The following is a 71,046-nucleotide window of genomic DNA, read 5'->3' as shown; positions in this document are numbered from 1 at the left end:
TATGTATTCATACCATATATGAGCAAATAAAAAAATTGTTTCTTCTAAGCTTATAGAAACTTTTTAAGAATAACTGAAATGTACTAACATCATCAGATTGAACTGTGCACCAACATTGGGTGGACCAGTATTAAATAGTGTTACATAGGTGACAGACTTAGAATGTTAACCCTAGTCATTTAGTTCAAAAGGTCACTTTTCTCACCTTTTCCCTCTCGCGAACTAAAACATGGTGTCAGAGAGATCCAAAGACTGGCCAATGGCATTTTCAAGTAATAAAATAGCAAGTGTTGTCAGTCCCTCATCAGCCATCGTCAGTCCAAGATATGATTTAATGAGCCTGAGCTTCGAAAAGCAGTGCTCACCTCTTGCCACTGCGACCGGCAATGTGAGCAGGATCCTCAAAGCTATCCACGCCTTAGGAAAAGTGCCTTTCAGGCCTGGATCATGAATGAATTGGAGAATTAGGAGTGCAGAGTGCTTCTGGTGTTGCAAAATGTGATGGATATTGTCCAATTCACCATAGAGGCCTTTATCACTGATGTCAGTTCTTCCAGTGATACCCCATGTATCAGCATCCAATGAAGGTCCGTACAATTGTTCAAGAGTGTTTTCCTGTCTGCTGGCAGCTTACTAACGTCATACAAAACCCCCCAGGTCTTTCTGTGGTGCTTCATTTGTCCAAACCTTTCTTCTATGGTCACTCGAGCAGTGTCAATGAGTGAGCTAAAAAACTCCCTATTGAATTTTTCTTCCAAGTTTCCCATCTCCTCATCTCTACACTTGTAAACAAACTGTCTCTTCTTCTGTTGAATACGAGTTTCCTTGAAGACTGGCTCAACACCTACATTTTCCACCATTTCTTTGGCAGCAGTGATGGCATCTTCAAATCCGTTATCTCTGTAGGCTACAATGGAATCAAGGCAACTTCTCATCAAAGTAGTAGCGGTCACAATGTCCGTCGACTGAGTTTGTAATACCTTGCTCACATCATTTACTGGGAACAGGATATTGTGCCAAACCACAATTAAGACCAGAAATCTGAAGTCAGTGAGCTGGTTTGCCAGGCTTTTAGCCTCATGTCAGATTCCGGCTTCGGTTTTACTCAACTGCGCCAGTGTGACATTTTGTACCCCAGGGGAACACCAGCACCCCCATGTTCATCCTTATAATACGATTGTGTGATATCTAATGCAAAGTTTGTCATGTCAGGTGTCTTCAGAAGACTCATGATGCACTGAGCATTGTCGTTATAGTAATGTTATAGTAATCGTTGTTATAGTAATGTTATAGGTTGTAATTTCATGTATATAGTTATGAGGCTGAGAATGTGTCCTCATGGCTTAAAGCAAGCCCAGAGAAAAACTCTCCAAGAGCAGAGGGGCAGTTCACACCTCATCAGGGCATGTATGGGACAAACCCAGTCCAGCCTTACAGGAACAAAGGACACTGGCCTAGGCAACAACAAAGGATCTGTTGGACTCTCAAGTGAGTCACCCCCTTCCTTTGGTCAGTTTGGGACTGTGATGAAGTAATGCTCACCTGACTCTGGGGTGGGGGGGCAAGAGGGAAGAAAGAACATGATAAAAGGGAGAGACATTTGCCATGCTCTTCCTCTCTCTTCCACCTACATCTACAGACACCACTACCATCAAGCGACTAACACGCTGGTCAAAGGGGAGAGCCTGGCTTCAGGGCAACCAGCCAGCCTGTGATGAGAAGCATCTAAGTTTGTAAGGGCACTGAAAATGTTAAGATCAGCTTAGAATGTGTTTTTCTTTTATTTCATTTGACCAAATCTGACTTGTTGTGCTTTGACTTATAATCTTTTAAATCTATCTTTCATAGTTAATAAATTTGTTTGTTTATTCTACCTGAAGCACTGCACTTGGTTTGAAGCGTGTCAGAGACTCCCCTTGGGATAACAAGCCTGGTACATATCAATTTCTTTGTTAAATTGACGAACTCATATAAGCTTGCAGTGTCCAGTGGGCATAACTGGACACTGCAAGACGGAGGTTCCTAGGGTTGTATCTGGGACCGGAGATATTGGCTAGTGTCATTCGGTTGCTGGGAGCAGCTTACATGCCAGAGGCTGTGTGTGAACAGCCCAGGAGTGGGGGTTCTCACAGCAGAGCAGGGTAAGGCCGGCTCCCAGAATCAAGGATTGGAGTTACCTAGCAGATCACCGGTCCAGATAACACCAGAGGGGAATGTCACAGCCAATTCCCTCAGGGTGTCGTAAACCTCAGTAACTTGGTACCTCACTGGCCTCACACTGTCAATGTGGATCTTCCAGTTTAGCAGCTTCACAGTCAGATTTGTAACATTGTCCGTGAGGCTCTTCCACCTGATAATCGATTCAGAAAACAAGACGTATGTCCTTTGCAGTACTCCGAAGAGAGATACTGAATCTAAAGAAGATGATGCTGCATCTGACACAGCCAGATTGAGTAAATGGCAGCCACAAGACATGAAGAAAACTCTTGGATTCAGCGCAAGGATCCTTGTTTGGATGCCACTGTTTCTTCCCTTCATGTTCACGCTGTTGTCGTAGACTTGGCCACGGCAGTCCTGAAGCTTTATTTTATTCTCATTCAAAACATTCAGAAACAGTTCTGTATCGGAGGGGTAGCCGTGTTAGTCTGGATCTGTAAAAGCAGCAAAGAGTCTTTGTTTGACTTCCAAGAGAAACTGCTGAGCTTCAGTTCATCTGCAAATTTGACACCATCAGCTCAGGATTAAACAAAGACTGTGAATGGCTAGCCAACTACAAAAGCAGTTTCTCCTCCCTTGGTGTTCACACCTCAACTGCTAGAAGAGGGCCTCATCCCCCCTGATTGAACTAACCTCGTTATCTCTAGCCTGACTCACTCTTGCTTGCATATTTATACCTGCCTCTGGAAATTTCCACTACATGCATCCGACGAAGTGGGTATTCACCCACCAAAGCTCATGCTCCAATACGTCTGTTAGTCTATAAGGTGCCACAGGACTCTTTGCTGCATAAACAGTTCTGTTAGGCGTTTTCCAGTAGAGTCGTCCACAGACTGGAAATAGATAAAGTTTTCCTTTACTTGGATAAGCCATCCTCGTCGTCAACAAATCTTACTGTAAATGACATCTTTTCACTGTGACTAATGTCAGGAGTGTAGCACAGGCGCCAACTTTCCTTGTTGTAACCCAAACACCCCAAGTGTAATGCTTCTGAGAAGTTTCAGAGTAGCAGCCATGTTAGTCTGTATCCGCAAAAAGAACAGGAGTACTAGTGGCACCTTAGAGACTATCAAATTTATTTGAGCATAAGCTTTCGTGGGCTACAGCCCACTTCTTCGGATGCATAGAATGGAACATATATTGAGGAGATATATATACACATACAGAGAGCATGAAAAGGTGGGAGTTGTCTTACCAACTCTGAGAGGCCAATCAAGTAAGAGAAAAAGCTTTTGAAGTGATAATCAAGATAGCCCAGTACAGACAGTTTGATAAGAAGTGTGAGAATACTTACATGGGGAGATAGATTCAATGTTTGTAATAGCTCAGCCATTCCTAGTCTGTATTCAAGCCTAAGTTGATTGTATCTAGTTTGCATATCAAATCAAGTTCAGCAGTTTCTCGTTGGAGTCTGTTTTTGAAGCTTTTCTTGCAAAATTGCCACCCTCAGGTCTGTTACTGAGTGACCAGACAGGTTAAAGTGTTCTCCTACTGGTTTTTGAATGTTCTGATTCCTGATGTCAGATTTGTGTCCATTTATTCTTTTGCGTAGAGACTGTCCAGTTTGGCCAATGTACATGGCAGAGGGGCATTGCTGGCACATGATGGCATATATCACATTCTGAGAAGCAAACTCTTCCTGAAGGCTCTGAATCAGAGATTGACAGGAGGTTACTAATCCTTTGCAGGTCCCCTCCGAACCCATCTGTCAGAGTTTGCCTAGGAAGAACGCCACCTACACTGCTGTTTGAATGTAAATGTACCTTTAATTACTAAGGGAGGAAGGGAAAGGAGGGGAATAACAATAGAACCTTAATCTAACATACACAAACAGGCAAGCACACGAGGTGGTAATTGGAGACCTTCTACTTTAACTCCTCCATAGGCAAGGCTGCCGGAGGATTGACCCTATCTGAGCTGGATCAGACGCCTCCTCCGACAGGGACTGCTGCCAACAGAGTTCAGGTGAGTGTCCCTCAGTCCCTGACACTAGTTTCCCACCCTAATCCCTTTGCGCCGTAGTGGCTGCAAGTAAGAACCTACCTCTAAGTGTCTGCAAGTGTGCTCCCCCAAAAAAAACAAACCCCGACAATAAGGCACTTACTGGTATCAACAGCTGTCACGGGCTGACAGCTAATCCCTGCTGTTAGAGAGAGAGAGAGATCGATCCTGACTGCTGCTGCACTTAAAATCACAGTTTAGCAGGCAGCCACCTTCTCATTCTCCTGAGAAAGAGGGGGGGAAACCCTCCCCTACCAGACCGGCTTCCCTAAATACCCTTCTGGTTGCTAGGCAACTCCTGCCTGGTAGGTTCCCGCTCTTTTTGTGCTTCCAGCCCTGTGCCTTTTGCAGGGAACTGAAACTTTGCAAAACCTATGCATAACTCTTTTTAATTGCATGCATGCACCCTACATGGATGTGTCCCAAGCATGCACAATTTAACTAAGGAGCCTCATTTTTTTTTTACAGATCCCCTCCTTGCCCATGACAAACCGAGAAGGGGTGTCCTGCAGGCACTAATTGTTAATTGTTCTTAGTTAAATTGAAGTGGGAGCGGTGAATTAAGCCATAAACTGCTACAAACTTAGATTTAACCCAGATGATGAATAATATCAAAATTAGAACTATGCCAATTTCAATGATTAACAGAATGGTCAATGGGTGGCAAAGCTGTTGACGTCATTAGGCCTATATATATGAACCAGAGTTCTTCCATGTTTAAACTCTGTCCTTCCATGTTTAACTCTAATCGGCCTCAAAAGCCAAGGGCAGGAATTGGAATGTGTAAATAGCTAGTTATCAATTACAACCCCCCCTCATACCAGGTACCAAGCAATAATGATGAGGTTTGCATGTTTTTAGCTGGAGAAGGGGTAATAAACTAAGGGTAAACAGAACCAAATAACTGTTTAGAGGAATGTTACTAACAAGCTAGATTTATAGCCCTAGAATGATTTAACGGCTTAAATGTATAAACATGCCTTCGGTAGAGAGGGGAGGGGGAGTAGAGGGGGGGTGAGAGGGAGGAGGGGTGGTAGGGGGGGGGCTTAGTTGTAAAAAGTATATGAGGAGAGAAACTGTTTTTTGCTGGTGTGCTTGATTTGAGACTTGCCTGTCTCCTTGCACCACTTTGAGATCTCAAATAAACTTTGATTGTTTCTCCACCCCGGTATGTTTATTGGCGCGAAGCACGCCGGGCAACGAACCCCGCTGTTGCTGTCCTCGGGCCTCTGTGCCTGCAACAAAGCCATTCATATAAATTCAGGTTCCTCCCAGGAAATGAGAAAAACTTATTCCACCAATAGGGAAAATCTGCTATCTGTTGAACTCGATCCAAAATTTGCGTGATCGAATTTATGGAATGGTGGACAGTTATTTCTAACACTTGCCCCTGTACATTTAACCTTTTTATTCTTTCTCGCAGGTCTGAGTGTGTCAGCAATTGCCGAAGGACACCGACATCGATTCCCAACTGAACTGGGTCCGCATGACTATATAACTGATATAATAAAGAAACATTCTGCTTTTCCCACATGTTTGATTTAAAATTTAGATCACATCCCTGTATGGTTAATATAAAACATAAACTTAAGTTTTTACCCTGTTCATTAGTAATGTTATACAACTGGTTTATAATAAAATACGAACAATGGCTCCAGATACAAACACACCCTGGTTTCACAATAACCAGCTCGGAGAATTCTTCTGGATACGCTATAAGGCTGTAGTGACATTTTCCTGGTTTAGTTAAGCAGATATGGGGTCCTATATACACTTGCGTATGGCACAGATACCCGGCCTGTGGTATCCATCGGCAGGTATTTGTGTCTACCTGGCTATAGGTGCCCGACTTAGGTTGAAATGTGACCCATTGAGGGATATCTTTTGGAATCATTACTGCATGATTAAGAATAAGCCCCAACGGTAGCACTGGCCATAAGATTAAAACCTCACTCTTCTGGACAGTGAGAATAACATATTGGAGATTGCCCCGCTGATTATTATAGCTAAAATGCAGGAGCCTCCAAAACTTGGAGTACCTTTGTTCAAAAGGGCTTGCCTGTAACACGATAGACTGAAGCACTTCAGGGGTGATGGTATTTTTGTACCCATCCCTGATTATTGCTAGCATCACTCCCTGCATCCACATTTGGGCTTGTGTACAAGTAAGGGCGGTGGAAACCCCCTGCTGCAATTTCCCTAATGCTTCTATTAGATGGCTAAAATCATCCTCTTCTGTTAGATACCATGAATATAATGTGGTTACTAAATCCAGACTAAAGGTGGATATTGTGGACACTGAACTAGTCAATGGAGCTTTAAAATCTGATAGTATGTGGCCCAGATTCCCGGCCACTGCTTCTGAATTAAAGAGACTTGCAATTCCCGGGCTGGGACCTATACCTTCCAGCCCTATGGTGGCATCTCTGTGGATTCTTATGTGTTCATTATATACTGATTTTAGCCACGCTTCCCAGCCCTTTAAGAGCAGTGTGAGATAGGGCTTACATGATGGATATAAGTTTAGGATGGTTGGGTGGGCAGTTACATACACGATCTTAAGGGCGTATTGTGGATGGATCAAAGCTACCTGAGCGGACTCCTCCTTTAGCACTATTGGTCCCACAAAGCTGATCTTTGGTTTAGGCAAAACCACTACTTGTGTCGTGGTACGGTATCCGTAAGGGCCCATAGCTATCCACATTCCCGAGTCTTCTACTGTTACATTAAACTTAACTACACTTATGCAGTCCTGTACCTCTTGAACAGGAACTGCCTGATTATTTGAACATTTAATTGGGGTGCACAAAGGCGCATAACTCTTAAAACAAAAACTACTAACAAAGAACATTCTAACTGGAGTACTGAACCTAATTATGGTGCTGGGCGACCAGGAAGATGTAATATTAGCAATGCTTATTCCAGTGGAAACCTGATTTGGCACAGTAAAGGATATGCATCTGCACATATTTGGAAGAGAGGGCACCTTTACACTGGTGCAGTCACCAAATAAGGGCTTCTTTAATTCCCACTTGCAGGTATCCGATGGTTTTTTAATACAACCCAGAGGTTTTTCCTCATTATTGTGGTAATAAACTGTTTTTAGGGCTCCAAATTCGCCCTGGCTTCTGGATTTTTCCAGGACCCATTTAATTTTACAGGTGAGACCTTCCTGAACCGCAAACACAGTAATGGGCTCACCAGCCTCGGAGGTTACAGAGAGATCCCCCAGGCATAATGTCGCCCTGTCTTACAATACCAATGGTCCCTCTCATAAAAATCTATATATGGAACAACCACACTTACATAACTAATTAACATTACATACAATGATTGGGGTAAGGCGATTGCAGTGATGGTCATGATTGGTCTAGAATGAGAAGAAAAAGAAAAAGTTTATTAGGGTGGGTTAGGTTCCCCTCCTTGCCACACTTTTAATTCGCTACAGTGGAACCACTTGAGCCTCCCTCCTCGCTTTGATGGAATGCGGAGCTGGTAGACAGACGCGCTAGTCCTGTTAACAATGGGCTCTGGTCCCATCCACCGGGAGCTTAACACGTGTCCCTTTTCGGAATAGAACCTGAACATTACTTTTGTACCGATCTTCCAGCCATTATCGTCTACATTCCCCAATTTCTTGTTACTGCCTGGTTTGTAGCCCTCAGTCGCTGCACTACCTGGTGCTAAATGCCACTGATTACCTCTAGGATTTCCCTCATGTACGTATCTATATGGACCCTGGGTTGGTATCTTCTGGCGGGACCCCACCCACCCACTATAGTTCAGGTGTGTTCATTGCTCACCAGTAAACACTTCGTGAGGCGAAAACCCATGGGTGGTTTTGGTCGATCGCATTGCCATCAAGATGAATGGCAACTTCACATCCCAATTCCGCCCCTGCACGTCTATCATCTTTTTGAGGGTAGTTTTTATGATTCTATTGGCTCTTTCCACAATTCCCGAGCTTTGGGGATGCGCTGCGATATGGAATCGCTGCTTGATATTGAAGGCAGCGCAGAGGGCTTGGGTGATCTCTCCGACGAAATGGGTCCCGCTATCTGAGTCTTTGGAATCTGCAGGGATTCCAAAGTGTGAAAACGTTTGTTCCAGTAACACACGAGTGGTGGTAGCTGCAGTCGCATTTCTGGTAGGGTAGGCTTACACTCATCTGGTGAACACATCTACCACTACCAGGCAGTACACATTCCCTTTTCTTAAGCGTGATAATGGGCCAATAAAATCTATTTGTAGGCGATGCCAAGGGCCTTCAGACAGATGAAATCACATGGGTCGTTTAATGGGCCTTGAATCAGCATTACATTCTGCACACCTGAGGCAGGAGCGGATGTAAAAGTCCACATATTCTTTTAAACTGGGCCACCAGGCCACCCTTTCAATTCTCTCTGTTGTCTTTTTGACAGCATAATGGCCCTGGCTGTGAGCTAACCCAATCAGTTCTCTCCTTAGGCAACTTGGCATAGCTAAAACTGGTACCTTATTGTTATTAAATGGCATTGCTACAACTAAGCCATTAGAATCACAATAGATTGTGCGTCCTGAACAGGACTTCTGTTTCAATAGGTCCTGAATGGATTTAGCCTGCTTCTGCAGAGTGGATCAGGGCGAGGCATCTTAATTGCTGTTGCGGACACCGGTGTGGTTGTCCATAGATGCTCCGGCCCCATGCTAGCTGCTTGTTTGGCTAACTGATCGGCACGGCAGTTTAATATAGATACTTCAGATTGCTCCTTAGTATGTGCCCTAACCTTTAATTGGTAAACCTTCCCCTGCCACTCAGATGCCAATTGCCATGCGTGCTGCAGATATGCAGAGTACTTCACTGGCCTCTCGTCTGTGGTTGTCATGCCCCTTTGTCTCCAGATAGGTATCCAGCTGGTAAGGGCACTACCCAGCTGGAATCAGAACAGATACATAAACTTGTCTCTGAGCCCTCCCTGGTTAATACTGCGAGTATGGCCACCACTCAGCCACCTGCGCGGACGGAGGCTTTACAGTACCCTGCAAGACTTCCTCAGAGTGAGCTTTAATGGCCACATATCCAGCCATGGGGCACCCCTGAGCGCCCCCCCCCCCCCGGCTCCCCTCCGACTCCGCCCCTCCCTTCCCGTATTGGACCCCTCCCCAAATCCCCGCCCTGGCCCCGCCTCTTCCCCGAGTGCGCCGCATTCCTCCTCCTCCCTCTCCCTCCCACCACTTGCCACACGAAACAGCTCTTTCGCGGTGCAAGCGCTGGGAGGGAGGGGGAAGAAGCAGGACTCGGCGGCACACTCAGGGGAGGAGGCAGAGGTGAGCTGGGGTGGGGGGGGCGTGTCAGGGAGCTGCCGGTGGGTGCCGAGCACCCACCAATTTTTCCCCATGGGTGCTCCAGCCCCGGAACACCCACGGAGTCGGCGCCTATGGAGTGTAGTCCATTACTACTTCATCATAGGGTGACCAGATGTCCTGTTTTTAAAGGGACAGTCCCGTTTTTTCGGACTTTTTCTTATATAGGTGCCTGTTACCCTCCACCCCCGTCCCGTTTTTTCACAGTTGCTATCTGGTAACCCTACTTCATCAATATGTTATCAAGCACCTTCCTTGCCATAAGGTTAATCAATTCGTTTTGAATTGTTTTGCTGCAGTAGTTGTAATAGCTACTTTATGAACTACTCAGTGTAGGTGCTCACGCATGACATCATCGTATTTCCCAAAGACCTCTACCAAATTGAGGAAATTACCATTATGTTCAGTGAACAACTTATCCGACGAGCACTGAAAAGCCAAATTATTCTTTGCAAGGAAGAGGGTAATTGAGATCAGACGCTCAAGAACATTCCACCAGTGCTGGGTTTCTACATTAATAATGCACTGGTTTTCTGCATCTAGGCATTTATTCAGCTTTAACCTGGATTTGACCTCCATCCATTTGGAGTATGCCATAAAATGGCCAGGTGACTTTTCATGTTGCTTCAGAGCATCAGCACTTAGGCTAGTAATTGTACCCGGATAGTGCAAGCAATGATTTGGCATTCTTGTCAAATATTTTACAACAAAAACAGAACAGTTTGTCAGTTGATTTTGAGTAAACTAGGCAACACTGATTCAGTTTCTCACCATTCTTGAGCCCTCTTTTGCAGTGCGACTTTGAGAAGTGCCACTTCTGCTCATTTACTGGAAATGTCATATACTCAATTTTGCCTGGCCTGTTCAAAATTGTACGATCAATATCAGCAGACTTTAGGATCATCGGCCATAAAGCAGGACCTGATGTATCGATTTGTGGTGTGCAGTTTTTCTCACTGCTGTTTCTGTCATCGTGCAAGGCTGATTCTTCTTCATCATTTATTTCCTTTTCATGTAAACCAGATTTTTATTTGTCATTGCTCTCCTTTCCATGTGAGCCACATTCTTCTTTATCATCACTCTCCTTTACGCCATCAAGAAAACTTGACAATTCTCTATCACTTTCCTCACATTTGCACTCCTTATCTTCAGGTAAATCTGCTAATTCCTTAGTAATAAGACTTCCATCATTTACACTTCACTCCTCAATTTCTTCTGCACTGGGAAAATCGCTACTGCCTAAAGCCTGGTCTGTGTTGTTCTGTTTTAGATATTTCCCCATCAAATTTTCCCCTTGTTGCAAACTAGATTGCAATTGAGCTTTTCGTTTCCTACACTGAGTTCCTGAAGGCTTCCTCAGGGGCATCTTTTATTTTCTCTGGGGGAAAACAGACAGTATTAGGGAGAACAAAAGACTATGTTCCACAGTCTTAGAAAGTCATCAAACATTATGTGTTAAGCATGGGAAAGGAAGTAACAGTATTTCATTTATATTGTTGCGTAGATAGGGGTTTGATCGATATCTCTGGTGTCTCATTAAATATGCCCTTTATTAGTCACTACTTACATGTCTTCGTCTTAAAACACAAGTACACTTTCACAATTACACAATAAAACACGGTTCACAATATAGCAGCTGGGCTCTCACATCACTTCATTTTGTCCTTATATCTCACTGTCTGACTGGCAATACCCAGCCCCTTATAAACCCATGAGGGCATGGCTGACACCTTTCTAGGAAGCTTGAGGAAAATGTAGTTCTCAGAAAGTCTGGAAGGTTCCACGAGATTCTACAAAGGGCCAGAACATTCTAGGAAGTTGGTGAAAAATGAATACACATACAGAATACCTGAAACATTTTGCTTCAAACATTTTATTTTCCCTTTTGCCGCTAACAATAAAAACAGCACCCAAGTCTGGCACCGCGCCCAAGCCTGGCACCCCCCAGGCTGGGTCGCCAACGCCTAAATCTGGCCCCGATGATAGGGTTGCTCAGTTTGAGATTGATCACCCTATGGATCTTGAGGCACAGAGGCTGAGTCATAAACAGCAGCAGACACAGACTGTAATCTTTTCCTCAATATCAAGCTACATATGCATTCAGTGCAGACAGGACTGCCACTCATGTTCCTTTTTAGCCACACTCATATTCACAAGACATAATACTATCATCAGTGTCATCTTCGGTCACAAAGGACAACAATGTACATATACCTTACTCAGGCAAACTCCTGTGAAAGCTGTTAGTTCTGCCTGAGTGAGGACTGTAGAGTAGGCTCTAATTATGCAAGCATACTGCTGCAGCGTTTAGGTGAGCTTTAAGTAGCTATGTTAAGTGGCTTTACAGAGAATCTCACTTTGTCAATAGAAGAACTGATAACATAGTTAAAGCCATAATCGATTAGGCTTTATTTAATAACATATATGAAGTCCTCATCTCCTTGCATTCCCTGAGCAGTAACAACACAGAGGAAAGCCCACAAAAAGGAAAGCTATTTGCAAGTAAACATTAAGCTTCCACTATGCAGCCACAATAGGGAGCAGTAGGCTAGGGCTACCTGGAGTAGCTGGCAAGTAATTGGAAGATTAAGGGATAAATCCTGCTCACGTTACTCATGCAAATAGCCCAATTAGCCTGAATGCAAGAAAAGTAAGATAATATGACTTCAGCTCATAGGAGTAAAGCAGGGGTAGTCAATTATTTTTGTCAAGGTCCAAATTTCTTGGTCAAAGTAGAGTCAAGGCCCAGACTCTAGAGAAAATAATAATCAACAACAACAACAATAATAAGTAAATAAGAAGATTTTGGGGTCTGTTCAAAAGTATCTGGTGGTCCGGATTTGGCCCACGGTCCTCCTATTGACTGCTCCTGGAGTAAAGTATGAATTTGTCTCTAATCCTGATGTAAATTTTTGTGGGCTTCTCACTCTGCCTTTCTATTTTTCTGTGTGTTTGGTGTGTGTGAATATCTTTTTTTTTTAAAGACATTTGTGTATTTCCACGATTTTCTTAATTAATTTATTCACGTTTAGTCTAAATACAGATACTCACCTAATTAAAATGTTTATGTAATGATATACTCATGGGAGTGACACCACTGTAGTCAATAGGATTATTCCCCTGCACAAAAATGTTCAGGACTGTGTCCTAAACAGACAATAAATTGACAACCAATCAATCACATAGAGCTTGATCCCGAGAGAAGATGAGCTCTCTCTACTCCCAGAGCCACCATTCCCCCTGCCCCACCGCCACCTCATGGACAGGTGGGGTTGGGAGGCAGGTGGGATTGTTGCCCTGGGCTCAAATGCAATAAGGGACTCAGGAAAAAGAAGCCAGCCTGAGCAGCAAGTGTTGATTTCTTCCTATGTCCCTGGATCCCACCCCAGACCCTAACCCCAGCATGAATCAGGCCAGCAGGGAAGGAGAAAGGTATGCAAGCATCAGCAGAGAATTAAACATGCCTGCCAGGCTTTGCTGCTGATCTAACTTTTACAAGGAGAGGAGAGGAATGAAGAAGAATCTTTCCACCTTTGCCTAGCCATTAGGGGTGGAGATCATAAGAGACACTAGCCTCTAGGACTAGGGAGATTCCTTCACTCTGGTTGATTTGTCCTTCCCTTGCTGCAAGAACTGGGAGGTGAAAATCCTTGCGACCCCTGAGAAAGAACATACACATTGCAGAGTCCTGAGCTGGGCAGGCATAGCATACTAGGGCCTAGTGGTGTAAACCCCCAGGCTAAGCCTTCTGCACTCTGCTGCCATAGGCAGGGGCAGCAGGGACAGCGAAAAGAACACCACATAAAACCAAGCTTAAGGGAGGAAATAACAAGAACCCCCAGCACTATAGTATTGTTTGCATCGTGTTTGTAATTGGGACCTATTGGGATGTGTGAGGCACAAAGGGAATACATGAGATAGTGACATTTTCTTTTTTTTTAAGTGTGTGTGTTGTTTCAAATATCACTTGCGTAACCATAACGCTAAGTTAACCAAAAAACACAAATTTTGGGGTAAGAATATAAATTAATAATAGAACTCGGAGTTTAAAAGGCCTCAGAGAAGTACATGGTCTGGCACTGGCTGATGAGAGAACTTCATTAGTTCATAACAGAATTTTATGTCTGGAATGGCTTATTCGCATAGATTTATAATGCCTCTATTTGAGTGGGACAGGGAAGTGGTTTTTAATACCAGACAGCTAAAGCAGAGTGAGTACTAAAGTGAAATGCTCTGAATTTGCCAATCAGGGAATGTTGCATGGTTGCATCAGCCTCCACAGAGGCTAGAGGGATGGGAGGTGATCCTGTGAGTGGTGACGAAACAGAGGCTGATGTGTTGCTCGCTGACTGGCAAATGGCAATATTGCCAAATCTGAGCGTTCAAAAGCAGAAGACAAATAAAAATAAGCCCATCCCCAGTGCACATGCACTACAGCACTACTGCAATTAATATTTCCTGGAAAAAGCAGAAAACGTACAGGACAATTAGTGTAGGGTGGGGATAGTCACTGCTGTACTCCTTGCTTACCATTCAGAAAGCATGGCTTATGACCTGGCCATGTTACATAACTGCTGCCTCGTCCATCAGTGACCCCTTCCTCGAGCCCACCTTCAGACCCACCTCAGAGTTCTCTATTTTTTTCTAGCCAGGCTGCTACCCTGAGCCACCCAGCCTATTAATAATAATAATAATAATAATTTGTATTATGGTAGTGGCTAGAGGTCCAGTCAAGGTTCAGAGACCCATTTTGTTAGGTTCTGTACATACATAATGAAAAGATGGCCCACGCTCTAGAACTGTTACAATCTAAATATACTTTAAAACTTCTTCAAGCCTGGATAATCCACCCTCTTCCCTGACCAATAGGGGCTGGTCTCATGGTCCAGCAGTGTACTGTGGCTGCTGTAACGTCATAACACATTGTCTTTTGGGACAAGGATCTCCCACAAAGTAAGATTAGCTGTGTTGAATGTTTTGCTGCCTCTTGCTAGGTAAGATATCCAACCCATAACTATGATTACAGGATGTCATTCAAAAGAACACATTTGCTGAAATATAGAAACATAAATGGGATAGTGACAGTGTGTGGGAAGAAGTTGGTAAAACAAATTTGCAAAGGACCCTTTAACGTGCCGACAGACCAAACAACTGTCTTCATGTTTTTTACTGTGGCACTCATTAACAAGAGAGAATGAAAGGACTAGCCAGTGCCAGAAATAGCCCAAGCTTCCACCACACTGCCCTGCTAGCACACTCCTATTCTCACATCAGCTGTCCTCTCCAATTCCTAGGTTTTCTTGTGCAGACACTTTCAATGGCCCAGTGTTCACAAATGTCCATTAGTGACTTGTGACTTAATCAGGATTTGAACAGAAATCACTGGAGTTAAAAATCCAGGCCTGGGCCTTGGTTCCTCCAGGCCTTTTGTGCCACTCCAGTGGTACACATATGCCCATTTTACACCACCCTGCCCTGTCAGGGTCGTTAGAGACGGACCCTGACAGAGCAGGGTGGTGTAAAATGGGCATATGTGGCTCTCTACCACCTGCTTCTTTCCATACCCCATGAGGCATCGGGGGCTTTTCTGGGTAACATGGAGAGGTGAGGGAGGTAAAGCTGCACTCTGGTGATGTCCAGCCTGTGGTACAGTCTTGAGGGGACTGTTTTAACTAACTGGTATAATTTAGAACAATCTGTCAGCTGCTCTGAGTTCTGTCAGGGCTGGTTTGGCCCTTTAGAGCCACCTTCTGCCCCAGCATGGGTCCTGCGCTGAGTGCAGCTCTGAGGGACCCAGAGTCTGGCCCCATATTTGTCGCATGTGCATTAAAAAGAGTTGCAGTCTCACCAGTGATCATCTGTCACTCTTTTAGCAAATCTTTTTTTATCCAAGTTCTAAATTTTCTCTGCTCTAATAATTCCAGGATTGGCTGTATTTCACACTGTTCATCACTGACTGAGTTTTGTGGCTTGCTATCCTTTATATTGTACGATAATGCTACTCAGTCATAGGCTGGGTGTTTTAGACTCTCCGGCTCTATTTTCTTTTATCGATCTTCAGTACACTAATGGTGTCCCATCTATTGATCCACACTACCTTGTATTAAGAGTGTGGTTTCTGAATATTTTTTTTACCTCTTGTATTTGGCATTGAATGAATTGCAGTCATACTAAAGATGGTCTTTAATCTTGTTTCCCTTTCTGTTTGATTGATAGGTTAGTAGTCCTTGGAGTTTTTCACAGAATTGACTCCAGTTAAAAATGTTGTTGAATAAAACATTTGATCTGAAAGGTTTTCAGAATTCCAGCAGCAGTGATATATTGGGAAAGTGAAGGTTTTGTGAAGTACTATATGTACTATTTATGAGGGTATCATTTCTAGTCTCCCGTGCTTTCCAATTTCCAAATGGAATCCTTCTACAAGACCTGACATTGCCACTTTGGCTAATGTGTTGTTTGAAGTTTTGTGTCTTTTTCATTTACTCTTGCTACTGTGGTAAATTTTTTTTTTGGTTTGGAGCACAGTATTCTGTCAACTTGATAGTGCTTGATAAGCAACACTCCCTTGATGAAAAAGATTCATTTTGACAGCCACTAAGATACCCTAGTAGGATTAAATAGGATCAACAACATTACACTCTTTCTGCCTCCATTTCTCTTATTTTGCTAAGAGAAATAGCCTATTTAGGGGAAAGTATTTTCTGTCCGACATGACAGGTCACATGCTAATAGCCTTAAAGAACTGAGTAATTGGTCACCGTGGTAACGGTTCATAAATAATCTCCTTTTAGTTCAAAATATTGGCATGGGAAATGCAGACTCTCTCCTCTACTTTGCCAACAATGCCTACAAACCACTTGACAATGTTCAAGCAGCTGGCATTTTGCGATTGCTGTTTATAATTGTTTCACTGTTTGTGCTCTCCCATATCTCCCCTCTGTCTGTTATTACTCATCTTAAATTTAGATTGTAAACTCTTTGGGGCAGGGAATCATCTTTTTATGTGTTTGTACAGTGCCCTGACCACAAGGCCCTGGCCTCTAGGTGCTACCACAATACAAATAATGATACAGGGAACATGGAGCACTATATTTTAACTGGCTCTAGTCAGGTAAGTAGGAGTAAGTGTTGTGCAAGTTTTGCCACACATCTTTGCTGCTAAATCCGTTCATTCTTGACCTGCAGACCCTGACTAGTCTAGTCCTCAGTCTTTTCTAAGACAGGCAGTATGGCAGTTTAGTAACGTGGACAGACATTCCCTAAGGATGCAGTGGAGACCACCAAACTAATTTCATGAAAGGTTATCTTTAGTAGTAAGCATGGAGGGTCTGATTATCAGAGCTGTGGGACACAAGGAGGTGGAGGAGGGGACACGGCTTAATGCCACCTTGCAGCCCCACAATTATAGTGGTGGGTAGGGCCCAGTTCTGGCCCTGACATAAGTTAAAGCAGTCTCAAGGCTGCTTAGACTTACACCTGGCTGCTAGCAACCGAAAGGGGCCATTACAATAATCAGTAATAGTATGAGCAGAGGGACCTTTCCCTTGGCCATGCTCCTTACGCTGGCAGCTGTGAATGGAAATGGTGTGGAGCGGTGTGTCATCTGTACACTACCCAGGGATTCTCCTATACAGTACAATTTCCAGATGCACTAGCTTTATGGCCAGTTTGTACTGGCAGAGGGTCTATAGTCTGATGGAAAAATCAGGGCCTGAATTTTCAACCAAGCTCTGGTCCACTGCTCTGGCCAGGTCAAATGTGATGGAACTATGGAGCTGGATGTCAGTTAGCATACTGTATGCATTGCAACTCATGTCTCTCTACTAATCTTCCCAATGGGCTCATATCTTCATTGCAAAAGAGGGGTGACATTATAGGCACCCGCAGGAGAGAGCAAGCAGGGCAAGGCAAAGAAGTAATTGCTACTTGGGTTCACGCCACTCCTGCTTAGGTCTAAAATATTATGATCAGCCCTCTCAAAAGGTGCTGACAAATCTAAAATATTCATTTATTGGTAGAGGAGATCAGCTAGTGCTGTTGCTAGCCTATAACCAGGTGTATAATCCAAATGGCTGAGGTCAAGGAAATATAAGGATATTAAGAGTAGTGAGCCCAAGGGTAGAAGGGACTATTTAGCATAATAATAGGGGTGGAAGATACAGGTGAAACCAAGGTCCAGAGTGAGGCTAGCCCTGGATGAATGCACAAAGTGGAGAGGAGGGGTTCTTTATTTCCGTACCCCTTCACCATCCCTGTTCTGGGATCAGCCGCAGTGTGTTTGGGGAGTGCAAGCAAAGCACTAGACTCCCTGCAAAGGGAGTGAGGAGGAGAGCCCCACATTTCCCAGTAGCCAGCAGAGCTGGCTGGGTGCAGGCAGGTGAGGAGTACATGTGTATCCATTTAACGAGTGGCAGAGCCTCCCTCTAGTGTGCGTTCACAACACAACGCTGACCCTGCCAGCAGGTAGGGGATCTTGGGGGACAACTACTGCACTGGTGGGGTGCAAAATAAACTTTATTAAGAAAATGCAAAAACAGGGAAAATTCAATAGTGAGGGGTATGGGGTTTGTTAAGGTAGACAATTGGGGAGGGGTTTCTTTTAGTAAATAGGATAGGGGGTTTCAATAGTGGGGTACAATACAGTGGGGTACAATACAGTTGGTAACCAATTAACACTGAAGTATAAATGTAACAGGTAGCTAACAATTTCTATGTAAAGAGTGTGTCACAGCAGCATATAACCAACTAACAGTATGGGTAAAATGTGTTAACTAACCAACAACTTTAGGTAAAAAATGTGTCACAGTGGTGTAAATGTAAAATGTGAAGTGTGTTAGAGAGAAAAAGGGTAACCAATGGGGTTTTATGCTAGACTTCAGTAATACAATTGAGGTTTGGCAGCAGCATGAGCGGGGTGAGCACGTGCGGGAAGGGATTAAAAGAGAGAGAGAGAGACACAGAGAGCAGACAGGCTGCAAGTTTAAACAGCAGAGAGACAATTATTCAGAACACAGCAAAATCTTATCTATGATTTAACTTAACCAAGACTACACAAATTAGCAAGTAACAAAACACAATGCAACAATTCTTTAAGCCTAACTTACAGAGTACAATGCAAGCAATTTTCTAAACCTAACTTAACCACAGCTATGCAAAATGAAATTACAATTTATCTAGACTAAAGGCTAAACCTAACCTAATGGGTGCACCTTAAACTAGGGGTAGTTCCAGAGGGCAGAGTGGTGTGTGCCCAGGATACAGCTCCAAGGGGGCGGGGGGTTAACTAGTGGTGGCTGCAAGCAGGCTTATTTCTAGCAGCAAAGGCGCTGCGGAGCTAGAAGCAGATTACAGATACAGACCAAGGAGTTAGCTTGGGTCTGCCTGCTGGGGAAAGAAAGCCAGCAGCTAGAACAAGGGGAGTGTGCAAGAGGTTTTTCCTTACCAATCCCCAAAGCAGCAGCAGGAACAGCAGTTTCAGCATCAGAGGACGCAGAGAGGACTCGATTCGCTTACAATAATCAGGAGATCTCCAGGCACAAATTCGTTGTTCATGGGAGGGGAGTTTAAAAACGGGGGTACGCTCAAAAAACAAACGAGAGCGGGGAGAGGGCCCCCCAAAGACCCCTAGCTGATCAGACCAGGTGGCAAAGCAAGGACCTTCTCCGGGGGTCTGATCAGAAAATGTCTGGTTTTAAAGGCAAACTCAGGCAGTTTCCCGCCAGTAACTCTGATTGGTTCCCCTTAATCCAGGGGAGGAGAGAAGGCAGGGAAAACTGCAGGTAGGCACAGGACATGTCTGGGCAAGTTCTGAGTCACAGGTATGACTCATATGCTCAGCTATGTGGCCACTTTAGGTCTTGCATACCTGGGCAGAGCACCCTACACCGAGCCGGGTCCGAACAAAGAAGCTAGACAAAGGAGCGAAAAGCCCCCCCCCCCCCCCCCCAGCAGAGCAATGGCTCCAGTCAGTCTGCACAAGCCATTTCCATGAGCAGGGCCAGCCTGTGACTTTGGTCAGTTTCATGGCCGGGGGGCGGGGGGGGCGGGCGGCCACTCAGCACAAACAGAAAGGAAGGGGTTAAAAGGAATCCAGCAGGGGGACAGCTGTAACAGACAAACGCTATGTCTTAAAAGCATAATCTAACCCTATCAAAGGGGGAAATTAGACTGAATGAGAGGAAAATCCTTCCTGACAATGAGTGTAGTCACCCATGGGGAAATGGTGGGAAGATACATCACTCAGAAAATGTAGAAGGAAGCAGGGTTTGGGAGCTCTTTGGGGCAGGGACCATCTGTGTGTTCTGTGTTTGTGCAGCACAATGGGCTCCTGGTCTATGACTGGGGCTCTGTGGCGCTACAGTAATACAAATACATTATAATAAATTCGCTTTTTAGGAGTTCTCATTCTGACAAATGAGGGAAGTCATCCTATGCTTTGCGAGGAAAAACACTAGGGCCCAGATCCACAAAGGCACTTAGGTCCCAGTTTTGGCTTCACTGCGGTGCACAAAACTCCAGCCAAACCCAGTTGGTCCCTAAACTCACTCAGTGCCTAAGTTTTCAGGGCAAAAGTTCCCTCAGCACTTATGTTTCTGCCTCTGGGCACTTGCACCGCTGCCTCCCTCTAGGCATCCAGACACCTATCTCCAGCCTACACCCCAGAGCAATTCACAAGCCAGGGGAAGACAGGCATTCAGCTGCCTAAGTCACATGTGGGGCCAGATCCAGGAAGCGTGCTCAGAAGCCACATATTGAACTGGGTCCCTTTCAAAATGTCACCAGAGAAGACAGTGGTGCCAACCTTCTAACTACTCACCTGGGATGTGAGCCAAATGGTTCGACTACTCACCTGGGATGTGAGGTGGAGAAAAGGGAGAAAAGATTTGAATAGGGCTTTCCCACATCTCAGGAGCATGCTCTAACCACTAAACTATGGGATCTTCTGAGGTGGGGGGCTCCCTCCATCTTGCCTGTTGAAGCTGTTTCACTATGGATAACTAACCAAAGAGTGATTAGAGCAAGAAGACTAGATCTCGGGGTCTCTCTCACCTCCCAAGTGGGTGCTCTAACCACTGGACTACAAAGTAATTCTCATTCTCTGGCCCAATGACTGTTCCGGTGTGGATAAATGCACCCCCCGGGAGGTGGGACACCCCAGGTCCAGCCACCTGCTCCAGTCATGCATTCATTATATATCCACACTGGAACAGTTTCAACAGGAGCGATAGAGCAAGCCCCACAAAATAAGTGAACTATATACATTTCACTAATGAAAGTATCATTCATCTCACTGTCTAGGCTAATCAGTTTTTAAATGTGTTGGTATTGTCTCTGGAATTCTGTTCACACAGTTAATGGTTGTCTCTATCTTTATTAAAACAATAGGTAACTCACTGAGGAGGAGTAACCTAGGAGACCAGTTTACAGGAGTCTACCCGAATAATATAATTCCCATCATTAGATGATAACCTAGCAACTCCACCGGGTTCCAATAGCTCAGGAGGCTGCAGAGCTGGCTTTCCTAGCGTCAATAGCCCAGTGCCAGACCCCTCACTTGCCTATCTCATCTTTTCTCTTTCCTCCTCACTTCTTCCTTCTGCTCTCATGACCTCCACCTCTCCTTTTCTTCCATTCTCACTTACCTTCATCTCACGCCTCTTCATAGCTGCAAGTGACAACTATTCTACTTCTGGTCCCAAACACCCCCCCTTTACCTCTCTCTTACACTAGTCGTACTAACCCTGTTACTTTTCACTGCACCATCCCATCTCTTCTGGAAAGTCCATTCCATTGCTAACAGCTTGTTTATCTTCCATGGCCTTTTAATGTCTTACAAAACTCCTTTTCCTCACCTGACTTGAAACCTGGGAGAAGATAAGGGTAGAAATGATTACATCTGTTTGAGAGAGGATTGAAGGTAGAGGACTGGCTGACAATGAGTCAAGCAGTTAGAATGACAGGAAAAATGTGATGGAATAAAAGAATTAATAGATGTTTTTAAATATTATAGGAAGCAAGCAACTACTCACAGTCTGCTGTCATCACTGAGAAAAACTGGCAAGCCAGAAGAGACTTATAACTGCTTAATTGTCTCACTAAATACTGGAGCAAGCTACTCTAGTTTAACTTAAAAAGTGAATTACCACCAGACATGGACCCAAGCCACAAAACTCAGATTTGGATTTCAAATGCCCCCAAGTTTGGATCTAGGGTTTCAGATATTTGCAAAATACAAATTTAGATTTCAAATAAACATCCCCAATGTTCCTAGACATTCAGAGTTTGGTTTAGGCTCATCTCTAAGGATTACAAGTCTAAAATAATTTTGTGGATAGGGATTTCCTCTATCTTCTTGACTCACAATCAGCCTCTCACTTTTTTATTAAACCTCTCCTAAACAGATCTTGTAGCCTAGTGGATGGTATTTTTAAAAAGTTCCAAAAGATTTTTACTTTAATACGTTCTAGATAGCTTGTGATAGATAATAAATTACATAGTGCAGCATAAAAGTTTTATTGACTTTGGTTTGTAATATTTGATTTCCTCACACATAAAGCAATGAGTGGGGGCATGTAGGTCATCCCAAATGTGCACCAGTAAAACCTTCATGCAATGCTATTATGATTCTATGTAGGCCACATGGTTTATAGAGAAACCAATATAAAAATGCTTTAAATTAATTTTTTTTATCGGTAGTGTATGTAAGCAGGGTCTGAATGAGCTTTCCCAGGAGATCTAGTGATGAACTAGGGGAAAAGACTTCAGACAGACTATATTTGGATGGACACACCTACTCTGCCTGGGTGTGTAACAGACTGAGCTGCTTTGCCAAGTGATCAATTTGGGCAGATTTTGGGTTACAATGCACTTTAATATTGAACGCAGGGGTGATGAAATGTTGTTATCCTTATTGTATGAATAAAGAGCTGCAGAAGTGTACTTTCACTGCCCTGATTGGGGGGGGGGGGCGGTCATGCAGGGATAGCAATGCCCAATTCTAATAAAAAAAAAAGAGGGGGTGGAGATGGATGTTTCTATGTAGTGGTGTAAACTTCGCTTAAAGAATCCTGGATGCTCTCCTCAGTGTTTAAACACAGCGCTGACACAGACTCAAGGGACAATCCTTGTTTCTGTTCTGTGATCACAGGAGCTAAACTTACTGATGATTAGATCTAGGGGCTAACTAAGCCTTGGAGTTGGTGTGGGGGCAGTGAAAGACACTGCAGAGATTGCACTAGCCGTGTGGTTTCCAGCTACCTAGTGAAATCACTGAGATGATCTAAGTGGAAGAACCTCAGAACACGACATTGCAGAAGCAGCAGTGATCAGCAAGGAGCAGCAGTGATGACTAGGGCCCTACCAAATTCACAGTCCATCTTGGTCAATTTCACGGTCATAAGATATAAAAAATCATAAATTTCATGATTTCAGCTACTTAAAATTGAAATTTCATGGTGGTGTAATTGTAGGGGTCCTGACCCAAAAAGGAGTTGTGGGGCCGGGGTGGGGGGTGGGGGGGTTGCCAGGTTATTGTAGAGGCTGGGTTGTGGTATTGCTACCCTTACTTCTGTGCTGCTGTTGACAGTGGTGCTGCCTTCAGAGCTGGTCAGCTGGAGAGCAGTGACTGCTGGCCGGGAGCCCAGGTCTGAAGACAGACCAACAACCGCCGTTCTCCAGCCGCCCAGCTCTGAAGGCAGCGCCGAAGTAACCTTGTGAACCCCTGCAACTCTCTTTTGGGTCAGGACCCCCAATTTGAGAAATGCTGGTCTCCCCCGTGAAATATGCATAGTATAGGGTAAAAGCACACAAAAGACCAGATTTCACAGGCCATGACGCGTTTTTCATGGCCGTGAATTTGGTAGAGCCCTAGTGATGACAAAGGCAGAGCTAGGGTGACCAGATGAGAGGAACAAAATATCGGGACACCGGAGGGGGAGGGAGGGGGAGGTCCGCCGGCGGAGCAAAACAAAACAAAAAGCCGAGTGCTTCCGGCGGAGCGAAATATCGGGACAAATTGCGTCCCGACCAGAGATTGGTCGGGACGCGGGACAAAGACCAAAAAATCGGGACGGTCCCGATTTTATCGGGACATCTGGTCACCCTAGGCAGAGCTGAGCAGCAGCAGAGGTGGCAGTGAGCAGCAGGTAGTGGCAGAGATAACAGCCATAGCAAGCAGCCAACAGTGGCAAAGAAAATAGCAGCTGCCCAAGGCAGCAGAGTACAGCAGCAACAGAGGCATTGCTCGATACCCCTTTTCCCCTTTTTCAGGGATGGGAGGTGAAACCATGCGAAAGCACCTTTGAACTCTGGGTCTTCATTAACCAAGGACAACTAGCTGTGAGTGGGGTGCAGCTCATGGAAAGGGGAGTGGGGTGTTAAAAGGATATTCGTTCATCCGACTTTCACAACGCAAAGTGGGAAACTGAAGCAAAGGACACTGTCCAATGCACCATGGGGTGGGTGTTTGCTTGTGGTTACATGCTTTTGAAAGTGGTTGTGGTGTTTTCCCAAATTAATGCTGGGTTCCCTTTCCCTTTTAATAAACATTTTCTTTCGCTATAAACAGACTCAGTGCTTACATGTGGGGAAGTATTGCCTCTTAGAGACACCCTGGGATGTTTAATTTTCCCAGATTAGTGGGTGCGGGCTCAAGCCGGTTCTGTTTTGTATTGTTAAGAGGAACCCTATATATTGAACACAGTCCTTGCTGCTGCTGACACCACCTGGCAGAAGGATTACATATATAAATACTATGTAAACTGTGATACAGTATGGCCAGAGGGCAGCAGGAGAGGGTTAGAAGGGAGCCTTATTCCCCGTAGAGAGAAGAAAGTTTGCTATAGATTAATTAGAGCACCTGAAATCTGTCACCTGATAAAAAAACCCTGCTTCAGTCAGACAGGGAAAGGAATTGAAGCAGAGAGGATTGGTATTGGAGCAGAGAGCAGTTTGAAGGAGTAGAAACAGTGGATTGGTGTTGGAGCAGAGAGCAGTTTGGAGGGAAGCAGAGGGAAGTTTGGAGAAGTGCTGCGGTGGGCTAAAAAGACCAAGACCCCAGGTAAAGGGACACCTGGCTTGTGCAGAGGGAGGGCAGGAAGCCCCCACAAGCTGAAGGGCAGGAGAGGGAAGTAGCCCAGGGAAAGGAACCGCTAGTTCAAGTGGTTTACCGCTATCCTTAGGGCCCCTGGGCTGGGACCCGGAGTAGAGGGCGGGCCCAGGTCCCTCCCTCTCCACTCCCCTCCTCTAGGACACTAGTGGGGCATTTAATATCCCAGTTCAGGGGCAAGAAACGGTGCCCTGAACCCCCCCATGCCCCCCCACCACCCAAGAAGGGAAAGCACGAGACCCATCATAGTAGTGCCGGCAATTTGCCACAAAACTTTTACATCTGTGTCAAGATGTACTTTGGGCCAACATATAATTTTAAAAGTGCATACATGAACTGTGTTCAGCAGGTATTATGACAGTGTAAATATAATACAGGTGCATTCTAAGGTTCTATTTTGATCTTAGTTCTATTAACATGAAATTATTCCTTTTGCGGGCATTGTTTACAATGCTTTCAAAAAATCTTCACTAAAAATGCATTATATCACATAGCTGAAGCTAGTTCTGTGAGCAATTCCTATATTAGCAATGCTAAGACTATTCAATTACTAGTTGCCCTTAAAACATTCTCCTCCTCACCTTCTTCTATTAGGCAGGTGTCCTCCCAGTACTGTTAATCAGAAAATCTAATTCTGGGCTGGAGCTTTTCCTCATCCGAGTAGTCCTCAAACACTAAGCCAGGCTTCCGAGGGTGGGGAATCACTTTTGGCATGTTTGTCCCTGCAAATGTGGCAAACAGTCCCCTTTGATTAAATGACTAGAGCTGCATGCTGAGGTAGGAGAACTGTATGTCCCATCCTGCTTTGGTAACCATCTGATTGCTTGGAGGAGAGAGGAAAAAATGTACTTCACTAATAGAAGTCAAAGGAGACTGGAAATGCTTGATTTCAGAGGGCCTGGCGCTCATGTGTAAATCAGCCATGCTGTAGGCCTGCAAGGGCCAGCCTGTTACAAACCGAGCCGGGTATGCATGTTGATGACTCATACCAGTGCTGACAGTCACTCACCAAGACATAGCTAGACATCACCATAGAGCAGTGGCCTACTGTTTATATATGCAAGGCACACATTGCATGCCCTGCATGCTCAATCAGCTGTGTGCTGTCCAACTGGTGGCCCGTGGGACAATTCTGGCTGGATCCTGTGATAAATGAAGGGGGTGGGGGATAACTCCTTTTTATGGACACCCAGCCGGCCAGTTAGCTATGAAATCCCTGTTGGTGGCTGTTCTCTACTTGCTTTACCTGTAAAGGGTTAAAGAAGTCCACAGGTAAAGGAAGGGAGTGGGCCCCTGATCAAAAGAACCAATGGGAGGGCTAGAACTTTTTAAAATTGGGGGGGAAATTTCCCTTTGTCAGTTGTTGTTGTTGTTCTCTGGGGAAGAGGGGAACAGAGCAGCAGTTATGCTATGAGAAGCTTTAAGCCAGGTATGAAAAATCATTAGATCATACCTAGAACTACTTATTTGAAACCCGCCAGATGTGTAAGTAGATCAGGAATGTTTAGAAAGACGCAATTAGGTTTATTTCTGTTTATTTCTTATGGCTAGTAGACTCCTCTGTGTTAACCCAAATACTTTTGTTTTGCTTGTAACCTTTAAGCTGGGCCTCAAGAAGGTTATTCTTGATGTTTAATTTTTGTAAGTGGGATTTTTAAATCTAGCAAAAGCCTAAGATCCAGATATATTTTCTGTCTTTTTGTTTTTAATAAAATTTACCCTTTTTAAGAACAGGATTGGAATTTTGGTGTCCTAATAGGTTTGTGCACATGTTGTTTAAGTAGCTGGTGGCAACAGCTGATTTCCTTTGTTTTCTTTCTCAGCTCTTCCCTGGAGGGGGAGTGAAGAGGCTTGAGGGTACCCCACAGGAAGGAATTCCAAAGTGCACCTTCCTGGGTCCAAAGGGAGGGTTTTTGCACTTGGGTGGTGGCAGCATCTACCCATCCAAGGTCAGAGAAAAGCTGTAACCTTGGGAGTTTAATACAAGCCTGGAGTGGCCAGTATTAATTTTTAGAATCCTTGCAGGCCCCCACCTTTTGCACTTGAAGTGCCAGAGTGTGGAATCAGCCTTGACAGACCCCATGGAGGATGCCATTTTGTAGACCTTGTGCTATGTGCAAGGTCACGCTGCATGGAGGATTTTGAGTGAGTTGTTGCATGCCTTACTAAAATTCACATGTGACTGTTGTAGAACTTTTCATACTTTCATATTTCCTCCAGTTCAGACAACCAAAGCAGAAAGATACTGTTCCTAAACCTACCAGAGACAGCAACAACTGAAGTCTGTGACACTTCTATGAAGAGGGAGGATGATGTTCTCAAGACAACTGTACTGTGTTCAGCTCCAATCCAGGATGTAGCTGAACTCGTCAGTCAGTCTTTAAGTGTCTTCTCCTAGGGTGGGGTCCGCAAAGAAACGTAGGCATTGCTGTGCTCAGTGGCCCAGCACTGTGGACGCATGGAAAGAGACAGACACCTTACAATGCAATCCACAAAAGCCAGTACGCTAGGCAGCACCACACCTACGTTAGCAGATGGGATATGCTGATGAAGTGTGTGCCCTACCTGTCTCTTGGAGATAGAGGCATAAATCTGGGCTGCAGAGACACCTATTTCTGCTTAGCAATCCATGAACAGGAACCATTGGCACCAGAATGGGGAGGGGACCATGGACCTCCCATTTTTTAAAGTGGACAAGCATGGCCCATCCACTTTTCACCACAGGCGACAGGCATCCCCGCCTCCGCCCCTCTGCATCCCCCCAAGGCCCTGGCCAGCCGGCAACTGGAGCCATGCTGCAGACCCTCCACCTGTCTGAGGTGGGGAGGCCAAGAGCAGCCTCTGGCCTATATACCCACCCCTGGACCCCCCACCAGGGCACGTGGAGGGTCCATGGCTCCTCACAGCTGCCTGGCCATAAGGCTCTTACCATGGCTGGGCTGTGGCTCCAAGGCCCCATTCCCTGGCTGTAGTTGGGTTGGGGTAAGAACTGCATGGGCAGCTGTGTACCCTCCACCAGGGGCCCCGCAGGGCAGGGACACAGGCAGGGGGCTGCTCTCAGGCCTCCTCCTCCCCCCCCCCCAATCCCAGGCAGGTGGAGGGTCCATAGCTCCTGGCCTGCTCCAGCTTGGCTAGGGATGGGGCCTGGGGTGGAAGAGGTAGGGCCACGGGGGGGGGCTGGTCCCTACCCCCCCCCCCCCCCACACACACACACTTTTGGGAACGCTCTGCTGGGGCTGACAGGAACCCACTGCCTGGAATTAGGCATTTTAGGTACCTAAGCTTGTTTCTCTTGCTCTCTGGGGTCCAGTTCCCCTCCTCCCATGACTTTCATTATTAATCCCGTGGAACAGATTAACTGGAGAAACTGAGGGAACCCCATATGAGACTATCCCATAGCTCACTTATTAGAGCACTTTTCTGAGAAGTAGGAGACCCCTTTTTAAATCTTCTCCCTCTCTGACAAAGAGGGGGGAATTGAACCTGAGTCTCCAACATCCCAGGGAAATACTCTAATCCCCACTCTACAAGTTGCAAGGTCACCATCCTCCTCTGACAGCTGGCTTTTGGAGGGCTCCCAATTCAGTAGTGTAGCTGCAGCAACACAGTTTAGCTATGCTGAGTACAGACCCATTGGCTTCAGGGGGGCTTGTACTCCGCCCACCAAAGCTATGGCACCACTGCCTGCTACCACATCTACACTATTGTTTATACACATGCTAGTTCTCATCAAACTACCAGAAGCATGTGTACAGTAGCAAGGGAATAACATCTCTACCTCACAGAAATCAACTGCTTCAGAAATATATTTACACAAAGGGTTTCTGGAGACACATAAGAATTGTCATACTCAGGCTAGTAGTCCACCTAGTCTAGTATATCCTGCCCTTTGACAGAGACCAGTTGCAGCTATTTAACTTTAGGCAGTTTGAGATAATGTATATTTAAGATAAGTTTTCAATTTACCCCTCATTAACTAGATGTTGGCTTACACACCAGTTGGAGAGTTTAAAATCCCTTCCAAGCTTTAAGTGTTATCCACATCAATACATAATGCTTTTCTGCACCCTGCTAAACTCAAATTGTCCCTGACTTGAAAGGTAAAACATTTCACTTTAATTGAATTTCATGCAGCACAAGTATTTCCATTTACTGGTTAGATTTTGAATTTGGCCTTGCACAGTTTCATTGAGTTTTATTAGACTGGTAACTGCTATTGGTATTGCAATAATGCTAGTCACCCTAGCTGCAAGCTTTAATTGTACAGAAGCAATTACTGAAGTGAGGGGTCTTTGTTCATTCTAGTTTGAGTTATGTATTTAAAGTCATATGTTACACGTCAAGAAGGGTTAGGAATGTTAGTCAGAGACAACATGAAAGGCATCTGTACCAAAAGTAATTCAAGTTCCTGCTTCAAAGATATGGCTTGGTGTTTCCTCTACACTAGAATATGATAGTAACATGAGACAATCCAAAGACTTGGAGAGCTATCACAGATAGCCATTGAAGAGGAGTTTCATGTTTGTCTTCTGAAAGAAGTATACTATTTGAGTCAATTGATTCATTTATGGGACAGCACTCAGATCTGAAACCAACCCGTACCTCCTTTCTTCCTAAGAAAAGGAAAAGATGCTGCAGTCAGAACTGAGTTGCTGTTCTACTACACAGCTATGTTCTCCTGTATATGTTTATTTATGGAAATGAAACAAGATGCAGAAAGAGAACAAGCAAATAGGGAGTTTAAAAGTTGCTATTTTTAAATGATCCATAAATTAACCTGTTAAATTTATTCCCAACTAACTTGAGGAAAAGAACAGTGACAGACCTATAGAGACACATGTACTGGTATCAAAAAAGATAACTCATTTAGTATTTTGAGTTGCTGATATAGAATTATGTACACTTATTTCAACACAGTAATATGGTTCTGCATTGCAGCTAGTTTACATGGCCTTTTAACAGAATATTCAAGTCTTGTGATCAGACTTTTCATTAATATTTTCCACAGTCATTTACAGAGGCCAAGCAATAGCATGCTATGTTTTCTTGCTAGTTAAGATGTACAAGCCATTTACACAATGTTTGAAAAGTTACCTAATTGGATGTGTGTCAGGTTTAAGCCCAAGCGTGCCAAGATTGGATTGTGGAAATGGAGGTTCCTACTGTTTTACCATGAAGTACTTAAACTAAATCCTATCATTTTTGGGCAGGGGGAAAAAAGGAATACACTGAGGATATTCCATTTGTACTACAACAAGAATACACTGATTTGCCATCACCTATACTGTATAATAGATATTTCCCAGAGCTTTCAGTACATTTGCAATTGTTTAAGTGATACTGATTCTGCCCTTCAGAAAAAGGAGAGCCAAAGAATATTCTATTTTGTCAGACACCACTTTTACTGTTTTTCCAAACATGACAAATTGTGTAAAAAAAAAAAAAAAAAAAAAAAAAAATGTCAGAGCACAACAATTTAAGTTTTAATTAATTGCCACCATGTGTGTTCCTTCTGCAGATAATTTTTTTAACACACTTTAATATTTCCAAAAAAATATCTGCCCAAAACCTTAAAGTAGGCGTCACCAAGCTTTACAAAAGCAGCAAAGCATGAATATAATGTAGTCCTTTCTAGTGTTCCTATAGTTACACTGCATCTTGTAAGTTTTTACATCTTACATTTATAGTCAATAAACCACTCAAAATCAAAAGTAATTCAGGAAAGTTAAATTTCATTTACTTGTTCACTCAAGCTTTGTAGTATGAACTAATGCTCATTAAAGTTTAAAATGCTGTCTTGGAGGCAAGGGTACTAATACAACTTTTCACAAACATTGTTTAGTGGCTACCAGATGGACAAGGGCTAATTTATTTAAGATTAAGCTTCCTTGGAGACTAGGGAGAGGATGAAGCAATTGCAGACTTGAGATGGCAATGTGCTCCACTGTTCATCTGGGAGTCAAGTCCCTCTGGGTTAACTGGAGTTTCAGGAAGCACTCCTGCCCTGTCACTAGAGGTGCTCTGAAGCATATTGCTGCTTGCCAGGAAGAGACTTTTAAAGAGCTCTGTGTAACCGAATACACCAAAAAACCTGTTAGGAGTCTGCAGGAAGAGCGGGTGAAGAAACAAGCAATCTGACAAAGTACAAATGAAAAACTTGCATCTTTTCACCAATTGTTATTCACTTGACAATTGCTGACAAGGCTGATGTATTTCTGCACCTGCACTTGTAAAAGCAGATAAAATATTTAATATGTATTTTACCAGGTTGGCATACAGAATGAATATATAGTATATCAAAGTAGTTGACAGTTATGGACTTGTGTAAGCCCTGCAAAAATAGTAGTTCAGGTATCTGCTAATTAAAAAAAAAAAAAATTAATCAGTTTGCAGTTTAGAAGTGATACAGTTGAATCTACCACAAAATACAAACAGCTGCAAAAATGTATACCATTCCAACAATGTATATAAGTTATTAAATAATGATCTGATTTAAAAGAATATAAATGAAGCCTTTAAGTAGGTCTTTTCTACATGCATATTATTCCTCATTAAAGAAAAATATGTAAAAAGGCCATTGGTAATTGCTTTGTTAACCACTGTAGAAAATGCCAATTCTCTGGTCTCAGACTCCACTAGTTTAGCACTTGAGGTCTCTGCAGAGTTATAAGTGATTATTTTTCAATACTGTTAATTCTATTACTCCATTGGTAAAGAATGCATGACTTGAAATATGGCAGTCTTCATGTTGAGGGGCAATAATCCACAGTTTTATACAGTTATCCAGAAGAGCAGCACCCTCCACTGCTCTGTGCTTGCGGCTCATCATCAATAATCTGTACACCCCGCCTTGCAGTTCCTGACTGGCTGGAACCATTGCCTCTTGCTCTTTCATCCACTTGAGCAGTTTCTATCATTCCTGGAAAATAAGAACTCAAATCAGGATGACATTCCATTACAATTTTAAATATTTCAAAGCTCTGAGTTCTTCAACAAGCTATTTAATCTCAATGCACACAGAGCTGTTATCAACCTGATTACATTTAGCAATACAAGATACAAGCAAACTGAAATTTTTCAACGTACAAGTGGATTTTTTTTTTTTGTATTTAAAGTGATCCAGCTGATACCACAGACCAACATTTTAAAACAGGTGCTATATTTAAAGTCCTAATCCATATTTAGGTCCCAGAAATGCAGACCACCCATCAGCTCTAATTGGACTTCAATAGGAGCATTTGGGTGCTCAGTAGTTAAGTCTATTTGGGCCTAAATAAATGACCTCTCTCAACCATATTAACTACTGCACTAGATCCAGTACATAGGAACAAAAAGTTACTACTGAAAATTCTACAAATAAAGGAAAGCAACAGCAGACAGCTGAATGATTCTAGATCTGTTTCCTTCCTAATTTGGCTCCTTTGAAGGTTTAAGACGCAGGTGTTCACAAAGAATTCATAGATGCAGGGAGTAAGGTACCTATATTCCAATCCAGACCATTTGGAATGTGGTTTAAGATCTGTACAATAAACTCCAAGTTGACTCTGGACAGCAAGTGAATAGTGAGAACTTCAAATCAGAGTTCTGAAGCCAAGTTTCTGGGGGATGGAGGATTAGAAGGGAGCAATAGTGGAAGGAGAAATAGTCATAGGGAAAATGGAAGAGGAAAGTGTGTTTATGTACTTTCCTGTTTTCAACCAACCAGTGCTCAGACAGGGTGAAGGAGAGACCTTGGACAGAGTGCAGAGGTACAAGAATGAAATTTTAAACAAATACAGTTTGAAACACTATATTCCAAATAGCCTGTACAAGACTTAAACTTGGTTTTCATTTTTAGTACACTAGAACCCCTATTTTATTAACTAATTGAGGACTGAGTTCAGACAGTTGAATGTCTCAAAATTACAACAGGTACAGTGCACAAGGCAATGTATTAATCATTCAATAATATGCACATATCAAGTGTATGCAGTGTGCCTGATTTTTTAATCTTTGGCACCAAATCTTAGTCTTTTCAAGCCTGCAGCAACTTGAAGGTTGGCTCAAGGACTGAAGACATTCAGCAATAGAAAGTTTGGCATCAAAAGATTAGTTCACATAACTGTTCATTCATAAGACTGATCAGTTACTAAATTAAACTACAATAGATTAGATATCTGTGCAACCCATCTTCCAACCTATTATTTAAAAGGACTTTATTCTGATGAGGGCTTTTTTCCAATCAACTTGTACCAATGTAAGCTCACCACAGCAAATGCAATACCTACTTTTACAGAGATCAAGGAAGAGTTCTTCAATTCCTTTGTTTTGTTTGGCTGAAGTATGATAGTGTTTTGCTCCCACTGATTCTGCATACCTGTATATAGTGCAAATACAGAAAAAGCTTTTACTTATGAGACCACATGGAATGTTAAAGAAACCAAAAATCCTTTCAAGCCTTCATACTTTGAAGTGTATAATATTCTTTGTAAGACAAATATACAAATCAAAATATGGAGGATATTTACCACATTAAACTTTGCTATTTAAATTTGATGCCACTCCTGTATATTGCGTGCAAAAAAAACCAAAAAAACAAAAAAAACACACACCCAACACACACACACACCCCCCGCCCCAAACCCACCTTTTAGCAAACAATAGATAACAGAAGCTTGGAATGATGACAGGGGATGGATCACTTGATTACCTGTCCTGATCATTTCCCCTGGGGCACCTGGCATCGGCCACTGTTGGAAGACAGGATACTGGGCTAGATGGATCTTTGGTCTGACCCAGTATGGCCATGCTTATGTTCTTTTCAAGTACATAAAAAGGTTGTTACAAGGAGAGAGAAATTGTTCTCCTTAACCTCTGAGGATAGGACAAGAAGCAGTGGACTTAAGTTGCAGCAGGGTGGTTTAGGTTGGACATGAGAAAAATCTTCTTGTCAGGATGGTAATTAAGCACTGGAATAAATTGCCTAGGGAGGTTGTGGAATCTCCCTCATTGGAGATTTTTTTAAAGAGCAGATTATACAAACACCTGGTCAGGGATGGTCTAGAGAATACTTAGTCCTGCCATGCGTGCAGGGGACTGGACTAGATGACCTCTCAAAGTCCCTTCCAATCCTACGATTCTATGAATAGTGTAGATTTAGAAGCATCACTGAAAGCAGTAAACGGAGCATCCACTATTTTAAAAACACTTCAGAAGCTAAGTTTACTACAGAATATACTGCAATTTAAGAGTGTTTTGTATAATTTTGAAGCTTTGTAAATCCTTGAATACATGTGTGGAGTAGAACATGGACGGAATGTTAGCTATAGCAGTAATTCTGGCTGATAATACAAAAGCTATGGTAATTAGCTACAACTGTTCACTAAAAGCACGACTGCTTCTTTACTCTTGTGATGAAGGTACTAGTTATAGCAGAATTGATTTAACTAATTTAAAGTTATAGTCAAAGTTTATTTAACAAGGGAAAAAACCAACAACAACAACACAAACTTACGTTTCTGCTTCTTGAACTGAAACATGCCTCTCTTTTTCCAAGTCTATTTTGTTACCTGTCAGAAAGAGACACCAGTCTTTAGTCTGTTCTACACACACTGCAAAGATCTGAAGAAAAAGTCTAGAGACTATGGATCTTTCTTCCTATCACTTTCCAAAGACCACCTTCAAACATAATCTAACATCAAGCTGGTGTTCCTGAAAATGTTTTACATGTTAAGGGTTAGCAGTATTTAAAGATTTTCCCCTTTCACCCAGATACTTAGGATGGGATCCACAAAGGTATATTGGCACCCCTAAGTCCCAATTTTAGGCTCCACTGTTGACCACAAAACTCCTGCCAAACCCTGTAGGCACCAAATAAGTTTAAGTACCTAAGTTTTCCGGGTAAAACAGTTTTCCTAGTGCCTATTTTCCTGCCTTTGGTCATGCACACTGGCCTTCCTCTAGGTGTCCTGACACCTGTGTCCATGAACTGGGGAAGAGCATTTACCTGCCCATCTCATATGCAGGGCCTGATCCAGGAGACATGCTCAGAAGCTGCCTGTTGGATCACAGTCCATTTGAAGTGTGACCACCAGAGGAGGGGGTGCCCACCTTATGACTTTTAGCCCAGTGGTTAGAGCACTCACCTGAGAGGTGAGACACCCAGCTTCAATTACCCTCACTGCTTAGTGACAATAAGATATAAACAGGGAGGGGGTCTCCCACCTCTCAGGAGAGTACTCTCACATGAGTGGCCCACAGCTCAGTCACTGGGAGACAAGGATGGAGTCTGTTGAAGCTGTTCCACTGTGGATAAATAATGAAAGCAACTGGAGCAGAGGAACTAAACCCTGGGTCTCTCACCTCTCAGACAGGAATCCTAACCACCAGGCTACAGATTCATTCCCATTCTCTCTGGCCAACTCACTTTCATTTATTCACAGTGGAATGCTCCAACAGGAGAGATGGTGGAGCCTCACATCTGAAAATCCCATAGTTTAGTGGTTAGAGCACTCAGAAGTGGGAGATCCCTGTTCAAATCCTCTCCCCATCTGGCAGAGGGAGGGGATTTAACCTGGGTCTCCCACACCCTAGGCAAGTTCTCTAACCACCAGGCAAAAAAAGTTATAAGGTGGGCAGCACCACCACCTCCAGACATTTTATGTTGGGTAAGACAGGCACCTAACTCATTCCCACAAGAAACACCTGAGGTACTTAAGCCACATGACTCCAAGAGACAGGTTCAGGTTTACAGATCATTAAGTAGAGGTAAGTACTTCCCAATGGCCCCAACTTAGGCTGCTATCTCCAAGAGAGGGGCAATGCTTAGAACAACCTCCTCTCTTCAGCATCTCCCACTGGCTCGCTTAAGTGGCTCCTCACCTAGTGAGCTAGCTTTTGTGGATTGCTTTCTAAGGTACCCATCTCCTCATTCATTGTATAGGGAGCCTAGGCACCTAACTCAGGCTTATGAATCGCAGTGTTGTTCCTGTGATTTTTTAGGTGCCTAAATGTTACGCACCAACGCTCAGTGTGTGACACCCAAGTCCATTTAATACATACTGAGGACACTAAAGTTAATTTATCTTTCCACACCAAATCTTGCATATACTCAAGAGTTTAGGTATCATTAATATATAGCATCTGTTGAGTTCACTGTAAGAACAAGTAATCATGGCAATGTTTACATTGTTTAACTTGTAAATATGCAAACAAGTCTCTCATCCACTCAAAACACACAGCTTTAAAAATAAAATAGCCTTACCAACTATACATAAACAGATTTCGTTTCCCAACATTTTTCTTAATTCCTTGACCCAGTTTTTTACCTGCATACAAATATCAGAGTTAGATGTATTCTCATTTTAAGAAGCATGTATCACCACTTTATGGTCATGGATCCAACTATACAGCTTTAAGACTAAGAGATACCTATGCAAGTGTCTTTATAGAATAAAAAGGACGAAGTCAGAGAGGGCGATCTGGAATCCAGAGAGGTTATGCACCTCTGAGTTGTACTAAAGGTAATCCAGCATCTGTTATCCCAATCCCAAAGAGCAAGTTACGTATCACATGTGTGATGTAAATGGCACATGAGGTTGCCTTTTAGGTCAAATCTGAATTCTGTATCGACTGCTACATAGGTTAGTGTGTATGGTGTTCTACTAGAAGAACTGGGGTTTTCTCTGAGTGTTTTACAATCCAATTTAGACATAATGGATGACTGTTTTGGGAGGAACAGAATCAGAAAAGAATATTTCTTTTGCAGGTATGGTTGGAGATGGGCCAACAGAAAATACTTTGTCCACATAAACTACATGATGAGTGTATAAGCTTATGAATTTCTATTTTATTATGGTTAAGGAAGGAAGTTAACTGCAAGAAAGTCAAACAACAATTAGACCCCATGATACAAAAGTAAAAACATACAAAAAACCCCAAAACTTTTACATGCTAATAAAAAAACCCACACGTTTCTCTTTAGATTTATGGACTGAACTCTGGAATATATCAGCCGCTCTATATAGACATACAAGCTCCAAAACCTTACCTCCACTTACTGTTACAATACATTAGTAATCAAGGGGCACATTGTTCTTGGAAACGTTTTCTTTAGTGTAGTAACTTGGAAATTATGGTAAAGTAGTATCAAAACAATATTTCTGGAAGTAGTGCACTTCACAAGCAGGGCATGTTATGTTTCAAATAATTGAGATCTATGCAATAGGCATGTTATTGTTCCATCACTACCACATTAAGCACTGTTCTTGAAAATATATAGTAGAGTAGTTCTGATCTGATTACTTCAGAATATAAGCAGTTAAACTTTAATGATAGTGCCATAACAGCATTAATCTTAACTGTTTTACCAGGAGCAAAAAAGAAAAAAGTTCCAACTTCACCAAAACGGAACAGTTTAAGGAAGTATTTTCTATTATTAGATAGAACAATTTAGATCTTTCAAATTGATCAGTTATAAAAATTGACTGTATTGCAGTTTTTGTAACTAAGTTTATAAGGTGGTAATTATTTAAATTAGGAAGTACATTTAGTTACTAATTACATGGAAACTTCCAAGTTGCACACTCATACTGTAGGGAAGCTTTGAACCTGTTTACTTGTGAGGACATGGATGAATCTGTCACAGTACCTTTTGAAAAGAGTCTTCATCTGTTATGTCATATACTAAAATAGCTCCATTAGAATCTCTGTAGTAAATTGGACCCAGTGCATGGAATCTTTCTTGACCTGCTGTATCCTGCATGTGGTAGACATTTGTGTTAGTGTTCATTAAGGCAAAACTGACAACAGCATTCAAGGAAATCCAATTATTGAACAAGAGTGACACTAGAAATAAGTAAAACTTAATTCTTGGCAAGAATTCAACCAGAATCTCAAATGTGTATTCATTTTATTTGCACTTAGTATTTTAAGAACAAGACTTGAATTCCAAGTGAAAAGATGAAGTTTATAAAAGCAGAGTGAATAGAAATGTAAGAGGCAGATAAGCAAACATACCCATATTGCAAGGTTTACTCTTTTTCCTCCAATATTTAGCTTCTTTGTTAAAAAAGATGCCTAGAACAGAAATTAAAATATGTATGAAATAGTTTAAAGACAAGAGTCATTATAGTTAATTTTTACGTTTATGACTAATCCAGAGAGTTATTTATATTTGGATTACTTTTGTACTCTTACAGGTTTTAAAAAGGAAAAAAAAAATCCTGAAGCAAAATCTGTTCAGACCACCATTAATAAAACCAAGGTAACCATGAGAAGATGTGTGGAGGTGATACAGACCAAAACATATAATATTGTCCAAGGCTGGGGATTAGCCTCGCTCTAAGAAACCACACTTCCAGCTTGCCTTTCAGAGTATCTCACTATTCCCTCACCATTTGAGCAGCATCTAAGTAGTAACTGCCATTTATTCTTACCCGTCTTCACTCCAGACTGAATAAATTCAGGAAATGTTTTGCATTATGATGTTACAAATGATCTGGCATCCCAAGCCAATTACATAAGATTTTAATTATAAAATCTAGTTGTTTAATGAGAACAAGTAGTTAGGTCTTAACCCATAAACAATGGACAAATTTAAGATTTGAACATTAAACAAGTTAATCAAAAACACACTAATCAGCCCTAATTAGTGCGACTACAGGTCTGTCTCATCTTACGCGGGGGTTCCATTCTGCGGTTAGCACGTAAAGCGAAAACCGCGTATAGCCAAAACCCCATTGAGTTCAATGGTGGGTGAAATTGCCCGCACTACAGGTATAGTATTAAAACTGTCTCTTTTTTTTTTGGCCGACTGCGTAAAGTTGAAATCGTGCATGTTAAATGCGTGTAAGATGTGACAGACCTGTATTAGCTAGCTATTATCCTTTGGCATCCATGTTCACTTCTGATCCTCCATGAGAGCATCCCTGCCTTCAGAGTAGTCTATTCTCCTTGGTCTGAATCCTAGGGGTGTTTTAGTTATACCATAAGCCAAGTGATTTTTTAATTAATACCACCCCCCCCATTTGGAACATACCAGGGCAATGGAGCCTGAGACTGATGTAGCCCAATTTAAAGAATTAAGAGCTCAAGGCATGACAAATTTGGTGGCAACAGTGGCCTTAGCTACCATAGTGACTGAAATCTTACTTTGAGGGGATCTTTTTGAGCAGTGGTTCTCAAACTTTTGTTCTGGTGACCCCTTTCACATCGCATGCCTGAGTGCGACCCCCTGCCTTACATAAGAACGGCCATACTGGGTCAGACTAAGAGTCCATCCAGCCCAGCATCCTGTCTGCCAGCAGTGGCCAATGCCAGCTGCCCCAAAGGGAGTGAACCTAACAGGAAATGATCAAGTGATCTCTTTCCTGCCATCCATCTCCACTCTCTGACAAACAGAGGCTAGGGACACCATTCCTTACCCATCCTGGCTAATAGCCATTAATGGACTTAACTGGGTAAATTCATGGAGGTTCTCTTTTAAACCCTGTTATAGTCCTAGCCTTCACAACCTCCTCAGGTAAGGAGTTCTACAGATTGACTGTGCACTTATAAACATAATACGTGTTTTTAATTTAACACCATTATAAATACTGGAGGCAAAGCAGGGCTTGGGGTGGAGGCTGACAGCTTGCAACCCCCCACATAACCTCCTGACCCCCTGAAGGGTCCTGACCCCCAGTTTGAGAACCCCTGTTTTTGAGGCTTGGCAAAAAGAAAAATTTTATTAAGATGATGTTTTTAAAAAAGTGAATGGTACAGAGTTTAAGCATAGAAGTTTCTGGTTACCAGGGAATAATACAGATTATCGAGGGGTGTAAAGTTCGGTTTAAGATTGGGTGGCATAAGGAATATGTTGCAACTTTCCCCACATGAAATAGACTGACCCTTCTCTTTGAAATAAGACATTTGTCGGCAAGAAAACAGGAAAAACTCCCATCACTGGCAGCTTCTTTCATAGAAAAGCTATAGAATCCAGATTCAGACTACAGCAACCAATTGACATGGTTAAATACTACAACTCCAGACTGCAGCCAAGTAAAATAATAATCTGGACACCATACATATTGTGAATCTACCAGTTCACTTTAGATACTACGAGGAGGTAAAGGTACCCCCAACATTTGAATGTTGATGTGGTTTGAAATCTTTCAGATTTTTTTTTAATTTGAAGTAATTTATTAGTCTTGGTTCTAATTCTCTCTCAGACTGGTAGAAATGGCATTTTAAGTTTGCATTAAAGCTAGGGACAAAAACTAAGCTAAAAGTAAAGCCTGAAACAGTAAAACAAAAACACAGACAAACAGAAGTGTTGACAGTCACAGGAGCAAATATTTCATGTAGTTTACTTGTGACTATAGCCCAAAAATTGCAACAGGTATATTTTCTTTGATGATCAAATGTAAAGTCTTAGCTGCTGAACAACAAGTGATTAGAAGATTTTCCCCCAGTCTGAAGCTAAGTGAAAGCAGGCTTCAAGTTATATTTTTATGATGTATTGGACAATATGCTAAAGTTACAATGCAATGCACAACTGCTTTACCCATGTAGTTTAAGGAGTTAGGCAGCAGAGGTAACTCCCCTGGTTCGTAGGCTTCATTATTGGGTTAACAGTGTTTAAGTAAATTTCTCAAGCAATGTCCCCTGGTCACTTAGAATTTCTAGCATTTGTGACTATAAATATGCTAGTATTCAGTGTAAGGGTATGTTCTTAGAATGGATACACCAGTGCATTTTAGTCTTGGATTCTTAAGAAAAAAAGCTCAACTTTAACCTGTTAGGTTTCCAATTGCAAGAAGTCTCTTCACTGCTGTTTCATTCAACAGAAAGAGCTGCAGTTCTGAGAATTAGGCAATGTAACTTGGAAGATAATAGATCCTTATTCATTTCAGTCCTTTTGTAGCTTTACTGAATATAAAGCTTAGTGGTCTGGGGCTAGTTTAAATCTGAAAGTCATGAGATTTAATTTCCAGTCATGCCTTTCAACTTTTTTTTAATTTCTATGGCAATTTTTTGGATGTGGTTTCCAAAACATGAGACGAGCAGAAGTTATCGCCAAATAATCTCAAGCATCTCTGAAATAAACTGCAACTACTATTGATATATTGAATCTTGTGATATCTTATGACTTTTCAGTCCTTTATAGCATTACAAGCCTTTGATCTCCAGTGAATGCTTCAATCTACTATTTACATTAAGTTCAGTTATGCTTAACTCATTAATCTCCTACAATTGTTAAGAAATGGTCTTCCATCTATGGGCACATTGAAGTGTTAAATACATCATTCCCTTAAAGAGCAAAAGCCTCATCCCTGCTCCAGCCCCTTTATGCTGGATAAGAGCCTAAGCAGCATAAAAAAAGGCTCTAAAAGCCCCAGATCCAGTTAGGAGAGGATTCCCTCAAGCCCTGATGTAGGGGGAATGCCAGGGGCATGCTGGGTGCAGGGTCACTGTGTGCAGCACTGGAAATTCCAGACGGTGCTGCAACCTATATGGCAATCTAGGGAGGCGGTCATAACTTAGACAAGCCTCCCCTCCCCCTCCCCCCCCCCCCCCCCAGTCTACTTAAATTACATCAGGGCTGCTCCAGCCCCCAGAGCAACCCAGAATTAGGAGGGTGCAAAGTTTACTTAAAGCTGCATTAGCCCCTCTTCATCTGGGCTCTGTGTGCCACGCCTCTTTGTATTTACTGTAGTTTAGATTTGAGAAATAATTCCTAAGAAGGAAAAAAAATAAAAATAAACCACACACCTTATTTCAGACAATTGTTTATCACTTCAGCTCCAGAAGGCAGATTAGCAACTTCCACCATTTCAATGATTTGCAGTGCTTATCACTTTAGCAATAAACAGTTTAATAATGCATGTCTAAGATCCAACATGTCAGCCATATTTGATTTCATGACTGAATAATTAGTCTATACCCATGTACTAGCAGCATCCGAATGCCAGAGTCCTGGGGAAGTTTCACCTAGAATGGACATTTTGCCTATCAGAGTTCTCCCTGTAGTTTCCAATGAAAAAAATTTCCTTTCACAGTTTAAAAAAAGTCTTGCTAAATTCTGCTAGTACAGAAAGATTACATTGCAGTGAGTGAGTGTGTGTATAAAGTAGCACTGAAGGACTACGGGACTCTGAGATGGGATGAGCTGGATACATGTAATGTAGCAGATCAAAGGTCTGAGGATTTTAACTACAGGAAGAATATTGCAATATGCTGGGTTTAGTGATTAGTTCATATTGATGAATTTATAAAGGCTGAACTAGGTTTATTCCTTGTCTGGGAAGCACTAGGTAAGGAAAAGATTTAAGAAGCCTGTCTCCACCCATAAAGAGTAAGCACAGCCCATCTTCCAATGCTAGGGAGGGAGCCAGTTCTGCCAACAGGGCTAGCTGGCCCCATTGAAGGCATTTCTGGACAGGGCTAATGCCTCACCACGCTCCAGCATGCCAGAATGGCTCCAACTTTTCAAGAGTTTAGCAAGACCCACATTGCACTGTGCTTCTCCCCTCTTATCCCATGGCAAAAGGTAACTTTTAAAGAAAGCAACAGTGCTTCCTGGCCCATCCCCTCTCCTTCATATGGCTCATCATCATATGGCCCCTGATTCAACAAATCAACTTCAAAGGGAACTACCTGTATGCTTAGGTACCTTGCTGACTGGAGCCATAATGCAGAACTGAGTCCTTACTGTATTAAATTAGACTATAAATAGGATCTCCCCCTCCCCCCCACAAACACTAAAAATCGCCCTAAGCACAATTTAAACCACACCATTTCATGGCTTGATCATGTTTCAAGATAAATGAGAATACATTCTTAATTTAAAGTCACTGCCAGTTTCACTGTCAAGTCATAACCGGCTGAGCTTATGAGGCCTTGTGCTCTCATGTTGAGAGCACATCTATCTTATGCACCATTCAAAATTCATAAGGTTTCAGAGAATGTTCTAGGCATCAGTGGCCAGAACTCTATTTGAAGGGGGGCGGGGAGGGTCAGAAAACCAAGAGTGGGGGGGAGGGGGGAAAAAAGGGGACACATGGAGTCCTGCCATCTATTTCATGCAGTCACAGCTTCAAGCACTTCCCCAACTGTCTTTAAAAACAAACTGTTTGACAACACCCATTAATACCCCATCTCATCTTGCTTATCCTTCCAATAACATTTAACATGTTGACACACTGAATAATGAAGGACTCATCTATACTTAAATTTTATATCAGCATACCCATGTCAGAGGTCTGAAAAAACCCCACACCACAAACCAACATAACTATGCCAATAAAACATCTGATGTAGATGAAGCTATGCCAACATGAATGCTTCTATTGGCATAGATAATATTGGGGAGGTGTTGTTCCTATACTGGCAGAGGCTCTGCATGATAGATATAGCCTTCCCTGCCAGACAAATAAGAATGATCAGACCAATGGTCCACCAAACCCAGTATCCTGTCTGACAGTGGCAGATGCTTCTGAGGGAGTGAACAGAACAGGGCAATTTACGGAGTGATTATAATCTGTTGTCCACTCCCAGCTTCTAGCAGTCAGAGGTTATGGGTAGGGTGACCAGACGTCCCGACCGACCTTTGGTCGGGATGCATTGTCCCGATATCTGCCAGCAGCACTGTGGTTTGTTTTTTGTGTGCGCTCTGCTGGCAGGCACCCTCCCCCATGTGTCCCAATATTTTCTTCCCCAGTTTAGGGACACCCATACTGTGGGGTTGTCTCAGACCATCTTGGCTAATAGCCATTGATGTGCCTATCCTCCATGAATTTATCTAATTCTTTTTTGAGCCCAGTTATACTTTTGACCTTCACAATGAGTTCCACAGGTTGACTGTGTTGGGTGAAGTACTTCCTTATGTTTTAAGCCAGCTGCCTATTAATTTCATTGAGTGCCCCCTGGTTCATGTGTAATATTAAGTGGTAAATACTTCCTTATTCACTTTCTCCACACCATTCAGGATTTTTTAGATCTCCATCATATCCTCTGTTGCCTCTTTTCTAAGATGAACAATCCCAGACTTTTTAACTCTCCCCCCATACGGAAGTTGTTCTATACTCCTAATCATTTGTGTTCTCCTTCTCTGTATCTTTTCCAATTCTAAAACAGATTATTTTATTTAGAGGTGGATAAGACAGAAAATATCTGTACATAAATCCATGGTATGCCCACACCTTGATACTGTGCAGTTCTTTTTGACCCATCTAAATATATATATATATGTCAAAAAGAACTGCATGGTATCAACGTGTGGGCATACCATGGATTTATGTACAGACATGATATTTTCTGTCTTATCCACCTCTTTCCTAATGGTTCCTAGGATTGTTAACTTTGACTGCTACTGCACACTGAGTGGATGTTTTCAGAGAACTATCCACAATGACTCCAAGACTTCTTGAGTGGTAACAGCTAATTTAGACCATCATTTTGTATGTATAGTTGGTACTGTTTTCCAATGTGCATTAATTTTCATTTATCAACACTGAATTTTGTCAGCCATTTTGTTGCCCACCCAGTTTTGTGAGATCCCTTCGTAACTCTGTCTGCTTTGGACTGATCTTGAGTAAAAAGATCTGCCAATTTTGCTACCTCACTGTTTACCCCCTTTTCCAGATAATTTATGAATATGTTCAACAGTACTGGTCCTAGTACAGATCCTTGGGGGACCCTTCTATTTTCCTCTCCCCACTGTAAAAAAAAAACCTGACCATTTATTCCTATCTATTAATTAGTTATTGATCCATGAGAGAACCTTCCCTCTTATTCCATGACTCCTTACTTTGCTTTAAAGCCTTTGGTGAGGGACATTGTCAAAGGCTTTCTGAGAATCCAAGTACACCATATCCACTGGAATCATTTGTCCACATGTTTGTTGACCCCCTCTCAAAGAATTCTAATAGATTGGTGAGGCACAATTTTCCTTTATGAAAGCCAATAGACGAGCACAACATATGGAGGACGAGTCAATGTATCTGATAATTCTGTTTTTTTTTTTTTTTTTAAAACCTATAGTTGCAACCAAATTTGCCTAGTACAGTAACTCCTCACTTAAAGTTGTTCGGTTAATGTTGTTACATTGCTGATCAATTAGGGAACACGCTTGTTTAAAGTTGTGTGATGCTCCCTTCTAACATCATTTGGCAGCCGCCTGCTTTGTCTACTGCTTGCAAGGAGCAGCCCGTTGCAGCTAGCTGGTGGGGGCTTGGAACCAGGGTGGACTGGCAGCCCCACTATCAGCTCCCCGCTCCCCTAAGTTCCCTGTGCAGCAGCTGCCCAGCAGGCTAGCAATTGCAGCTGTCCCTCCCCCCACTGCCATGTGCTGCTCCTGCCCTCTGCCTTGGAACTGCTCCCTGAGAGACTCCTGCTTGCTGGGGGGGGGAGGGAGGGGGGGAAGGGAAGGAAGAAGGGGGCTGTCAGGGTGTCCCCCCTCCCCCCTGCTCACCACATCTTCCATAGAGCAGGGGGGGAGAAACACACCAGGTTCAGGACAGAGGGAGCTTGCAGAACCTGTGGTCTCAGCAAGCTGATCTAATTGACAAGGTAGTGTAGTTAAAGGGGAAATGCACATATCTCCCTCCATTCCTGCTGCCTTGTAGCGTGAGACTTAACCCTTGAGGGCTTGGCCAGTTGCTAGTTCATCATTTAGCAGCAAGGGAAATATCCCACCCTCTGACTCCTCCACCTCAACCAAGCTTCACAATCATCATCACTGTGTACGTTTTTTTTTTTTTTTTTTTTAAATTTATACACACACCTCTTTTGTCTGGTGAAAAAAATTTCCCTGGAACCTAACCCCCTCATTTACATTAATTCTTATGGGGAAATTGGATTCGCTTAACATCATTTTGCTTAAAGTTGCATTTTTCAGGAACATAACTACAACGTTAAGTGAGGAGTTGCTGTACTGAAGTTAACTAATATGAAGCCTATCTGGTACAGAGGCTGATTTAAGCAATACGTTATATACCATAGTTAGCAAGTATTTCTGCAATATCATATTTGAGTTCCTTCAGAACTCTTGGGTGAATATCATCTGGTCCTGGGGATTTACTATTGTTTAATTTATCAATTTGTTAACAGAAGAGATTTTGGAACAAGTAGTTCCTCAGATTTGTCACCTAAAAATAATGGCTTGTGCGGGAATCTCCCTCACATCCTCTGCAGTGAAGACCGATGCAAAGAATTCATTTAGCTTCTCCACAACAACCTTGACTGAGTACACCTTGATTGTCCAGTGAATTAAATACATCAGAAGCTGGAAGCCTGCCAATCTACCTTTTGCTAGTTGCTCTTCAAATTTTTTGCCTAATTTTTTTTTTTTTATTAAACCACACACTTGACTTGCCAGAGTTTGTTCCTTTCTATTTTCCTCAGTAGAATGGGACTTTCAGTTTTTAAAGGATGCCTTTGTCTCTTGCTGCATCTTCTACTCTGCTGTTTAGCCACAGTGGTGTTTTTGGTCCCCTTACTATTTTTTTTTTTTTTTTAATTTTGGTGTATACATATAATTGGAGTGTCTATTATGGTTTTTTTATTATTAATAATAATAATAATTAATATCATGCAGCTTGCAGGCATTTCCTTCTTGTGACCGTTCCTTTTTAACTAGCCTCCTCATTTTTGTGTAGTTCCCTTTTTGAAGTTAAATTTTACTGTGATGGGCTTCTTTGATATGCTCCCTTCCCCCCAGGACATAAAGTTTAAATTACATTATTGTCACTATTACTGAGTGATTCAGCTATAATCATCTCTTCAACCAAATCCCATGCATTTAGGAGTAAATCAAGAATTGTCTCCCCCCTTGTAGGTTTCAGGCCTAGCTGCTCCAACAAGCAGTCATTAATGGGGGTCAAGAAATTCTCTCTGCATCCTGTCCTCAGGAGACATGTCCCCAACTATATATGTTGGGACTAAAATCCCCAGTTACTGGGTTTTCTGTAGCTTCTCTAGTCTCCCTGAGACTTTCACAATCACCAGCCACGTCAGTAGATTATTCCTTCTACTACATGCTTATTATTCAAGCATGGAATTTGTAAGCGTAGAAATGATAAGATAGTAAGAAGAATTTCTATGAATCAAACTATATTTGACTACGCTTTTTCACATTTACACCATTCTCCACCCACCAGTGCAACCTACTCAGTCATTCCTATAATAGTGGGGGAAGCAGGACTGGGTACATTTAAGCATGCGGTACAGGGATGGGAGCACAAGAGAAGTTGGGGAATGCTAGTCTGGGGAGGGAGGCATGGGAAACGGGCACAGAGCCCCTGCCATGTGGGAGAACAGAAAATACTGGAATGGGAGGAGAGAGAATGGAGGCACAGAATCCCTGGCAGGGGGAGAATGGAGGGTGTTGCAGAGCATCCCTGAATTAGAGGATGCAAGGGTGGCATACAGGGAGTTTGTGGGGTAAAAATGGAGGGACATAAGGAGCCCCTGGTATATGCAACAAGTTTAGTCTCCAGAAGCCAGGAAGTGTGCGACCCCTTAGTTTAATCCATATGCTGACCATATATGGTAGTAAAATACACTTTAAAATAGGATACAGGAAAGCAACTACAATAAGAGAAGTAGTTTTGAAATGTGAACTGTTCACACAGTAAGTTTCAACACCAACTGACCCTGCAGCTTAATATTTTTAGAAGAGAGAAGAACCAGGGTCACTGCAGAGAGAGGATATGTAGTAGGATTGAATGAAGATAAAGTTACATTTCTGGACATGACCCCTCAGCACAGGATGCAGAGATACAATTTCTAGACACCATTAATGACCGCTTCTCAGAGGAGCTAGTCCTGAAACCCACAAGGCGGGGGGGGGGGGGGAGAAACGGATGGACGACGACACGGGAAGACAATTCTTAATTTAGTCCTAAGTGGCACACAGCATCTGTTTAAGAGATGACGATATCAAAAACTATAAGTGAGTCAGCTAAGTTTAGTGATGTTACAGCCCTATAAAGGTTTCATTTTTGTATATCCAAGGACTAAGGATAGAGCGCCATCCCTTTTCATGTGAGAAGGAAGTGCATTCTCCCCACATAAGTCCCTACTCCGAAAGCTTGTTTACAGGAGAAAAAAAAGTTTCTTTTAAAAGCAATAAATCCAGAGGAAAAATTCATTCTTTTGGTTTTATTTTTAAAATTGAATTGTGGTGGACCTGTAGCTTCCCTCACTCTGTTTCCCCAATATCCACAGAGTATTGATTCAATTCACTTTAGCCTCAAGAAGTGCCTGAATTTCAATTTCCAACTACAAATTACACTAACATGCTTGGCTGAAACTGAGATACATCAGATGACAAGACTATTAATAGTCTAACGTCACAGCCTTTAGTGGATAACTAAGTTCTGATATCAATGTAAAACCAGAGGCACAGGGCTTGTTTACACTTGCAGTGCTACAATGGGGCAGCTGTAGTGCTTGGGGAGACCCTACCAATGCTGCTGAGAGTGCTTCTCCCATTGGCATAGGTAATCCACTTCCCCAAGTGGTGGTAGCTATGCAGACAAGAGAAGTCCTCCCATTAACATAATGTAACACTGTCCACATCAGGGATTAGGTTGGTTTAACTATATTTCTTGGGGGGGGGGGGGGGGGGGAAGAGAAGAGAGAAAGAAGAGAGAGAAGGGGGTAGCAGATTTTCCAGGACAGTCTGGATTGGGCTAGTTCTAAAGCAGTGTCATACACTTTGTCCTTATTACATCTTAAGTGGTGCTATCATTGTTCTGCTACAACTGCATCCATTGCAGACATCTGCTGTCAGCAAGTACAGGAGTATTTAATGAAGAGTTTAAACTCTTCATTAACACCTCTCTAGAACTGAAAGACTTGGGAAGAAAGGTTCATTAAAGAATCAACCCCAAGCCATGCACCTTCAATTAAGGTGAGCAAGCTCACACCTCAGAAAGTCCTCCAGGAAAAAAAACAAAAACAAAAAAAAAAACAGAAGATCAGACTCTACATTAATATTTTCATGGTTATGAAGGTTTTAAAAATATTTCAAGCCCTTATGATAAGGAAAGAAAACCTAAATACTTTGATAACTAAAGGATTTATTTTCTGGTCTCCACTACTGTAGTATCATACACACCTCTAAAAGTGTAAATTAGAAGTGTAAATTTTCTTCACAGACCTGGTTGAGAAAGAAATTTAAATTTTTCTTGAAACAGATAATGCACAACTTGCTTGCAGCTCCACTCTATGTTGTCATCCCTAAATAGTTTGTTCTCACTCCAGAGTAGTATATCTGGAACTGTGGTTCACAGAGCAGTGGGACACAAGACAAATTAAAAAGCTGTTCCAGACTCTTAGGGTATGTCTACACAGCAAATAGACACCCACTGCTAGTGTGTGTCAACCAATTCAGGTTGCAGGGCTGTTTCATTGCTGTGTAGACTTCCAGGCTTGGGCTCCAGCACAGGCTCTAAGATCCTGGGAGGTGGGAAGAGTACCAGAACTCAGGCTCCAGCCAGAGCCTAGATGTCTACACAACAATGAAATGGCCCTGCAGCCCAAGCCCTGTGAGCCCGAGTTGGCTGGCATGGGCCAGCCACAGGTGTCTAGTTGCTGTGTAGACACACCCAAAGAGTCTGAGAATCACTGGTCCTGAGAGTTTATACATGATACATAAGCTTGTACATGTACTTCAATACATGTCAAATAAACTTAGTGAATTTCAGGATTTTAGTGTTGCAAATCTGGGGCCAATCATTTAGACAGGATTTATTCTCAAACATTTTAGCTGCCATGAACAATTACATGGAGTGGCTCTTTCAATAATTAGAATGTTACCCAAAACTGGCTTAATCCTCATATTGCAGAAGTGCTAAATTCTCCAAACTTTCTAATTTAGCCTATTTCAGCAGTAATATTTACTAGAAGTTGTACTCAAAATTCTTGATGTTTATGCTAAGTTTTTCAAAAATTCAAAGACAAAATCTGAAGGCACTCACAATTTCTTTGAAGATATTGGTCTTCCTTAATACTTAGCAGCTTAACTTTCACCACTTAGAACATTAACCACAGCAATTAAAGCTGGAATTTACACACTTAGTCATCAGGCCACTCATGATGCCTAGTTAGTGAGCAGGAATTAACACTTTCAGATCATGTTTCCCCATACCAGGCTTGCAAAGGCCCACATGCAGAAAGCTGAGAGCCTGAACAGGTCATAGAACTCAGAAGAAAGATGAAGTATTTAAACCCAAACCCAGGCCATTTGGGATGTAAACAGAACTACAGAACCCCCTCAAACCAGGAAGTAACCAACAAGGAACAAGCCTGGCCACTTAAAACCAACAATCGAGTAGGCAGGAAGAGGGAGAAAGTAATTAATACACGTATGCCATTCTTCACCCAAGGAAAAGGTGATGGTAACAGGCTGGACCTCACAACAGCAGCAACGACAGTGTCAGAAAGTGATAGGGCCATCTGAACAGGACTCAGCCCGGAGAAGAGACCAGAGAGGCAGATGGGGACTGACACCAAAGGGGCGTCATACATATAAAAAGTAGGCTGGGAACAGACAGCTCAACAGCCAGACTGGTGTGTGTCTCTCTCTCTCTCTCTCTCTCTATATATACACACACACACACACACACACACACACACACACACACAGACAGACACCTCGGCCCCCCAGCGCTCTCCCCCCGCCCGGCGCCAGGGCCCGGCCCGCGCGCACCTGTAGGGTGGTGATGTGCTTGTCGTTGAACTTGTTCTCGCAGTAGCGCAGCACCAGGGAGGTTTTCCCCACGCAGCCCTCCCCGAGCAGCACCACCTTGAAGGAGAAGCTCCGGCCGCCTCCCCCCGCGCCGGAACCCGCCGCCGCCATCCGCAGCGAACCCGCCCGCTCGCCGGGCCGCGGCCTCACATCAGCGACGCAGCGGCCGCAGGGCGCAGCAGGACACCGACCCCGGCCGGGAGCCGCCGCAAGGAGAGCCCGGGGATGGGGGCAGCCGCGAGAAGAGCCCGGGACGAAACCCGAAGAACCAGGGCACTTGTCACGGCCGCTGGTCCCGCTCCCTCTAATGGCGTCTTCTTCCTCCTACGTCACGCTCCGCTCGGTCACGCGACATGTTGGCAGCCAACGGGAGGGGCAGACGCTGCGGGTGCCGAGGCCACGCCCAGAGCCCCAGGAGGGGGAGGAGTAGGGGCGGGGCCTAGCGAGCTTCCAAAGGGGCGGGGCCATGAGGAGGCGAGGAGGACCCTGCGTGTCCGCCCCCGGGGGCGATAGTCAGCGCCGGCCTGGGCCCAGGCTGGTGTCGGTAGAAGCAGGCAGCAGCTGGGCAGGGGCGGGATGGCTCCTTCCTCTGTAACAGGGAGATCAGGCTGTGAAGGGTTGTCCGGAGGGGTCGGGGTGACAGCAGGGACAGCCCCAGGGCAAGGCACAGCCTGGTATCCAGCAGGGAGCCTCAGCTGGCCTGGCAGGCCGGGTGCCCCTCCACAGTAGTGTTACAGCCTGGCACTGGAAGGTGTCGTGTCCTATGGCGTTGGCCAACTAATAACTCTCTGATCATTAATATTTTTGAGTGGTGTAGGGCCGTGATGGGCACTGGGGATTAGAAATCCACGCTAGACTTGTGGCTAAAGTGTGTGCTAAGCAGGTGTTTCCTCACTTTACATCTAAGCAGCACACAGTCCCATCAGGCCAGCAAAGGGTGAAGGCAAACCTCACACTGACAAGTGGGGGAAGAGACAGCGAGGAGTCTATGCCCCAGCAGGAGAGAGACGCTTGGTCTGCGTTTTATTTTTCAGAAGGATCCATTTCAAAGGTTTACTGGTCTATGAAGACAGGAGGCTGAACCTCAAATGATAAGCAGCTAAATCAACTGATTGCATACAATGTTGCCGTATTACAAAATTGTATAGAGTGAGGTCTTTTCTGAAAGCTAGTGACAAAGTGGTGATTAAACTCATTATGAAATGTATGTATTAACACTATGTAAGGAATTATGAATACTCATTGATATTAGACTGTACAGTATGCCCAGACAGGAGGGAATGTCACAGCTACCTACCAGTCACCTATGTAAATTAAGCATGGTGGAATCAGAAACAATGGAAGTCCCATTTACATTGAAATCATACAGGGGATGGAAAGCACACAGGAAGGGACAAATAGAATGAGATCATTTTACCTCTTGAAACAAATTAATTGAACTTCGGAAGATTTAAGAAAGGACAGAAACCATTGTTGGCATCCATTGCTAGACAGACACACAAGGCCAAAGTTCTTGCTAGCTGAGAAAGGTGGGGCCTTCAATCAAAGGAAATGTGGGGTGGGTGGGTGGGTTTGAAGTCTCTGGAGCTGAATATAGGTAAGAAACCTGCCTAGGCAAAGATTTTCTTCTAAGAAGACAAAAGAAGCCAGCGCCTTTTACTTTTGTGGAAGGTCCTGACTGAAGGAAAGTCAGCCATGGCAGGGGTGAAGAATGACTGGTGAGAGAAACCATCTTAAGCAAAACTTGTAGCTGGTTAAGTCTTGGCCATTAGAAGCATATTTTGTTATGCTTTACTTGTAATTCTATCTTCAATTCTTTTACTTGAACTCACTTAATCCATGCTCTTTTTTAATACAATTATTTATATTTACTATACACCAACTCAGTGCTGTGTTTAAGGGAAAAGATGTATGTATCCCTGTTGAGTTGATAAGTTGTAATGTGTTTTTGTCTCTACAGGAACAATGAACCTTATTATTTCTCTGAGCTGTGCTGGACTCTCCATGGCACACAGTTTTGGGAAAATTTGGGACTGGGAATGATTGGAGGTCACCTTGCTGGTTGTAACCAAAGTTGGTAGAGACCAGGGAATCTGACTTGCTGGCAGGCTGCTGGGGTCAGAATTGCTGGATCAGGGCTGCAGTTATACAGGGACACTCAGAGTGTGACCTGCCTTCTTGTTGCTGACTGTGACTGTCTCAGGCAAGGAGTTACAGTAGCAAAGCATTTGAGGCACCCAGGGTTACAGGGCCAGCAGTGACATAACCGCTTACTGGTCTGAATTGCCCCCGAAAGCGGGGCATTATTTTTCTTTCTTCGAACTGATCACTGAGAGTAGTTATACTACTGTACTTCTAAGTAGTTAGTATAGATCAGTGATTCTCAAACCTTTGTACTGGTGACCTCTTTCACATAAGGAAGCCCCCTTATAAATTAAAAACACTTTTTTATATATTTAACACCATTATAAATGCTGGAGGCAAAGCGGGGTTGGGGTGGAGGCTGACAGCTCGCGACCCCTCACATAATAACCTCACGACCCCCTGAGAGGTCCCAACCCCCAGTTTGAGAACCCCTGGTATAGATAATTTTTTAATCAAGGGATGATTTTACAAGACAATCATTTAGTTCCTGAGTGTATAAGTACTCTATCAAAGAAAGAGGAATAATATTAAGGAACTCTGTAAAAGAAACTTGCTACCATTTTCTCTTGCCCTCACTCATCCCCATTTGAAACCCTCCCCATTCATAGGGCCTGATCTTGCAAATACTTAAGCATGTGCATAATTTTACCTACCTGAGCAATCCCATTAAATTTAAGTGCATAAGTGCTTGTTGAATCAGGGCCATGTTTATTATTTTTGTATGAATTCCTTAGACACTGAGCCCCTGATCCTACAATGAGTTGTATGTGAGTCCTTTATTGTAGGTTAATTTGGAACAAGAAAATCCTGCTGCTGTTCCCTTCTGTGGCTGAGAGGCTGGGGCAGGCAGGCTGGGGGCTGCGGTGCGCACAAGACCCCCGGGCTGGGGCTACGCTGTGCCGCCCGTCCTCCCGGCACTGGAACTATGCTGCCAGCCACACCGCCCGCCCGGTGCTCTGGGGCTGGTGGCGCTCCGGCTGCGCTGCTCGCCCGGCACGCTGGGGTTGAGGGCACACGGGGGGGCCTGCAGCCGTGGGGGGAGGGGTGCTCTGGGCTCTGGCAGGAGAGCGGGGACAGAAGGGGCAGGTCCTCAGGCAGAGGGGGAGGGTCCGGGGGCTAGCTTCTCCCAAGGGCGTGTTCACCCACCGCCCATGTCTGCAGTTTCGTCATAATGCCATTGTTAGGCAAGTTCTGAAGCATACATAAAATTTACATGTATATCTGTTTGCACTGATGTTTTGTTCCAGACGTGGGGCAGTTAGCTGTTAAAATTAGGCCCCAGACATTGCTCCAATATATTAGGATAGGTTGCAGTGTGTTGTCAAATAATTTTATTTGTGGCTTTTATTGATGTAAAGGAGTTTTCTGTAGAGGGCCTTTTTCTTCTAATAAGGCCTCCTGGTGTTGCAATGAGCTTTTTGTGGACAGATCCCCTGTGTCCACACAGAACCCCCTTGGGGGCATGGCTCTGTTTATGCAAACACGTTACAAGATTGGGTCCTAAGTGTGTAGCCAGCTTGAAGCTCTCAGATGCATTTATTGTAATACCAGATGCAGTTGGACGGGGAGGGACAGGACACGCTAGGCCTACTGTGAGAGTCTGGGAAGGGTTAGGGATGCAATCTGGACCAGTGAGGGGTTGTGTCACCACATACCCTGCAACCCTGGGTGCCTTGCTACTGTAGGTCCCATCCTGCAATGCTCACAGTCACCAAGAAGCATGCAGGTCAGACCCTGAGTGTCTGTGTGCTTAGACTGGCCTGGTTCAGCAGCTCTTACCCCAGCAGCCTGTTTACAGCTTCACAGCCCCACTTTGGCTTCCACAAGCCTTGGTTACAACCAGCAAGATGACCCCAGCACAGGACTGGTCACCACCATCTCCTAATAATGCAGGGTAGGGCAGGGCTGGCTCAGTCCTAGGGAGTTATTACTTGCTTGTTTTGTCGCTTCCTCATAGACTTCAGAATTGCTGTTTTAGTTAGCTCGCATAGCTAATGCTATTGGGTAACATTTCGTGAAACATTCAATAAATTATTTTGACTTCACACACACACACCCCTGGCGTGAGACCCCAAGTGGTTCCTCTGGTTGCAACACCTAATTCCCTTTGTGGATCCCACCCAAAGCAATCAGAAAGACAGGAAAAAAGTCAGGGAAAGCAAGCAGAAAGCCAGAGAAGTAGAAATACCTGTGGCCCTGAGAGGGAGCAGAGACTGAGCTCCTTGGGGCACAGGACTGTCTGGAAAGGCAGGCTTGGAAATTGTCAGCAAGAAAATTGCCTGCTGTTGTTTGTTCCTACTGTGTTTAGAGGAACAGACTTTGTAAATAAACATGATTTCACCAAAGACATACCTGACTCATATTATCAATGTCTCTTCCTAACAGGAACAACCTAGCAAGGCCCTAATTATTGGCTAAATCATTTGGGCCAAGGAACAACACTATTTATAAACAGGTATGGGGCATAGATTGTCTCCCAGTGTGAAAGGGGTAAAACTCCAGTTTCACATGCCCCTCCCCTTGCACAAGTGCGGAGGAGAAGAGCTATTAGTTACAGGAGAGAGAGAAGTAATATAATGTCTGTGAGAGGGTCATACATTCTGAGTGGACCTACATTTAAAACGGTTTATATCATAGTTGTGTGGATTATTTTACTGAACTGTATATTCTCATAAGAAACTTTGCCCTGCATCACTGTTGGAAGATACATGCAGCTACAAAAGACAACAGTATTTTACCATTTCCTTTTTCCCTTTCTTGCTGTTTCATGGAATCAGTAGTGATTACTTATCTTGTGTGGGAAATCTAATATACCACAGTACTGTCCAAACCCCTAAATATCAATGTTAAATGAAACCAGAAGAATGGTCTTGTTGAGAGCAATTTTCTGTCTGAAAGAGCTATAAAAATCTCTCTCTTCTGCAGTATTCTTGTATGGGTAACTACGACATGCCAAACTCTGTATAACTATCTGTGATAAATAAAGTGAAGTGTAGAATGATCAATCCCTTCATCAAAAAGCCATTTTCCAGGTTCCAGTCGTTTTATTAATATCGCTGATCTCATCTGGCAAGTTTTTGGCTCATTTTGTTGCCAGCTTATTCCAAAGACAGAATACATCTTTCACTAATGGTCTCTTTAATTTGGTGTGCTTCGAGTTTTGATGTTGAATGATTAACAAATATCTTTAGAAATAACTAATATTGCATTTCTCTTCATTTTTGAATTCTTGAGCACTTGATCACTTTACATGGGCAGAGACAACTCTGGGTCTGGCCAGGCTTTAGGCCCCTGCCCGCCCACCTGCAACCGCTCCAAAAATATAGGGATTGTATTGATAAAGAAAGAAAACACTGAGCTTGGAACAGAAGATTATTTAACTAATTTTATTAAAAGTGGACAAATTTAGTTATGGTACAAAACTACTCCTTAAAGTGATATTCAACAACTATTGTTTTATTATTTTTTAACGTTAGCCCCCCACCCCTAAAGCTGGGTCATACACAACTTTTTATATTCATAGTTTTCAAAAAAAAAAAAAAAAACCAAACAAAAAACAACCAGTCAAGACAATCTAACCATGTATTTTCCAAACAAGCCTACTACAGGATCAGCTCCGTAATTATAGTCCCTAATCCTTTCTCTCATCTTGGGCTTTCAGAATCACCACGTTTTCTGTTGCAGAGTGCTGGCACCAAATAGGTTTATTTAGAATACTGCGCTCCTTGTAACTAACTGCCATTGAGACAGCATGTTGCGGTAACATAATCTTGACAGACAGGATCAAAGGGGAGTCACAAGTACCATTTTTGCAGCATAAGTTCTGGAACCATAAACATCTTGCACAGTAAACATAGACAACTGGGCACAAGCACCGGAGTCTTTAATATCTACTCCTGGAGGCATTCTGCGCCAAAAAAAAAAAAAAAATTATGTGCCAAAAAAATTAAAAATGATGCGCACAATATTTTAAAATTCTGCAAATTTTATTTGTCAAATAAATGTGGAGACTCAAGCATGGCATTTGGCCTCCACTGCACAGAGGTGGAAGATCACTGTGTGTATACAACCCTGTACAGTACTATGTATTGTATAACAGAGAGACGGAAGAACGAAAGAATAAAAAATGAAAACAGTACAGTACGGTACAGTACTGTAAACCTGAACAGTCACCAGTCATCCTGGATATTCTTGCTAGTCTTGTCTCTTGAGCTCCTCAAACATTTCTTGGTACGGTCTCAAATCATCCATAATACTACGTGTAATTTTGAGGCACATCCTTCCACAGAAGGATCATATTCAGAAATTAAATCATTCAAGTGTTTCGCTGCTTGGAACACTTCAGAAAATTTATGAAGATTCCAAGTTGCTGGCTCTTCCTGTTCGTCATCATCTTTGTCTTCTGTAGACGATTTTATCAGTTCCTCTAACTCTTCGTTAGTCAATGTTTCTCTATGGCCCTCAATTAATTCCTCGAGGATGTCGATGAAGCCATCACCACCCACTTGCCTGGCCACCTGAACGGTGAGTTTCACTTCTTTGTCAATGGTTGGGAAACCCTTAAAATCATTCACACAGTCTTCTCATAGGTTTCGCCAACATGCATTGACTGTTTCAGGCTTGATTGCATCCATTGCCTGTTTAATATAAGTGATGCAATCAACAATGTTGAAGGACTTCCAACACTCCATCACATTAACATTGGGATCAGCATCCATAGCGGTAAGGATCCGTGAGAATGTAAGCCTTGTGTACGTGGCCTTGAAACAGCTAATGACGCCTTGGTCAAGAGGTTGGAGGATGGAGGTGGTATTGGGGGGGAGAAAGACGACTTCAACGTTGTTATGTGCAAACCGGAGTGCCGCAGGGTGGCCAGGAGCATTGTCTACGATCAGCAACACTTTAAAGTCAAGTCCATTCTCTTCAAGGTACTGCTTGACCTCCAGAATGAAACACTTGTGGAACCAATCCAGAAATAATGCTGCTGTCACCCAAGCCTTTTTATTTGATTGCCAGAACACAGGCAGGAGATTTTTGTTCTTGCCTTTTAGGGCACGGGGATTTGCAGCCCTGTAGAGCAAGCCCGGCTTTATTAAATGCCCAGCTGCATTGCCACAAAGCAACACAGTCACATGGTCTTTAGCTGCTTTGAAGCCAGGGGCTTGTCTTTCTGATTTCGAAACGTAAGTGCGGGTGGGCATTTTTTTCCAGAAGAGCCCAGTCTCATCAGCATTAAAAACTTGTTCTGGAAGATAGCCCCTTTCCTCTATGATTTTCTTTAATTGTTCGGGGTAGGCTTTTGCTGCCTCCTCATTGGCAGAGGCAGCTTCACCAGTAGTCTGCACATTTTTGAGGTTGAAGCGGTTCCTAAAACTGTTAAGCCAACCTTGGCTGGCTTTGAATTCCTTCTTATCAGAAGGCTGTCCCTCTTCGGCAGAAGGTTTGAACAGCGCATAGAAGCTAAGAGCCTTTTCTCGCAACATGTTGCCATTGATAGGCACACGTTTACGGTTCATGTCTTCCAGCCATAAGTTTAATGCCTTTTCAGTCTTCACTGAAGTCTTATCACGCACTTGGCTCATCACCTTAGCAGTTACTGGAGCACTTGATGCCACGGCTTGACGAATTTCTCTCTCTCGAATCTCGATGGCACAGATGCTAGATTCGTTGCGGCCGTATTTACACGCCACGTTGGCGATGGACATACCGTCTCTCAATAAGTCCAACACAGCCAGTTTTTCCTCCAGCGTTGGAACAGATCGCTGTTTCTTTGGTTGAGCACCAGATGAAGTAGGTGGCTTGTGTTTAGGGGCCATGTTATACGAAAAATACGTACTGTATCTTTAAACAGTACAGGTACAGTAGAATCTCACTCAGCGTGGCGAGATGCGCACAGTGTGAGAGGCACAGGGGGACTGAGTACTGTAGTGGGAACATCACTACTGTTGTGGGAACAGCAGATTCGCTTCTCCCATCTCACACTCACTCCAGGGCATACGCACTATTTAAACTGGGGTTTTTTTTGCCAACCCTCCAGGATTATTATAGGGGAGAACCTTATCACAGGCTTAAAGACATGCTGTTGCTGTCAAGACCCCCCCAAAAATATTTTAGTGGGAACAGCAGATTCGCATCTCACGCTGGTGGAATCGCACACACTTTTTTTTTTTTTCCTGACCGCGTAAAGCTGAAATCGCGCATGTTAAATGTGCCTAAGATGCGACAGACCTGTAATTATACAGCCCGATAATAACACTAAGGTTTAATAACGCTTAAAGATACTCACATTTTGGATTTATAATGCTGAAAGACGTTATTCTTTATTCTTTGGCATCAAGAAACACAATTTTCCACAGTATTCACTCGATTCTTAACCATCTGCCTGCAACGTGTGTTAAAAGGACCTTTTGACATGTATCAACTCGCGATATCTCCGCTCTACATGAATTTCCGGCTATGCGACCTTGATGTATATTCGAGTTAGGTGTCACTAGCCTTGCAGCTCTTGCCGCTGGCGGATGTGTTTCATTGTGGCTGAGTTATTGCTTATCAAAATTGCAGAGTGGGTCATCTTGACCCTACGTCACAAATTGAAAAAAAAATCGCTAAAATATTATTTATTTTTGCAGTAAATAAAAGATTTGACATATTAATAAATTCTCTGAAATGTAGAAAAATGAATTATAGTTCATATTCCCTCCGTACGTGCATGGGAATTGAAATAATAACATCTTTGTTATTTTATTTGTATTCTTTTTCCATTTTTCTTTTTTTTTTCCATTTTATTTTTTTTACATTTTATTTTTTTCCTCGAATTTGGCGCCCCATTTAACTTGCCACCCTGGGTGACCGCCTAACTCGCCTATACGTACGGGCCGCCCCTGCCCCACAGTGATTTACCTCTCTGCCGGCTGCCCTGGGCACCCGAAATATACTGTTGGAGAGGGTCGCATGACCGCTCTTGTGGCTTCCCTTTGCTTCCCCGTCAGAAATCTGCAGGGGACACAAATTCTTCACATGCGCAGTGGTGCAGAATTCCCCCCAGGAGTATAATAGATATGAAAATGGAAATGTTCTCTGTGTTACTGATTTCATCATACATGAAAACGGCTTTTTAAAATCAGTTTCCTATTCCATAATATGCCTGTTAAAATTGATTGAGATGGTTATTCTCCAGATAGTACACTGTAACCACCATTGCATCCACTGCCATTTCTTTTCATTGGTCTTTTTTTAGGACTCTGCTCATGCACTGACAGTTGGTATTGACTACATTGGTGCCATTTCTGAAGGCTGCAAATTGTTCAACTCTGAAGGTTTGCAACATCTTTTTTTTTTTGGCATGCATTCTTTAATCTCCTTATCAAAGTGTTTGAAGTCTTAGTTCCATCTTAAACAGGACTTCTCATCATGGTTGTGAAACTCTTTCAGTAAGCCTGTATTTCTTAATTTCTTCACATGGTCTTTCCAAACTTTTCAGGTCATCTTTTCCCTACCTTATCCAAGTGGCTATAGCTGTCATAGCATTACTTGTATAGTAACTTTTAGGGGATTTAGGGAAATGTGTTTGTAGAGGCTCCAGAATGCCCCTGCACTGTTGATCATAGGCACCGACTCCATGGGTGCGCTGAGGCTGGAAAACCCACAGAAAAAAAATAGTGGGTGCTGGCAGCCCCCTCAATTAGCTGCTCCTCCTCCCTCTAGCACCTCCCGTTCACCGTGGATCAGCTGTTCAGTGGCGTGCAGGAGGCACTGGGGAGGAAGGGGGAGGAGCAAGGGTGGGGTGCGCTTGGAGGAGGGAGCAGAACAGGGTGGGAAGAGGGAGGGTAGGGGTGAGACATGGGGGAAGGGGTAGAGTGGGAGCAGGGCCTGAGGCGGAGTGGAGTCTACTACTCCTCGGCAACTCAGAAGGATAGCGCCTCTGCTGTTGATGATCAGTGGAATATGTGTGATCTTCTAACTCATTTATAGTTTCACACAAATCTTGATGGTCAGAGGTACATTTCTTCTTATGAAGCTGAAAAACCCTTGAAGATAGAGTTGCAATCATCAGAGTAAAGGTTCTTATTATAGGCTGGGACATGCAGATTTTTGCAAGGTTAAATATTGCATCATATGATAGGAGCTGGCCCAAGGGTGTATTTTGATTGAACAAAGCCATAACGGCATCATCTTCTTTCATGACATGTGATGACCACATGAAACTGTTACATCTGGCATGATTATGTGCTTATAAAATATAAGAGTGACTGCCATTTTGGAGATGCTGACAATTTCATCTTTGAAGATGTGTGTGTGTGTGTGTGTGTGTGTGTGTGTGTGTGTGTGTGTGTGTGTGTGTGTGTGTGTGTGTGAGTTTCCTTTTCTTTCTGGGAAATATTTTGCACCTGTTTCAGGTTCACTGGATGATCATCACATACATGCTTATCAGTACCATGCAGTGAATCTATGCCTTGCAAATAATTATTTTTATACATAAACTTGCATGGGATCTCTGGAATACCCCAGCATCTTCCATTTCTCTGACAGCATTTTTCATAGTTACATTTCAAGATAATTGAAACTGGTGTGATTATATAGTGTTATTTTGACAAATAAAATTTGCAGAATTTTAAAATCTTGTGCGCAGAATTTTTAATGTTTTGGCGCAGAATTCCCCCAGACAGGGCCGGTGCAACCACTAGGCGAACTAGGCAGTGGCCTAGGGCGGCAAGTGGTTGGGGGCGCCCTGGGCTGTCCTCAGGCATAGGCAGCTGGGTAGGGCACCTAAAAATTTGGGGCACCACTGGGTCTTAGTGTCCACCCTACTGGTTTTCCTATCCCTGTTCTGACCCTTCCTGCAGGCTCTGAGTCTTCCTGGGAAGGGGATCTAGTAGTTAAAAGAGAAACAGTCTCCAGCCTGCCAGACCTATTAGCACAACACTGAAACTGTTAAAGAGCCATTCAAGGGGTAATGAAGACATTTAACAGGCATTTGCCAACCCCCAGGTATCTACTGTCAGTTTCTGAATGTACTGACAAAAACAGTTGTGCATGACTGTAATATTTACTCAGAATATGTCAGTCTACAGGACCTTAGTTTAAAATTTGCTTTAAAAATATTTCATTAGTGAGTTGAAGATTATAAAATCACATCTCTCAAAAATCCTTACATAGATTTTTAGATGCACAATCATCTTTAGCCTTAAATGCTTGGATCTTCAGACATAAGGTTTTTTAAATAAATTCTTCAAAAGACCACCCTTATCTAAAATACACATTTTAATTACTATAGTTAAAAAAACAAAACAAAAAAGAAAAAACTTACTTCCAAAGTCTTCCTGTCCTTTCTGTCCATCCATTTCTCCCTTCGCCCCCTGTCCCCCCCCCTCCCCCCCAACCCCCATTGAAGGAAGCAACAGCCCTTTGCTTCCAGATAGCTGGACAGAGTTTCCCTTTCTTTACTTCTGACTATCTGATGAACTAGTTTTAAGCAAAATCTGTACCTTAGTAAGATATAAAATCCTTTGTTATGCCTAAAATCTTTGGAAACATATTTTTAAAGTTGGTGAAATTTCATAAACATGTATATTGTTATGGAGATCACACACAGTAAATTAGTGTTCCCTTTTTCTAAAAGCAATGAACATTGTTATGAACGCACTAAACCTCTGTGACTAATTAATTTAAAATAATGTCTGTTTCAGTGAGTTAAATATGTAGTAATCTGGAATGATTACTTTATGAAGGTTTAAGAGTACATTTAAAATATAAAATCAGCTTAGAAATACTGATTAAGAAAATGTAAAACAGAGAAGAGCTGCATCATGTATTCCATAATATTTAAAGTTGTATTCAGCAAGACAGCTGACTCACCCTTACTACAAAGTTTTTGCAAATAAATGTCCGACAAACTTCAGGGCATATCAAAAAACCTGTGACTGACACTTTTTATTCTCAAGTTTAATGCTTTTAATTAGGTACCGTCTGCATGTCCATTCTGCGTGAGGGAGAGGGTACAGGGGTCTCTGCGGGGAACTGTGACTCTCCGCCACCGTGAGGCGGACCGGATGTCTTGTTGTTCTTTCTGCCTTGTCCCTCCGCCCCGCCCCCGCTGGGCTGCAAGCTCAGGCTGCCGTCGGGCATAGGGGCACCAGTTTAATAATACTGCATAGGGCTTGCCGGGGGCGGTGAGCCCCAGCCATGGAGGAGCCGGCACAGTGCAGGGGGGCAGGAGCCCTGCAAAGGCGGCAGCGCCACTGTGGCCTGGTGCCCCCCTGGGGGGCCCCTGCAGACTGCAGCAGATGCATGCGGGCAGAGGCCCCCGTGCGCCCCCCAGCTCCTCCCTCGCCACGCTCGGGCTCTGCGGCTCCCGGGCATGTGAGCCGCTGCTGGGGCGCGGGGCCCTGAGACTGCTCCGGGAGGGGAAGGGGCGGCGGCGGCTCACACTCCCGGGAGCCGCAGAGCCCGAGCGTGGCGAGGAGGGAACCGGGGGGAGTGCACGGGGGCCTCTGCCCACATGCATCTGCTGCAGGAGCCCCCAGAAGGCAGCTCCTCCCTGCCGAGCTGCTGCAGCGGCCCAAGCCCAGCGAAGCCAGTGAGTGGACTCAGGATAGGGGCCGCCGGGGTGGGGTGGGGTGGGGAGGTCTTGCGGGGGGGCTGTGCACCCTCCAGGGGAGTTCAGGGGGCGGGGAGGAGGGAATCTGGTCTGGGGAGCAGCCCCTGGGCATGGCTGGCCCCTAGGGTCTATAAAGGCTCGTTGGATTTGCCCCTCAATGAACCGATGTTACGGGGGGGAGGGGCAAGGTGGAAGTTTCGTCTAGGGCGCAAAATATCCTTGCACCGGCCCTGCCCCCAGAAGTAGTATATCTATCTGTACTGGTCAAGGTGAAAGTCAAGCTTAGGAGAGGGGACAGTAAACAAACACTTCTCCACCTTCTGATAGTCACAGGTAATACCATTGTTTTACTTTAATGATCCAAGTCTATTTATCAAAAAAGTAGTAGGCACTTTATCAAGAGATCAATACTTTGGATTGTTTAAAGAAGTTATAATTCAGCGAAGCATGAAATTTTCTTTGCAACAAATATGGACTAATTTAAAAGATACAGTCTATTCCCAAAAGAAGAAAAGGTGCTCAGATACCACAGGGATGAGCATTGCATAAGCTCCTGAACAGAAAAGAACCAATTGTTCAGACAGGACATTCACCTCCAAGGGACTTTTCTGAACAGTTTGTACCACTCATGCAAAACTAAGAGCCGCGAGGAACACTTTGGGACTTATTCTTCAGGTTCTGTAATACATTTTATGGGAGAAATTGTTCACAATCTACAAATTGAAGATGGAAACTGCTTTTAGTGAGGAAACAATATTGGCAGGTAAAGAATTTTTAAAATGCTTTTCCTTATAGAAAGAAAAACAATTTGAAAACTCTTTGTTTATCTCCAAGCTGAAGAGTAGACTTCTTATAGGCTTATTATACCCTCTAAGATAAGCAGTTCTGAATCCTTTGCCACTCTGTATCATCACTCCTTACATCCAGTGACACACACACAAGGCTGCATTTCAAGTTTTACAGCTTAAGACTCTGAAGCTCTTTCCCTCGATTTCCTAGCAGCCACCATATTTGACAGGGGGTTTCCTGAGCAACTGATAAAACGAGGAACTTTTACCACAACACAGTTTCTCACCCCACCCGTCTGCATTTACAGGTCAAGCCCCTGCAGGGGGTTGAAGACATTGCTCAGGGTTTCCTCTCAAGCTGCCCCCAGGATGGTAAAGACATCTCAAATCCTGTACTTCAGGGGTCTGAAAAGAGACCTGCTGGTGTAAGGAGAAATTGGGAAGTCATGTGTGAGATGGAGGGGAACAGAGGGAGAAGGATAGAAAATACAGTAAAGGGGATTAGCAGAAAAGACTAACAGGAAGTATCTGGGTAAACACTGTTTTCTGCCATTCAGTTATTGAAACGTGTCCCAGTTTTATTGTGATGGGAGGGAAGAGGGAAGCAAGTAAGTATAGGGTGCTCTCGGCTGGGAATAGGAAGGGACAGGCACCACTTTCTCCTCAGCTACCAAGGCCTTTCCCTTCTCCTCCAACACTCCCAGCCTCCCTAAACTGTTCCCCTGACAACCATCTCAGTTTTTCACTTTGAAAATGTGCTCAAATTCTTAGAAAAGTTCCCTTGGCCAGTACTTGTAAAAGCACTTTGCCCTTCTATAGCCTCCCACCCAAAGAACTAGTCTATATAGGTACTTCTATCATGCTCAGCACTGTGGTATCTGAGCTCTTTCCAGTAGTGCACTAAGGAACATGACTACACATCTGTCATGTGTTGTATGATCTCCAATTCTTATTGTATTATTATTAATAATTATTATCAGTTGTGCCCCACAGTGGTGTTACTCAAGACAGCGCTCTGGCCTGTCTTATTTATTACATGAAATAAAGTATTTAAAAGGTGACTCTTAAATTAGATAATTATTGCCTTATGTAAGAAGGTACTTGGTTGGGATCTGCATAACTCAATTTGCAATGAAGCCACCCCAAAGTCATATTATATATACTGATTTTTATAGACCATTGGTAAGGTGTTCCACATTATTAACATGCAACATGGATAGTTACATCTGCTTACTAAAAGACACTGCTCAACCAATAATTGACCTATCCTAAACCAGGGCCGCCCGGAGCGGGGGGAGGGGGGGGGGAGGCAAGTGGGGCAATTTGCCCCAGGTCCCGGGCCCCACAGGGGCCCCCACGAGAATATAGTATTCTATAGTATTGCAACTTTTTTTAATGGAAGGGGCCCCCGAAATTGCTTTGCCCCAGGCCCCCTGAATCCTCTGGACGGCCCTGTCCTAAAGCAGTTTTAAAAACTAGGAAATGGGCAGATTAGAAATCCATTTTCAATCATAGTTCTTAAGCAATGTGGATAGAGACATTGTTTAGGTATTCACAATGTTTTGGAACAGAATTGAATTCAGTTGTATGTGTTTTCTTTTCCAATCCATGTTTCCTAGAGTGCTTTACAAAGCAATGAGTTGCAGCAGATACTGGTGCGGTGCTGCAATGAGTATGTGGACAAATGAAAGCAACCATTATGTGCACACTGATAGCTCATGTACAGTCTTGGGCTCTAAAATATTATGTTAAGAGAGGGAAGGTTGGACACCAAGGCTATCATCTACTCTTTTCAAAAAGTGCTTTATCTTTTGCTGGAAGCCTGGAAGAGCCACTAAAATGGAATCAACCAATCTTGTGAACCAGTTAGCCTTTTTCTTTTCTTTCATGAGTCATATTTTGAGCAAAATTCTGCTCTTAGTAACCCATTTTCAATGGAGCTGCATGGATGTGACTAAGAATAGACTATGGCCCATTAAGAACAATTACACCTTCCTGTCAAAGGGACAGCATCAATTAAAAAAAAATCACATTGCTGTCTAAAAATACTTTACCTACTGTTTTTAGAAGGAATGCCGACCATTACTAGAACTAGAGGGCAGTAGAGAAAAATATTATTTCTGTTTTTTCAGTTTTATTTTGTGCATAGGGCCAGCACTTTCTAAATAGTCAGTTCCATTCTACAGTTTGACTGGAAATGTGTACTCACCAGAGGGGCCTTCCCCACATCATGCTCCGCTGCCAACTGGCCTTGTGAAGGGATGGGCTCCAGGGTTAAAACAGTTCATGGCTGTTGGGGAGAATGAATCTTCCACTTGCCTGCCTCACATTCTGCTCCTCCTCGTCAACAATGTCCTCCTCATTGTTGCTGGAGGTCACCCGAGGCTCCTAGGAGGTATCCACAGAGCGTTTTGGGGCAGTGGTGGAATCGCCACTGAGAATCGCATGCAGCTCCTCATAGAAGCTCCATGTCTGTGGGGCAGAACCAGAGCGACTGTTCACCTCCCTTGTCTTCTGATATGCGTACCAAAGCTCCTTTATTTTCACGCGGCACTGCTGCGTGTCCCTGGTGTAGTCCTTCTCCTCCATTCCCTGCACAATCTTGGCCAGGGCCGGCTCCAGGGATTTGGCCGCCCCAAGCAGCCAAAAATAAAAAGAAGCCGCGATCGCGATCTGCGGCGGCAAATCGGCGGAAGGTCCTTCGCTCCGAGCGGGAGTGAGGGACCGTCTGCCGAATTGCCGCCGAATAGCTGGACCTGCCGCCCCTCTCCGGAGTGGCCGCCCCAAGCACCTGCTTGCCAAGCTGGTGCCTGGAGCCGGCCCTGATCTTGGCATAGATGTCAGTGTTTCTTCTGCTGGATCAGAAGCTCTGCCTGCACAGGCTCTTCTCCCCACACAGCAATAAGGTCCACCACCTCCTGCGTACTCTATGCTGGAGTGCATTTGCAGCCTTGAGTCTCCATGATCAGCTGTGCTGGCGAGCTCTCCACGCTGATCAAACAGGAAATGAAAATTCAAAAGTTCCCAGGGCTGACATGCAGGGGAGTTGAAAGTGCTCTCCAGAGCGGTCACAGCAGAGCACTGTGGGACACCTCCTGGAGGCCAATTCATTTGAATTACACAATGCAGTGTCTACACTAGCCCCATGTCGACCTGCGGATGTTGAATCAAGCGCTACGCCCAGGGCCGGCTCTAGGCACCAGCAAAACAAGCTGGTGCTTGGGGCGGCACATTTTTAGGGGCGGCATGGCCGGCGCCAGAATGCCGCCCCTAAAAATATGCCCCGGCCACCCTAGCTCACCTCCGCTGCTGCTGCCGCTCACGCACCACGGCGTGCGAAACAGCTGATTCCGCGCCGCTACTCGCCCTCCCTCCCAGGCTCTCAAGCAGTTTCTCTTTGGAGTCTGGTCCTGAAGTTTTTTTGCTTTAAGATGGCTACCTTTACATCTGCTATTGTGTGGCCAGGGAGGTTGAAGTGTTCTCCTACAGGTTTTTGTATATTGCCATTCCTGATATCTGACTTGTGTCCATTTATCCTCTTGCGTAGTGACTGTCCAGTTTGGCCAATGTACATAGCAGAGGGGCATTGCTGGCACATGATGGCATATATAACATTGGTGGACATGCAGGTGAATGAGCCGGTGATGTTGTAGCTGATCTGGTTAGGTCCTGTGATGGTGTTGCTGGTGTAGATATGTGGGCAGAGTTGGCATCGAGGTTTGTTGCATGGGTTGGTTCCTGAGTTAGAGTTGTTATGGTGCGGTGTGTGGTTGCTGGTGAGAATATGCTTAAGGTTGGCGGGTTGTCTGTGGGCGAGGACTGGCCTGCCTCCCAAGGTCTGTGAAAGTGAGGGATCATTGTCCAGGATGGCTTGTAGATCACTGATGATGCGTTGGAGAGGTTTAAGCTGAGGACTGTAGGTGATGGCCAGTGGAGTTCTGTTGGTTTCTTTTTTGGGCCTGTCTTGTAGCAGGAGGCTTCTGGGTACACGTCTGGCTCTGTTGATTTGTTTCTTTATTTCCTTGTGTGGGTATCGTAGTTTTGAGAATGCTTGGTGAAGATCTTGTAGGTGTTGGTCTCTGTCTGAGGGGTTGGAGCAGATGCGGTTGTACCTCAGCGCTTGGCTGTAGATGATGGATCGTGTGGTGTGTCCGGGGTGAAAGCTGGAGGCATGAAGGTAGGCGTAGCAGTCAGTGGGTTTTCGGTATAGGGTGGTGTTAACGTGGCCATCGCTTATTTGTACTGTGGTGTCTAGGAAGTGGACCTCCCATGTAGATTGGTCCAGGCTGAGGTTGATGGTGGGGTGGAAGCTGTTGAAATCATGGTGGAATTCTTCCAGGGTCTCCTTCCCGTGGGTCCAGATGATGAAGATGTCATCAATGTAGCGTAGGTAGAGAAGGGGCGTGAGTGGACGAGAGCTGAGGAAGCGTTGTTCCAGGTCAGCCATAAAAATGTTGGCATATTGTGGGGCCACGCGGGTGCCCATGGCGGTGCCACTGGTCTACAAGACCTACAAGATCTTCACCAAGCATTCTCAAAACTACGATACCCACACAGACTCCAAAGAGAAACTGCTGAACTCCAGTTCATTTGCAAATTTGACACCATCAGATCAGGATTAAACAAAGACTGTGAATGGCTATCCAACTACAGAAGCAGTTTCTCCTCCCTTGGTGTTCACACCTCAACTGCTAGCAGAGCTCCTCACCCTCCCTGATTGAACTAACCTCGTTATCTCCATACTGATTTATACCTGCCTCTGGAAATTTCCATTACTTGCGTCTGATGAAGTGGGCATTCACCCATGAAAGCTTATGCTCCAATACTTCTGTTAGACTTAAAGGTGCCACAGGACGCTCTGTTGCTTTCTCCATCTAAGGAAGTGTTGCCTTAGGTTGTTATTGTGTTCCACCCTAGCAGTGACAGCATATCAATGGTAAGTGAAGTGACCTCTGGACAATACATACAGTTTGTTATATGTACTGACTACAGCGGTGGAACACAGGGTGCAAGTCAAGGCAGAATTTAGCTCACTGTTTGTTTAAATAACAAACAAACATTTAATGAGAGATCCATCTGGATAGTTATTAACTAAGAGAATTCTTGGTGCAAATAATTTGTGAAAACAAATATGTTGGCAGATTTCCACATACAGTTGGCAGGAATTTTTCTACTCTAGGCAGGATATTTTTTGACAGCTGCTCTTCCACTTCTTGAGTACTTTTTCCAAACAGCTGTAACCCATGATCTGGCTAGAAATCAAAATCAAAAGGTTGGAGTGGAGCAGAGGTAGTTCTAAGGAGCAGGACACAGATGGTCCTTCTAGCTGTAGCATGAAAATCAGAGCAAATTCTAGTACCTAATGAGAGAAATTTAAATTATTACATGGTAAAACTCCCATTGACTTCAATGGGAACAGAATTAGGCCAATACCAAGTGCCTTTGCAAATCCCACCCTTTATTCCAAATTACCCAGGGTCAAATTCTGAACCTTTACTCATGCTAAATAGTACCTTACTCCACAAGTAGTCCCAGTGAATTCAGTGGGAAAGTACGTGGAATGATGAGCTACCCATTGTGAGTAAGAACCTCAGAATCTGGCCCAAGGAGGTCAAAGGGGCCACCACCACTTAGAACTTCAGTGCAGTAGTTGAAATGCAGGCTATTGTTCAGGGGACTGCAGTAGACAAAGCATGTAAGAGATTGGCTGTGGTGTTTATGCCTATCATTGCTACCCTCTGCTGGACAGGATCAGTTAATGTATGTTTAAATCCCCTTCTAGAGCAGGGATCGGCAACCTTTGGCACATGGCCAGCCAGGATAAGCACCCTGGCGGGCCAGGCCGGTTTATTTACCTGCCGTGTCCGCAGGTTCGGCCGATTGTGGCTTCCACTGGCCGCGGTTCACCGCTCCAGGCCAATGGGGGCGGCGGGAAGCGGCGGCCAGTACATCCCTCGGCCCACGCCGCTTCCCGCAGCCCTCATTGGCCTGGAGTGTCAAACCGCAGCCAGTGGGAGCCGCGATCGGCCAAACCTGCGGAAGTGGCAGGTAAACAAACCGGCCCGGCCCACCAGGGTGCTTACCCTGGCAGGCCACGTGCCAAAGGTTGCCGATCCCTGTTCTAGAGGAATGGCCTACACAGAATATGCAAGCCCCTAACTAAAGTGATAAAGGACTGGGTTTGGATCTAAAGTTATCAGTTCTGTCCTGGATGCTGGAGGTATGCAGCTATTTTAGCTTCATATATGCATCCACAGATTTATTACCAGGACCATTTCAAAAGCTGCAATGGTTCTAGATTAGGATGCCTAAGTGTCCGATTTTCGATCGGAACACCCGGTCGAAAAGGGACCCTGGTGGCTCCGGTCAGCACTGCCGACCAGGCCGTTAAAAGTCTGGTCAGTGGTGCTGTGGGGCTAAGGCAGGCTAGTCCCTACCTGTCTTGGCACCGCGCTGCGCCCCGGAAGCAGCCAGCAGGTTTGGCTTCTAGGCAGGGGGGCCATAGGGCTCCGCATACTGCCCCCACCCCAAGAGCAGTGCGCCAAGCCTCCTGGCCCCCCTGCCTAGGACCTGGACCTGCTGGCCGTTTCTGGGAAGCAGTGCGGTGCCAGGATAGGCAGGGAGCCTGCCTTAGCTCTGCTGCGCTGCTGACCAGGAGCCGCCTGAGGTAAGCCCGCGCCCCAACCCCGCGCCCCAACTCCCTGCCCCAGCCCTGAGCCCCCCAAACCCAGAGCCCCCTCCTGCACCCCCAGCCGGAGCCCTCATCCCCCCGGCCCCATCCCAGAGCCCCCTCCCACACCCTGAACCCCTCACCCCCAGCCCAGAGCCCATACCCCCTCCTGCACCCCAACCCCCTGCCTCAACGCGCAGCCCCCTCCCACATTCCAAATCCCTCAGCCCCACCCCCCAGCCTGGAGCCCCCTCCTGCACCCCAAACCCCTTTTCTGGAGCACTGCTCAGTCTGAAACTTGTAATTAATTTTGAGGATTGTGTTGTGGGAATTTCATTGAAAAGTGCCAAAAGCATGGCTGTTGCAACTAGCCTCTTCCCTCTCACCTGATGCTTCATCAGTTTTATAGTCATGTCTCTGCTTGGCCTATGGGATGGTAATACCAGACTGTTAGCAAATTCAGTT

General features: G+C 43.9%; 1 protein-coding gene across 1 annotated transcript; it reads right to left on the bottom strand.

Annotated features, from left to right (window-relative positions):
* Positions 1–30,384: 30,384 nt before the first annotated feature.
* RAB21 (RAB21, member RAS oncogene family) lies at positions 30,385–50,492 on the bottom strand. Its single transcript, XM_065399823.1, has 7 exons — positions 50,343–50,492; positions 37,664–37,723; positions 37,296–37,403; positions 35,910–35,973; positions 34,161–34,215; positions 32,935–33,023; positions 30,385–31,586 (listed from the first exon to the last, which is right to left on the bottom strand). The coding sequence occupies exons 1-7, from the start codon at positions 50,490–50,492 to the stop codon at positions 31,447–31,449; spliced, it is 666 nt and encodes a 221-aa protein (XP_065255895.1). The 3' UTR covers positions 30,385–31,446.
* Positions 50,493–71,046: the final 20,554 nt, after the last annotated feature.

Source organism: Emys orbicularis, chromosome 1, assembly GCF_028017835.1.
Source record: "Emys orbicularis isolate rEmyOrb1 chromosome 1, rEmyOrb1.hap1, whole genome shotgun sequence".
Lineage (NCBI taxonomy): Eukaryota > Metazoa > Chordata > Testudines > Emydidae > Emys > Emys orbicularis.
The sequence above is the reverse complement of the archived record's forward strand: the minus strand, read 5'-3'. Positions and strand labels throughout refer to the sequence as shown.

Bases quoted from the DNA above. Each gene is read 5' to 3' on its own strand.
- RAB21 (XM_065399823.1), bottom strand. From the start codon at position 50,492: ATGGCGGCGGCGGGTTCCGGCGCGGGGGGAGGCGGCCGGAGCTTCTCC. The intron at 37,724-50,342 runs GTGCGCGCGGGC...TTTCTGTTCTAG, and splicing joins AGCACATCACCACCCTACAG to GCATCTTTTTTAACAAAGAA. The intron at 33,024-34,160 runs GTAAGTTTGTGT...CACTATATACAG, and splicing joins TCAGTTCAAGAAGCAGAAAC to GTATGCAGAATCAGTGGGAG.